Source organism: Microcaecilia unicolor, chromosome 2 (assembly GCF_901765095.1).
Source record: "Microcaecilia unicolor chromosome 2, aMicUni1.1, whole genome shotgun sequence".
NCBI lineage: Eukaryota > Metazoa > Chordata > Amphibia > Gymnophiona > Siphonopidae > Microcaecilia > Microcaecilia unicolor.
The window spans coordinates 297,248,725-297,320,813 of NC_044032.1; the positions used below are offsets into that span (position 1 = coordinate 297,248,725).

At 41.9% G+C, this 72,089-nt stretch overlaps 1 protein-coding gene across 1 annotated transcript; it reads right to left on the bottom strand.

The window, feature by feature from the left end:
• Positions 1 to 4,501: 4,501 nt before the first annotated feature.
• On the bottom strand, positions 4,502 to 35,145 carry TYRP1 (tyrosinase related protein 1). Its single transcript, XM_030192442.1, has 8 exons — positions 34,982 to 35,145; positions 30,230 to 30,709; positions 29,109 to 29,431; positions 15,801 to 16,005; positions 15,001 to 15,168; positions 12,736 to 12,915; positions 10,254 to 10,400; positions 4,502 to 4,780 (listed from the first exon to the last, which is right to left on the bottom strand). The coding sequence occupies exons 2-8, from the start codon at positions 30,606 to 30,608 to the stop codon at positions 4,575 to 4,577; spliced, it is 1,608 nt and encodes a 535-aa protein (XP_030048302.1). The 5' UTR covers positions 30,609 to 30,709; positions 34,982 to 35,145; the 3' UTR covers positions 4,502 to 4,574.
• Positions 35,146 to 72,089: the final 36,944 nt, after the last annotated feature.

A 72,089-nucleotide genomic window follows, 5' to 3' on the forward strand; every position in this document is an offset into this window, starting at 1 on the left:
ATGAGCAGTAGACCAAATTGTTCCATTTCTATCCAGTCTCCTAGTAGTGTTGTCTTATTTACTGCCAATCTTGCATTTATGTAACCTAGTTGTACCAGAGCATATGTGTTGTGTTTAATGTTGTTGTTTGGGTTTTTTTTAACAGTTTGTAGCTGTCTGTGTGGTCTGCCTGTTTTGCTCTTGCTGTTTTTTTGGGTGTTGTTCATGTTTGGTTTCATGTTGCTGGTTGTTTTTTTGGCCTCTACGCTGTTGTTTAGGTAGTGATTGGGGTAGTTGTTGGAGTGTTCGTCTTCTTCCTGTGATGCATACTGATATTTTGTTCCATTCGGTTGGAGTTGCTGCTGTTATCCCCATTGCCCACATTGCTATTGTACAATAGAAAATCCATGCGCTTAGGTTGGCCATTTTGGGGAGTTACTTCTGGCTTGGGGATGTTTGCGTGTGAATACGTGTGTGTTTGGTCTCTGAGGTGCTTGTGTTTGTGTGTTGTGTGGGGCTGTTTTTTTTTTTTTTTTACCTTGGCTGGGAGTTTTCCTGCATCAGTGTATGATCAGATAGAAGAAAGGGTAGCTAGTACATAGAAACAATACCCGCAGCCGTGAAGAATGTCTTTCATTAACGATCACGTCTAAAGGATAAATGAGCAATGAAAGTTCGATGTGTTATAGAGTACTTGCTACACAATATAGTGCTTGTTGCACTCCAGGAACTCCAGGCAGCTTGGGGAAGAACACTGTTTGGAGAAGAACACCTCTTTTTTTCAGTAGTTTAGTGCTTCAATTAGAAAACTACTTGCTCGGAGAGTGGAGGATTCTGTGGCTAATCATGGCAGCTGAGAGGAGCAGTGTAGAGGGCACATACTTGTCGCTTCACCCACAGATGACAGCTCTTGGTTCTGGGCTGTCATTTTTCAATGGTGGGTCAAACAGCTCCAAATAAGATGCCTCTAACTTTCTGTAGAGTGCCTGCAGTGCAGGTGGTTGGCCATCCAGAACTGGGCTCTCACAGGGCACAGCCCCCGACTCCCAGAAGAATCTCACCTTTCACAGTTCATCTGCATCCAGTGTTCCCACAACCTTGGGGTGCACCACTGTGCTGACTCCTTGGATGGTCATCACCGAGCATGGTGAGAGTGAGACTATGCTGTCCTTTTGGGCTGGAGTGTGCTGTGGTGTGCCGATGTTTGCACTGCTAATCCGCATCTGTCTACTCAGGTTCGCTAGCACCGGACTGCTCTTGCTCTATGAAGCCACATGGTATAGTCGGTCTGCGGCATGAGGATGGCTTTCCTGCTAATTTTGCTCCTAGGTTCCTCCAAACAGGTTGTAGAGTCCCTCTTTGATTTGACAATTTCCTCTGTTTGCTGTTTGAAGGAAGGTTTCAAATGCACAGTTGTCTTTCTCAAGTTGCCAGTTTGGAATTACTGCAGGCAATGGAGAGGGGAGGGGGGAGATGAGCTGAATAGGACAGGTATTTTGAGACAAAGCAGCATAATTAACTTTAAGTGCTTTTTGGAATGCAGCTATGCTTGTTTTAAATCTCCTTTATTTAAGTCAGAAAACATTGCTTTTCTTGAGGCTGTTGTATCTTCCTCTCCAGATTATTAGGGTTTATGAAGATCTTTGATTTATTTGGTCAGAGCAGATTTTTGCATTAAAGTAGATGTGGTTTCAGAGCTCTCTATCTATTTAGTTTAACAAAAGCCAGTTTGTCTTTGGCTGCAATTAACAGGGGAGTGTTCATTTTACAGACAGTGCTTGATGATGGCCTAAGTCCCTTTGAAGTAGGAAAGTTGAAGATTCTCTGATAGATATGCAGCCATTGGGTAGAACTTCTTATTTTATGTATATTTTGTACTTTTATATCTTGCAACAAGGTAAAATAGTTTTAAAGTCCATTATCTGATATCTAGCAGGCAGTTCTGTTCACTAGAGTCATCAATCTAAAGCGTGTATTTCACATCTTTGAGATTATTGGTAGTTTAATTGAGGGGCAGTTTCAGCAGAATATCAGAAATGTAGAGATAATAAAGGTTAAAGATATGAACTTCAACTCACGGAATTGCAGATATGGTTTCGTCATTATGCAGTTCCTGAATCCTGGTGTTGTTTGATGATACCTAGTCTTAGGAGACTTGTACACCAATTGATGCAGTTACAGATCACTGGAGGCTTTTTTGTTTTGTTGTTATAGATCTAGCTCATCACAGCAAAGGGTGAGGTTGCTTGTTTGTACAGTGCAGGGAGACAGAAAGTTGCTTTTATTCAGTAAAAAACAATGAAATTAAACTAAGTGAAATGAAGGAAAACAAAATAAACTCAGGGTCAGTGACCCAACATATACTGAGCAGAAATATGTAAGAAAGGGCTTATTTTCTTTTGGATTCTCCTCCTTTTTGTGGACTGTAATGCACTAATTGATCCTTCAAGTATAGAGAATTTTCTCTTTTCCTTTTTTTTTCTCAAATTATTGTAAATTTACAAATTTCATTAAAAAAAAAGTAAGTCCAAGGTCAGTATACAAGGATGGGATGACAAAGACCAGAGCAGTGTCGGTGCAAGTCCCGTCCACCTCAGGAGGCCAGGTAGTACCTGTAGACTCTTACTCAGGAGATGAAAGAGGTAACAAACCAATAGCAATTTTATTTTTCTCTATTCCCAGTTACTCTTCTTCACCAAGCATCACTGTAAAATGGAAAAACTGGAAGTCTGACGTATCATGAGGTCAATTTTCAGACATGGAACAGTGTTTTGTGCATAGAACTGCAGTTTGGTCACACAAGAAGGGAGACATTCTTGGAAGTGTGCTTAGAGGAAGAAGTAGACTTATGTGTACACTTCTGGATTTCCGAAAGTATGTGCATGTGGAGAACAGAAAAGAAGCAGACCGTTAGGAAAGCAGGCTTTATTAACTCTTTAAATCCAAGGTGTCTGACTCTTTTTCATATGAACCCATGCTGAGGAGGTGTATTTTTTCCCCCTGACGCAGCTGTCTGGTGAAACATGGCCATGTTGGGCAACGCTGTTTGACACCTGGGAGTTTAAAGAGTTAATAAAACTTGCTTTTTTAAAGGACTGTTTCTCTTCTGTTCTCCATCTTGGATATTGTGGACTGTATGCCTTGCTGTTTTCTGAACAAGTTTGCATTTGACAACTAGCCACATAAACAGCAGAGGCTGATTTGTATGAGAACTGAGCTGGAAAAAATCATGCAAAGGGAAATTCTTCTATTTGAAAACTGATGTAGAGCACACAAGTAAAATGTACCCAGAGGCTTCACATAGAGGACCTTTTGCTAAGCTGCAGTAGGCTTTACGTGCTTGCAGCATGCACCAAAATGAGACTACCACCAGGCCAGCGCATCCTCCTTGTGTAATTTCAGATTTGCCGCATGCCCATAATGCTTGGATGATTTATTTCCTCCCATGTGTGCCATTTTCACTGGTAATTGGCAGTTGGCATGCACCAACTGGTCACCGCACGTGTAGCGCATGAAAACCTTACCACTAGATCAATGGATGGTGTTAAGGATTCAGGCTGGTTTTAGACACATAGAAACATAGAAACATGATGGCAGATAAAGGCCACATGACCCATCCAGTCTGCCCATCCTCTGTAACCCCTAATTCTTCCTGTTCTTAAGCGATCCCACATGCTTATCCCATGCCTTTTTAAATTCTGGAACAGTTCTTGACTCCACCACATCCACCGGGAGGCCATTCCACGCCTCTACCACCCTTTCTGTGAAATAGTACTTCCTTAGATTACTCCTAAGCCTATTCCCTCTTAACTTTGTCATATGCCACCTCATTCCAGAGCTCTCCTTCATTTGAAAAAGACTCTCTTCCTGTACATAAATGCCCTTGAGATATTTAAACGTTTCTATCATGTCTCCACTCTCCCTCCTCTCTTTCAGTGTATACATGTTGAGGTTCATAAGCCTGTCCCTATAATTTTTGCATTCAAGATACACTGGTTTCAGTTTTACCACATGCCCTTTTCCTGTCACATTAAAAACAAAACTTTTTTTTGCACACGTGGTAAAAACTGGCCCAGCACATGCCTAATACATGCGTCCTCACTACCTCAAGCCACTTTTTACTGCAGCTTAGTAAAAGGGCCCCAGATTGTTTAAAAGCTCTCAGTTATATTAATCAGAAGAGACCTCTTTTACAATATTTTAGTTTGGATCAGAACCTGAATCTGTTTTATACTAGTATTATGTGGATCAGGTTTTCAGAAATTTGATTCCGGTTGATCACTTCTGAATTATGATCATTTGACACCATTAAATCAGTTTTCTTTGTGGTGTCTAAAGAATCATGGCAATTTCTGGCTGCAGCAGTTAAAAGTAGTGTGTTGCTGTTTTAATGGAGGCCATACTCAAACTTTCTTTTAGAAGAAGTAGAAGACGGCAACTAAATTTGACATCATTAAGAAATGTACATCATGCAAAGTCTATACTGTCTAGTCATATGGACAAACAGAAATCCAAATCAGCAGACACTCAATGTTGTTTATTTGGAAACCAATCAACATCTTGCATTGAAAGAAAACATTATCAAGAAAGTTCATTCATACGACAGAATGAGTTGCATTTTGGATCTTTTCATATTCTTCGGAATAGTGAGTGTACTGATCACCGAGAAGAGGTTGATTCAACTCATCCTTGTTTCTTCTGCCTTGAATAACGCATGTAGCAAAAGTAAACACCAATGCAATGAGAATCAGTGCTGTCACTATTGTGATAGTAATGACTTCTGTAATGTTGAGGGCACGTTCTATCAGAAGAAAAATGAAACAGAAATTAGATTTTAAGACCTCATCTGATTATGACTCTAGCATTTTGGGGCTGTATATTATAAAAAGCTAAAGGGGTCTTTTACTAGGGTGTGCTAGCACTTTTAGCTCATCCTAAGTAGAGATAGAAATAAAACAAAGTAAAACATGGAAAAGAAAATAAGATGGCAGTATAGATAAGTGAAACATCAAAGCATTTCAGTGACAGTCTAACAGGATGAGGGTGGGTTAGGTGAGAGAGTCTGACAGCTCATCCTAAAAATCAGCAGGCACTAAACGCTAAGATGCCCATAGGAATATAGGGCTAAATTCTACATAAGCACCTAAAAAATTCACGCAGTAAACATTTCCACCTAAGCATATTCTATAAGCGGCACCTAGATTTAGGCACAGTATATAGAATACGCTTAATTGATATCCCAGTACCTTAAACTATGCACCTCCATTTACACCAATAAAAACGTGGCTTAAATCCTTGCATTTAGATTTATGCGCACTGGGCCATATTCTATAATTATGCATGTAAATTTGGGAATGCCCACAGAATGCCCATTTCCCCACTCATAGCCACATCCCTTTTTAACTGTGCACATTAGAATTTAGGCACAGTTCATTACAGAATACGCTTAGTGAGTTGTGCGCATAAATTCTAATTATTGACAATTAGTGCTCATTATTGCTTGTTAAGAGCTGCTATCAATGCTGATTATCTTGTTAAGCCAATTAAGTTACGCACATTGTTATAGAATATGCCTGGATTTCGGCGCAGATCTCTAGGCACACAATATAGAATCCGGCAGACAATGGGCATCACCAGCTGATTTTTAGCTTAAGCTTAAGCTAAAAATGCTAGTGCTCCTTAGTAAAAGACCCCCTAAGTAAATAGCAAGCTTAGATCTCATATTTCAGGATATGTACATATTATTGAACAACTGTAGGTTATAGAGCATGGCCATAAGCGCTGCGTACAGCGCTGCTTACGTCTAGTAGCGCTTTAGAAATGATAAGTAGTAGTAGCATAAGGATTGAAATGGCATTGTGGCCATAAGGATTCATAATGACATTATGAATGAGTAATGAAATGTCTTATATTGTCACATAGGTTGTAAAGCATGTACATCATCACTTATTACAGCATAAACCTGAATTCAACAAAAAAACAGACACTCTTGGGCTACATCACAAATTCCCCACTTCCATTTCAAGAGGGCCTTGGTCTTCACTACCAGCCCTCAAGAGCCAACAACTGGTCAGATTTTCTAGATATGTATACCGGTTAGATCAGTGGTTCCCAAACCTGTCCTGGGCAGACCCCACAGCCACTAAGGTTTTCAGAATAGCCACAATAAATATTCAAGAGATGTGCATGCAGTAGAAGAGGTTCAAATCTCTCTTGAACATTCATTATGATTATCCTGAAACCCTCACTGGCTGGGGGTTCCTCCACGACCGGTTTGGGTGCCACTGGCTTAGATGTTACCATAATAGGCAGTACATCAGGTCCGATAAAACTTGAAATTTGATATCCTTTACAAATATGCATGAGAGAAATTTCCGTACAATGGACTTAGTAGGCATACAAATCTGCCTCATGCATATTTATTAGGAATATTTTGAAACCCTTTGCCTTGGTGGCCCTTGAGGACTGGGAGTGAAGACCAAGTCAATAGGGACTCTGATGACAATCCCCAATCCAGACACCTCTAGAAAGAAAGACTAGAGGGTTCAATTAATGTCAGAGTAGCCTGACCTGAGACCCATGCTTGCAGAATGACGATGAGTAGAACAGTACCACATATCAATAATTAAACATACTAGTGTTGATATTCATAGGAAATTATACATTTATAACTTTCTTATCCATGTATTTAAAAGGCTATATGGATAGTCCGGAGTTCTCTCTAACCAGCCCAAACATATCCAATTAATGAAGGAGTGGAGGATGAGTGGAGTGAGAACAGAATGGCAGTATTATCCAGATAGCAATGATTTTCAGCTGCCAGCTGAATAATCTATGCATTCAGTTTAGATCTGCTGAATAGCAGGACAAAAATAAATGGACAGTGGTGGAGGTTGCTGACCATATGGATATTGGTGCTGAGTATATTATGGACCTCATTTTACAAGCCCTATTGGGTTTAATATATGCTTAAACTGGCACTTAAACATTTATCACATCCAGCACACTCAGTTTAGTGAAACTGACCATGCTCAATTTCACTAAAAGGAGCATGATGATGTGAGGGGAAGAGAGAGCACAGCAGGCAATGCGGCAGCGCCGCTGCAGACCAGCATTGGACGGTCTTCAGCTGGCGGGGGTTGGGGACTCCCACCAGCCAACTAGAGGCCCCGTGGCCCTACCTAGCTATGCCACTGCTCCATTTTACAAAGCCTGGGATATACACATATTAGACCCAAGTGCATGCAAATAGCAAGGGGGCAAATAGTAATAGTGACGCTGAGTCACTATTTCAGAAGATAGCTAAATGCCCATTCCTAAAAAAGATCCATATTGAGGATTGGACCTTCTCCCTAGCATGTTTAGGATTTGGTGACCAGCTGCTATTGATCAGCAACTCCACTGGAGAGATTGTGTGGAGTTGCCCCCTTAATCCCCAGATGTTTTTGGTGGTGGTGGTGGGGGGGGGGGGGGATCAGAAGGAAAGGCCAATTTTTAACTTTATGTGGGCCCCAGCTGATATTCAGTGCCAGGGCCTGCAAAGCTAAGTGGGTTAATTTAGGCCAGCTAGGGATGTGCATCCATCAGTACAAATTAAGGGCTCTTTTTATACAGCTGAACTACTGATTAGCGGCGCACTGAATGCGAAAAAGCCCATTCTATTCTCATGGGTTTCTTTGCATTCAGCTCACCGCTAATAATAGCACAGCTTTGTAAAAGGAGCCCTAAGTTTGGTTGGGCATCGTAAAGATTTTAGTGCATGTAAATTTGGTTATACATGTGTACCCCTATGAATTAAAATTATTACAAGGGATTTGTGCATGTTAAAAAGTTGTAATGTGTGTACTAGAAAAATAATTTAAACAAATATGTGAAACAAAAATAAAAAGCAAAACCTGAAAAGTGGGAAATGTTTCAGAAAAATCCCCAAAACAAACTATCCCTCTTTTTCCTCTCATTGAATGTTGATCAAGTATAATCTTCAACACATGTATTGACAACTATGGTGCACCAGTTCAGTCTGTGATCAGCTTTCCTCTTTCTTTAGCCCCTTTTTTCCAGATCTTGACAATTTGATGTGATCTACCTAGGCTGTTCTCTGTTCCCCTCTTTCTCTTTTACCCTGTGTCATGCTCTCTTATACTCAGGTGCCCTTTTACTAAGGTGTGCTAAACCCTAATGCGGACTTATCTTGCTGAAAAAGACATGCCGTAGGACATGCTATAGAATCTTACAGAACTTTCTCTATGTGTGCTAACTGTGCATAAAGGGGGCACCTACATGCGATTATAGTGGGTTTTGAAGGGCTCACATTTACCACCACAAGTGTAACAGGTAGGGGGGGGTGGGCCTGGATCCGCCTGCCTGAAGTGCACTGCACCCATTAAAACTGCTCCAGGGACCTGCATACTGCTGTCAGGGTGCTGGGTATGACATTTGAGGCTGGCAAGAAAAATGTTTAAAGCTTTTTTTTAGGGTGGGAGAGGGTTGGTGACCACTGGGGGAGTAAGAGGAGGTCATCCCCGATTCCCTCCGGTGGTCATCTGGTCAGTTCGGGCACCTTTTTGAGGCTTGGGTGCAAGAAAAAATGGCCCAAGTAAAGTCACCCAAGTGCTCGTCAGGGACGCCCTTCTTTTTTCCATTATCGGTCAAGGACATCCATGTGTTAGGCACGCACCAGTCCCACCTTTACTACGCTTCCAACATGCCCCTGTGAACTTTGGTCATCCCTGCGACAGAAAGCAGTTGAGGATGCCCAAAATTGGCTTTCGATTATGCTGATTTGGGCGACCCTGGGAGAAGGACGCCCATCTCCCGATTTGTGTCGAAAGATGGGCGCCCTTCTCTTTCGAAAATAAGCCTGATAGTCTTTCCTCTCCCTTTGTATAGATTGGTAGTACTTTGGAAAAAACTACAGTCTGAACCAAAGACTGTAGCTCCTCCTCCTTCCCCAGTTTCTAGAAACCTTATTGCACTTCAAGTACGCTATTGTTGGCTAGATCATTTGTCCTCAAGTGGATTATACTATCTGTGTTACAATTCTTACTCTCTTCTCTACAGTCAGTATTTAATTAGTATTCCTACTGGCAGAAGATCCTGAAAGGCATTTAACCTTGTTGTAAGCCATGGACTGTCTCCCTAAGGCTTTTCACTACCGGAGTCATAGGAGCAGAAACGCCATGTCATAAGATATCATGACTAGCCGAATAAGTTGCTTGGCCCCCTGAGGAAGCTTAATATATATAGCGAAACGGAGAGCCCCGTAGGGCAAGATTAAAAAGCTAAGTAACAATAAATACTGTTTCCAATGTCTGATATTGAAAAATAGATGTCTGATATTGAAAAATAAATGAGCAGAGTTTTTCAAGACCAAGGATTAAAACGGAGTCCAAAGTATGCTGGCGTCAAAGCACATGAAACATAGCAACGCCTAGCTAGGACTTATGAGGTCTTTTTCTCTGCTTGAAAGAAAAATAAAAAAATAATAAAAAAATAGATAGATACCATTTAACATTTTGATTAGAAATCTAAGAAATGTTCAGCTCATGATCCCTAAGATAATGCCATTTGATCATTGTTGCACACTAAACTTAGAATTTAAATCTAATATATTTTTTCAATCTGTTGTCCACAATGACTGAATTACTCCAAATATGAAACCCAGTATGTGTTCCTCTGATTAGGATTTTATTTTCCTTATTTATATTAACAAGCACTTCACTCTAAAATTCATCTGCTATTTAAATGCTCAGTCCCCAGTCTCCTCACATTCCCCAGCACCTTCTCACATTCCACTTCCTTCTAAATCTTCCCCTTTCTCCACCAAAATTCTTTCCTTTGTACTCTATTCTGCTGCTTTTCATTCTCTCATTCCCTCCTCTTCTGCTATCTACAATAACCCTTTTACCCATGTAGCAGTGATCACACACACAGTAAGTGGCCCAGAAAGATGTCTGAATTATGCCTCCGCTCTTTGGTTTCAGTGGCTTGGTGGGGTGGTCATATTCAAGTTGTACAAGACTACTGCACGGAATTGATGATAGAGTGAGTTGGATTCTGATGGGATGTCAATACTCTTTTTGAAGGAATGTGTAGGTCCTTTTATACTCCAAGACTAAAAATAAATGCTATGATTACTACCTGCCAATGTGCTGTCCTGATTCAGTACATGTGTCTAATACTAAGAATGTATTGTATGTACTGTCAAGAGGTAGTTGGTCTATTCTTAAATTACGATTGTATTTACAAGAAAAGGAAATGACATAAATACTTACTTGGCCACTGAACCTCATACATATAGCCCAAATTTTCTGGTGCAGTTACAAACATTTCATTATTGGTAACTGGAGGCCAGAATGGCACCATATTATATTGTCGATTATGTCCAATTGGGGCATTTTCCAATGGGTAAAGCGATATATCTGTTTATATATATAAGATATAGGTTACTAGTAACATGTGAAATATTTCAAACTGCACTTGAACTACAGATACATTCTCACTTGAAATAAGCTGTCGTAAAATGTCGTAATTTTGCTAGAATGCAAATATTTTCCCAGGGATGACAAGTTTAACTAGAGAGCAGCCTGTAAGTGTAATACTTTCTTAAAATAAATAGCTATATAGCAGAAAGACACATTTTATGCAGATACTGGTATTGTGGGCATAGCATAAACAGAGTTTAGAGGTTTTATTCAGTTTGTCTACCAACTACACATAGAAAACTTTGGAACTTAGAACTCTAAATAGGTGATGGGAAGGAATGGTATAAACCCTTTAGAGAAGTGCTTAATAAAGAGCAAAGTATTTAGTTTTATTTCTTTTTTGGTTCAAAAATGTATGGTACTGATTTCTATGCTTCCAAACATTACACTATTGGCTAGAATGTGTCCAAACTAAAAACAGCAAACACTTTTTATAGGGCTATGCATTCATTAGTCTGCATTCAGTTCATTAGCATACCTTAAATTGATTTAGGGCCCCTTTTACCAAGCTGTGGCAAAAGGGGGCCAGCACTGGTCTTGGCGTGTGCTTTACTCTCACACCGAGGCCCCTTTTTACTGCAGCTGGTAAAAGGGATGTCTCAACTTCCTGCAGGAAATGGCTGTGTGGCAAGTAAAGCACTTGCAGCATGGCCATATCAGGGGGAGCCCTTACTTCCACCCATTGAAGTAGCAGTAAGGGCTCCCGCATTAACCTGGCAGTAACCGGGCAGCGTGCGGCACTGTCCAATTACCGCTAGGTATATACCGGCGCTACAAAAATAAATAAATTTCTATAGCACCGGAAATGATGGTGCACTAGGGGTGAGAAATACTGCAGGGCTGATGCGGTAGCTCAGTGGTACTTCCTGTATAGTCAGTTGGGCGTACTGCCACTTAGTACAAGGAGCTCTTAGTGCATATTAAATCAATTTAAAATGTTAACCTGCAAATTAACAGACACTAAGGTAATTCTTGTATATTGAGAAAAGATTCTAAGTCATTTTTTTAATTAAAATGAATATGAGAAACAAACTATATATGAGGAAAACTACCAGATCATTAAAAGTTAGATTGCCCTAAGCATAAATACTGTCTTAAAGAAATATAGGATGTCCAAATGGTTTCTGATTGTGAGCAAATTAAATATGTTTTTTTGTTTTTTTTAACCTATGACATAATATTTTAGATCAGATACCAATGAGCCCACAGCACATTGACTGGGGAAAAGTTTTGTTACATCTCAATGATGGATCTTCCAGTTTAATTCTGTGAACCATTTGAATTGAATCATAATATAGTTTGGAAAGTGTTTTTTTTTAATCATAATTTAAAAGTTTCTGTGGAATGTACCAATGAAAATGGTATACATGGTTGTTAATGATTGGCTATCACCTGCCTGGTACCAAGATAAAGAACTTAGGGGAAAAGTTATCAAGGTGCAGTAAAAGTCATGTTTTTACTAGACCTTGACTTACCATTGGAGTCAGCAACCTGTGGTATAACAGTCTCGCAGGTTGCTGTCTACCATGGTAAATAAATTATGCTGTGCATGAGCCACATCTTATTGGGGCCATCAGAGATTTGTCCCCCCCCCCCCCCCGATCAAGGTTGATGGGGAAGCTCCCACTCCCTAAAAGGGTCTACCAGTATCTATTAGATTGTAAGCTCTTTGAGCAGGGACTGTCTTTCTTCTATGTTTGTGCAGCGCTGCGTATGCCTTGTAGCGCTATAGAAATGCTAAATAGTAGTAGTAGTAGTAGTAATTTTCATGGATGGTCCAGTGATAATCAGGCAGAAGTGATTCCCAGTCACTCCTGCCCTGGCTGGCACTCTCTTCACAGTGGTGCCCCTAGTGGTAGTCTCATGCTACTACCACTAGGGTGTCATGTTTCTGTATAGTTATTATGGTATGACATGCAAATGATGCAACATTTACCATGGCTTCCATTTTGCTCACGTGGTCTATTCACTAATAACATACTTAAGTTAGCCATTCAAAACTGAGTGTTTGCATAGTTATATTTAAGTCCATTTCAGCTACCAGCTAGTTGTTTGGTTGCACTTGAAAACCATCTTATGATGTGTGACTTAAACATAGCTGACTGCCTTATGTACTCTTTTTTTTTTTTTTTGCATTGAATATCAGCCTCCAGGAAATTGAAAAAGGGCAACTTATGGTTTTCATTGTCCTTACTTACCACAGTTTAGTTGTTAAGAGACATATGACAGACATGTCCAAGCAAACTGTGCTGTGTAAGAAACTTAATCTTACCAGCGCTGTGTCTTCTCAACCATTCATCAAAAACTGCATCAGTGAAACTGTGCAAAAGTACAAATATAGGATCATTGGGAGACACATGAGTTTGACCTCCAGTTCCATTCAGAAAGAGATGAGCCAAATTATGAAGGCTTCGAACTATAGGGTTATATTTCCCAGAAGGCTCACTGTAACCTAAAAAATGAAAATAATAAACAGATATCATACAAATAATTAAAACATTACTGGATACTTTTTGCTGTCATACTTTATAAAATTCTAAGTTCCATGATTGGACAAAATCCTAAATGTGCGCGATCTTAAATTCATCAGAGGACATAGACACAGGAAAAGATAGGAAACAATGCCAGATAAAGATCATCTGGTCTTTCTGGTCTGCCAATCTACTATCTACTCAATTCTACAATCCAGTTTTCTCCCTCTCTTCCTTATCCTGCCACTCCTCCAGAGTATAGATGTTTAGATTTGCAAACCTTTTCACAAAGGCTCTATGGAAAGGCTTGCTGACCATTTTAGCAGTTACATTCTGGACCAACTGGATCTGGTTTATATCTTTCTGATGGTGTGATCTCCATAATAATACGCCAGTACTCCAAATTAGCTCTCATTAGAGACTTTAGCAGAGTTAATAGCACCTCCTATTTCCTGCTGGTCATTCCTCTTCCTATGCATCCAAGAGTCCTTCTAGCCTTTGCTCTTGCCTTGTCATTATTGTTAATAATACTCCATTTCTTAGACACCTTGGGGCTGATATTCAGCCAGCAGGATGCAGCCTGCATCAGTGCTGCGGTGGGCACTGACTCTGGATATTCAATGCCAAGTGTTTCCAGTGACCGGCATTGAACATCCGGTTTCATTTTTGGCTGATGGAAATTAACCGGTTAATCTGATATTCAGCGCTAACCAGTTAAGTTCCTAGCAGTTAAAAATAGGACTGCTATTTATGTGGTCAATTTTAAACTGCTTAATCCAATATTGAATATTGGCGCTAACCAGCTACATCGCACGATATAGCCGGTTATCTGCTATGCGCTAACTGTGAATATTCAGTGGAAATAACCTGCTATCTCCTGCTGAATATTAGCAGATAGCAGGCTAAATGCTATTTAATCGGCCATGAGCCGTTCCTGGCTGGTTAAATATCATTGAATATAATTTATATCTGTCAGGATTTTTTTTTAAATGCATCTCAGCCACTTTAGCATTTATAACAAACTGTGTTTGTATTTTCTGTCTTTCCTATTTTGCCAATATCCTTTAAAGATACCTTATTTAATTCATGCATTCCTAGGGATCCCCAGCAACAAAAACCTCTATCATTAGTTTGTGGGGTCTGGGGATCCCTATCAGCCATAGTCCACCTGTTGACTACTCTTTTTTTTTTCAAGTGGAGTCCTCGTGCTTGCATTTTTTGTCAAATTTTGCCAAATTTACGCATTCTGGACTAAATTTTATAAATGGTACCTAAAAAATTGGCACTGAAACACGAGTTAAGAACTATTCTATAAATGTTGCTCAAAGTTAGGCGCTGTTTATAGAATAGCGCTTAGCACTGGGAACCGTGCCTAGTCCTAAGCAAAACCATTTAGACTAATGAAACCCTGGTTTAAATCCCACATCTGGATTTGGTGTAGATCCCCTAAATTCTATAACAATGCACATAAATTAAAGGAACACCCCTGATCTGCCCTTAACCCTCCCATAGCCCCTTTTTTGTACCCATGTTTAAAATTTAAATAATGAACATACATTTAATTAAAACCTATTACCACCAATAATTCTCTGTTAAAATTCCAATTATCGATGCTAATTGGCTCATTATACAATTAAATTGCATATGCAACTTAAAGCACCACTTATAGAATTCAGGAGTCTATATAACTGGCTAGTTTATCTACAGTTAAACCTTGTCTGGGTTTTAAGAATATCGGCAGTGTTTCAAAGTGCTTTTGTTGAAGTTTTTATTTGCATATCTATAGCCATTAATTTTCCTCTACTAATCTGCATCAAAAGCTGTGCTACTTCAGAATGACCAAGGCGTAAGAATTTGTAGGCTTATTCGACATTTTTACTACTTTGGAGCGCCTTTTTCATTGCTAGTTTGCCTTTGTAGTTATATAGCTCAAAAGCCATTATGTCATTAGTTCCCTCTCATCTTTAGTAGTTTGAAAGCTATTTGCAGCTACTGCTTCCCCATCAACCTGTTAGTAATATTTCTGATTTCTAATTTCTGCCCTGTTTTCATTTCTGATTCATTACCTTCGATTGAATTGCGAAAACTTTCTGAAGAATTGGAATAAAATGGTGGTGTGTCAAATAAGCCAACTTCTAAACAGAGCAGAACATCCTGTGGCTCAGGGAGATGCTGGACTATTGGTCTGGCTACATTTCCAGCAGGGTTTCTTCGAATGGGTCCACCCTCAGTACCTGAAACAGAAAGTCAATACAAAACAGACAAATATCAATAAAAGCAAGAGCAGGACATTTTCAAAAAGCTACATACAGGTATATATTATGTTTCAGAGTTCATCTTTTATGAAGCACTTGAACAGATCTTAGCACGTATTTATTATTGTAAGAGATTTTGAAGGTGGCTCTGAAATGGATACTTGAGATGAAAATACAGTTAGTGAAAGGAGTAGACTTTTTCTAGTGCAAAGAAAGCATCCAAAAAAGTTGATATAGAGGATTGGACTGAAACATTTTAGCCACTGTTTGATCTATTCTTTTGTGAGTTAATAATACATCCCTTAACACTGAAAATCCTGAAATTGAAAAATAACCCAGCAAATGAACTCATTGCGAAAAAAATGAGACCTGTGCTAAATTGGCATGTTAGTGGTAAAATAACATGTCTTAATGGTAGCCCACATTGATAACTAAACCCCTCAGTGACTAAACAGTCCACATTTATATATATATTATGGGGAGGGGAGGGGTTATTTAAGCACTAATATACCTGCTGACTGCCACATAAATATTTTTCAATATTGACTGAAATAGATTTTTTACAATTAATTTTCATGTGCAAAAGATCTCTAAACATTAGTGAGACTTACTGTTGCAGATGGTTCCTAATGTATCATAGTCGTCTATGTGTTCACACACAATTTGCCATTGTGAAAAGACAGAATTAAGACTTATCAGAGTAGAATCAAAGTTACTTCTTGCTCCCATCAGGTCATCATTGCAGATATCACACTTGCTTCCACCAATAGCGAAATTCCAGTAGGGAAGGGCAAATGACGGATCCTGTAGCATTTCCTGAATATTCAAACATATCTCTGTACATTAAAATCAATGGATGCACAGCTTTGATCATTTATAATACAGTAAGGGGAACAAGGTGTGGTAAAAGATACCCTTTACTGCAACTTGATTTCCCACAGGATTCAGCAACCTGCGAGATCCTGGTATCGCAGGTTGCTGCCCAACTCACAAGCACTGTTATTCCCACAGCCCAGAAGCATCAGGCTGCAAAACAACGGCCCAATGCTCCCAGGCCACTAGCTCATTGTCCCCCCAGGACTTCTGCCCCCTCCAACTCAAGCACCCCTGAAGCTGACCATGAGGGGCATTTTCAAAAGGACGTCCATGTTTTCATGAGGATGTCCTCGCAAACATCCCCATCCAGGGGTGGGGAAACCCGTATTTTCTAAACAAGATGTACGTCCATCTTTCATTTCGATAATACAGTCAGGGACGTCCAAATCCTGAAATTTGGTCGTCCTTAGAGATGGTCGTCCCTAGACTTGGTCATTTGCTTACATTAAATGTCATCTGCCATTTAGATGCCCAGTCTCCCAGTCTCGTAAGGTCCTCATAATTTTTAACAATCCTCCAGTGATTTAACCACTTTGAATAACTTTGTGTCATCAGCAAATTTAATTACCTCACTAGTTACTCCCATCTCTAGGTCATTTATAAATATGTTAAAAAGCAGCGGTCCCAGCACAGACCCCTGAAGAACCCCACTAACTACCCTTCTCCATTGATAATACTGACCATTTAACCATACTCTCTGTTTTCTATCTTTTAACCAGTTTTTAATCCACAATAGAACACTACCTCCTATCCCACGACTATCCAATTTCCTCTGGAGTCTTTCATGAGGTACTTTGTCAAACGCCTTCTGAAAATCCAGATACACAATATCAACTGGCTCACCTTTATCCACATGTTTGTTCACCCCTTCAAAGAAACGTAGTAGATTGGTGAGGCAAGATTTCCCTTCACTAAATCCATGTTGACTTTGTCTCATTAATCCATGCTTTTGAATATGTTCTGTAATTTTGTTGTTTATAATAGTCTCTACCATTTTGCCCGGCACCGACGTAAGAACATTTAACCATATATCTAACTGTTTAGTAGGTATGCTAAGGAAACATTGGCATATTATTAAATGCATTAAGCATTTCTCTGATAGTGATTTAATGGTTGCATTTAAAAGAAAGAAGAATTTAAGGTACATTTTAGTACCGTTTGCTTTATTATATACTATAACATCTTCAAGGAAATTACCACTTGGACATTTTAAATGTGGCTCTTGTTCAGTTTGTTCAGTTGATTTGGAAATCAAGGAGTTCAAACACACTATAAATGGAGATACATTTATATTATGTCAATTCTCGAATTGCAAGACTGTTTGAATTGTATATGCAAACTGTGCAAACTGCTTTATATTGGGAAGACTAAGCGGAGTTTGAACACAAGGACTGTTGAACACAAAAGTGCCATCAAAAGGAGCAAAAAGGATAAACCTTAGGTGAAACACTCTATATAGTTTAGCCATGGATTTGAGGACTACCGCTTTTTTGAACTAATCAGTCCAAGGACGAAGACTACTGGGTGATCTTGACAAGATTCTATTGAGGATAGAACAAAGATTGATTTTTAGATTTCAGACTGTCGTACCGCATGGATTGAACCAGGAGATGGACTTCTCAATCTTTCTGTGATTTTCTACAATATGTGAGTAGTTGTACCTGTTTATTTTTATGACCTATATTTATGTTTTCTGAGCTGTTTTACCTATTATTTTATCTGTAAGGTATTATTTGCATGTGTTGCTTTTATATTTTTCATGTTTGTAAGTTTTATTTTCCTTTTTTCTATGGATTTTGTGGTTGAGATGCCCAGTTCTTTCAAGTTTAAGGTGTTTTTGACCTTTCTACAACCTGTATGGTCTGGTTTATATTGGGGTCCGTTTACAAAAGCGCACTGAAAAATGGCTTGTAGTAATGTAGGCGTGGATTTTGGGTGCGTACCAATCCATATTTTAGCGCACCTGTAAAAAAGGCCTCTTTTTTGCCGAAAATGGACATGCGACAAAATCAAAATTACTGCGCATCCATTTTGGGTCTGAGACCTTACCGCCAGCCATTGACTTAATGGTAAAGAATCCTGGCAGTAATGACCTACACTTGTCAAATGCCACTTTTTGTTGAAAATAAAAAATATTTTTCAGACGCGCATATTGGACGCACGCCAAAAATGAAATTACCGCAAGAACCACATGGTAGTCAGGTGGTAACTTCATTTTGGCACGCATTGGGTGAGCATAGACGTTAATGTAGCTTAGTAAAAGGGCCCCATTGTTTGGTGAACCTGTGATGTCACTTCTGTTTCATGATTTCACTGGAATGCACATTTTCAAATGCATTATTTTCTTTAGCATTTTTTTTGGCTTATTGTGTATCTCTGGATCATTTTGAATTATTTCCTTCCACTTTTATATGTTTTAAATGAGTTTCTAAAGACTTATAACTTGTTTTTGGTTGTTTTTAGTAGCATTTTTATTGTGATTTTATTGAGAGTTTTTAAAAACTTTTTTTGACCCTTCAGCAATCATTATATACGAGAGCTATTATGCTTTTTATTTATTTTTTGGTATTTTTGTTGGTTAAAAACATTATATTTAGCTTTTTTATATACAGTTTTTTAACCTGCTCAATCAGTTGGATAACTTTTGACCGCTGGAGCTTCTATATCATGTGTGCCTTCAGCTCACTCTGTTTCATTCACTACTAACTTCTGCTGCTGCTTTTCAGGAGACAAAGTATGTGCTTGCTGTGTGTTTCCCACGCTAGTGCCTTTCTAACCTTACCGCAGATTTGTAAAAGAGCCCCTAAGGCAGGGGAAAAAATATCAGGGACACATGTGGGCTCATTTTCAAAAGAGATGGACGCCCACTTTTCGGCATAAATCGGAAGATGGACGTCCTTCTTCCAGGGATGTCCAAATCGGTGTAATCGAAGCTCGATTTAGGACATCTCCAACTGCACTCCATCGCAAGGATGGCCAAAGTTCAAAGGGACATGTCAGAGGCGTAGCGAAGGCGAGACTTGGGCATGCCTAACACTTGGATTTTCTTGACCCATAATAAAAAAAAACAAGGATGTCCCTGATGAGCACTTGGATGTTTTCACCCAGACCTGTTTTTCTTATGACTAAGGCACAAAAAGTTGCCCAAAATGACCAGGTGACCACCGGAGGGAATCGAGGATGACCTCCCCTTACTCCCCCAGTGGTCACCAACCCCCTCCCACCCTCAAAAAACATATTTTGTGCCAGCCTCAGATATCATACTCAGGTCTATGACAGCAGTATGCAGGTCCCTGGAGCACTTTTAGTGGGTGCAGAGCACTTCAGACAGGTGGACCCAACCCCACCCCCGCACCTGTTACATTTGTGGAGGAAACAGCGAGCCCTCAAAAACCCATCACAAACCCACTGTACCCACATCTACGCACCCCCTTTCACCCGTAAGGGCTATGGTAGTGGTGTTCAATTGGGGGGTAGTAGGTTTTGGGGGGGTTTGTGGGGCTCAGCACACAAGGTAAGGGAGCTATGTTCCTGGGAGCAATTTCTGAAGTCCACTGGAGTGCCCCCTAGGGTGCCTGGTTGGTGTCCTGGCATGTCAGGGGTACCAGTGTACTACAAATGCTGGTTCCTCTCATAACCAAATGGTTTGCATTTGGTAATTTTTGACATGGACGTCTTTGGTTTTGAGAATCGCTGAAAATCAGAAACGTACAAGTCTAGAGACATCCAAATCTAGGGACGGCAAAATTTAAGGATTTGTACGTCCCTGATGGTATTTTCGAAACGAAAGATGGACGTCCATCTTGTTTTGAAAATACAAGTTTCCCCACCCCTGGATTTGGACATTTTGCAAGGACGTCCACATCGCAACTTGGACGTCCCTTTCAAAAATGCCCCTCCACGGCAACTACTATAGTGTAGTAGTATATTTACATCTGTGGGTTTCCCAACGAAGGCTTACTGCTCGCTCTTCTGAGACTACCACTGTCTAAACACGGCTGCCATTGGTAGTACTGTCATGAGTGCGTGCCATTTCCAGGGGGAAAAAGAAATGGCTTGTGCAGCGATAACCTGGAAGTAATTGGGCATCGCTGCACGCTGTCCGGTTACCGCTTGGTTAGTGTGGGAGCTCTTATTGTGACCTCAATGGATAGCGGTAAGGGCTCCCCATTGCATGGCCATGTGTGTCTGGAGGCTTTTTTACCCACTGAGCTAAAAAGGGCCCTGGTGAGAGGGTAAAACAACCCTCGCGGCTAGCACAGGGGCCCTTTTCCCGCAGCTTGGTAAAAGGACCCCATAGTGACTATACTTTAATAATTAGATCCAAAAGGTTGAGTAACATTAATATATAGTGGTTAGATCACCGGTCTTGCAATCCAGAGGTGGCCAGTTCAACTACTGCTGCTGCTCCTTGTGATCTTGGGCAAGTCATTTAACCCTCAATTGCCTCAGGTACAAACTTAGATTGTGAGCCCTCCTGGGACAGAGAAATATTCAGAGTACCTGAATACCTGAATAAGAGCTGTTGGATATCAACAGTTGAGACCAAATATTTCTTCTCTTGTACAATATTCTTTTGAGAATTTTTATATTTTTCATTGTTGTTCAGTAAATGATATCAGAGTCTGCAGAGTCAGGTTGTCCTGGTGGCAGAGTGGAGGAGTGGCCTAATGGTTAGGGTGGTGGACTGTGGTCCTGAGGAACTGAGTTCAATTCCCACTTCAGGCACAGGCAGCTCCTTGTGAGTCTGGGCAAATCACTTAACCCTCCATTGTCCCATGTAAGCCGCATTGAGCCTGACATGAGTGGGAAAGCGCGTGGTACAAATGTAACACTACTACTATTAAACATTTCTATAGCGCTACTTGACTTACGCAGCGCTGTACAAATTAACATGAAAAGACAGTCCCTGCTCAACAGAGCTTAGAATCTAAATTGGACAGACGAACAGACAGCTAGTGGTGGGGAAATTGCAGTGGTAGGGGTGATAAGTGAGGGTGTTGAGTAAGAGAGTCATGGTTAGAAGTCGAAAGCAGTAGCAAAGAGGTGGGCTTTAAGCCTAGACTTGAAGACAGCCAGAGACTGAGCCTGACGTACTGGCTCAGGGAGTCTATTCCAGACATAGGGAGCAGCGAGATAGAAGTAACAAAAAAACATCTATAATAGAGCAGGTCTAGACAAAGTTTCTTAGGATCTAGGAGCCAGACTTGGAACAACTGAAATTTTTATTCATTTTATGCACATTTATAAATTACACATTCACAATTTGCTCAAGATGATGCATAACAAGTTAGTTAACATGCTAGCAGGGAAGGAGCAGATTGAAGGCAACTGCTCTCCCCTTCGCCCACCCACCTACAGTCTATCTGGCAATGGAGAGAGGTTTTAGGCTGTGGTTGATGGGGGCAACGGGAGAGAAGTCAAAGCTGTAGCTACTAAAAGTGGATGGGATGGTGCACCCACCCACCTACCTCCAAAAGCTGTATCCTTAACTTCTCTCCATCACCTACCTGCCCTCAGAAGCCGCAGTTTTAACATCTCCCCATTGCTAGTCCCATCCACTACCAGCAAATGCAGTGACTCTTCTTCACCTACCCAGCCACCCCAGCAGAAACCTTGGCTTACATCCCCATCCACAGCAGTAGCCTCTGAATCTCTTCTCTACCCCCAAAACAGTAGCTTCTCTCAATTCCCACTCCTTCCCCCCCCCCAAAAAAAAAAATCCAAGATTCTTAAAAAAACTTACATTGATCCTACTGTAATCCTTGGTTAAAATAGAGATCATTGGCAGAGGCCCTGGCTGAGATGAGCACAGCCCAAGGAGAAATGTGGGAATCATTTTCATAACAAAAATACCCTGATTTGCAGATCTAAAGAATGGGGAGGAGTTTGGCAGATAATAAAAGGAGAAATAAAGTGCTGGAATTCATCCTTGGTTGCCTAGATTCTAAGCTATTACAAGCTCCCTGCCAAGTGACCCGTAGCAAAACAAAGGGGATCCCGAATTGCTAACTCCATTTAAGCTGATCCAAGAGGGGGACAGTAGTGGTTGAGTTCATAGAAGCTGGTGAAAGAGCCAGAACTCAGGTGGATTGGGGAGTCTAGCCCATAACTTGGATTCAAGGTATGATGCACTCTACCCACAACCGGGTGTAGCTATTTGGTAGCACCTACAAATGAAGATAGCCATACAAGGAGTTTCAACCCAACTTGTGTAAGATGAAGTTAGTCCTGAAGTTCCATCTGGCTGAAGGATAGGCATCCAAAAAACAAGGCAAGCGATCTGCAAAATCCAATATGGAAAAAGAAGCCAGCAGATCAATATAACATCAGAAAGATTTTATTGAAGATACCGCATGTAAACAAATTGCCCGACACAGGCCGTGTTTCGCCCACCAAGGGCTGCGTCAGGGGCTACAATAAACAAACAGATTGAATTATAATAAATAAAACATCAAATTTAAAATATAAAAACAACATACTTAAAATATAAAAACAACATACCACCATAGTTGTTCATGAATATATGAGAAACTATGGTGGTATGTTGTTTTTATATTTTAAGTATGTTGTTTTTATATTTTAAATTTGATGTTTTATTTATTATAATTCAATCTGTTTGTTTATTGTAGCCCCTGACGCAGCCCTTGGTGGGCGAAACATGGCCTGTGTCGGGCAATTTGTTTACATGCGGTATCTTCAATAAAATATTTCTGATGTTATATTGATCTGCTGGCTTCTTTTTTTCCATGAGGGATAGGCATTGCAGGGTTGTGACTGAGAGTATAGCTTTGAAAGAGAACCCACCCTTTGCTAAGATTCCTACTGGGTGCAGAAAGGAAGTACCCATTGATGATGGAGATTTGATTTGAAGTTATATGAGATATTTCTTCTGACTGTGTTAAAGAAGATCATTGCTACAGAGTTGTTGTTTTGTTACAGTTCAATAAAGTTCCAGTTATCTGCTAACCTCCTGTTGGTGCTGTGTGGTTCCTGGACTGGAAGCTGCAGGGAACCAGGAGGGGTTTCACAGGTTAACCCAGGGTGAGGCTTGGGTTACGCTACCAATAGGGCTGCTGAAAAATCATATCCTTAACAACAATGCTCTTTATGGGCTGCTTCTGCGGTTGCTAGTGCTCCAAGTATTCTCCTGATCAAGGTGGCTCCATGTGTACCCCCTCTTCAGGGTGAATACTCCCAAAATTCTCTCTCTCTCTCTCTCTCCCTAGTAAAAACATATACAAACTCATAGCTCTCTCTCTCTCTCTCTGTCTTCCACCAGCACATGCACACACATAGGAGACAACTTTACAGAATGATTGGCAGTGTTAAGCCTCTCACAAATTATCTCTCCTTGGATATAGTGAAGAGATTTGGGGTGCTCAAACTTCCATAGAACTGGAAGCTATGCACACCCATAGCATTCTTTCTGCCTCCCCCGGCACACTTACACACATAAACACACACACACACACACACACACACACACACACACACACACACACACACACACACACACACACAGTTCTCCTTCTCTCCCCAACACCCCCCCCCCCCCCCCAATTGATCTCTGTCAATCACCACCTGAGGTGATATTTCTCCTTTCTCTGTTCATACCCGTTTTTACACAAATAAACAATCCTACTCCCTAATCATCAATCAGGTGTCTGGGTAGCTCACCTTCACCATCTGAGGCCCAAACCTCTCACTCCATCGACCCTACCTCCCAGCTCCAGCCCAGTAACAAGCAGAAGAAGGAAAGAAGAGTAGCTATGCAACAGGCCATATCCTCCTCCTCTGCCTCTTTGGCATTAAATGCAAAATTTGTACCATGTGGTTCAAATTTTACATTCCATAAACCAACTCTTCCTCTCTACTAAACCATAGCTTGCATGGACATTAAAAAACTCTTCCTCCCTATGATTTCCTCATGTGTCTGTCATATTTGAACTTTATTCTACCATGCCATTACTTTTGTATTTGTTCATACTGGAATTGGCAAATGCCTTACAGTACTATATAAGCCACATTGAGCCTGCAACTAGGTGGGAAACTGTGGGATACAAATGAAACAAATAAATAAATACCAAGTGGCAGAAGAGGAGGCTGTGGCCTGATGTGCAACTGCGCTGCTTTCCTTCTACTTCTATTCAGTGCCTGCCGGGGACTTGTGATGGGTAGGGTTGCCAAATTTTTTACAGAGAAAAAAACAGATGCCTCCCTTGTCCCACCCTATGCCACGCCCCAAGTCCCTTCCCTCACCCTGCCCCTTTACAACCAACTGTCCACACTAGGGTTGCCATCTCCAGTGTTGTTCAAAGTACTAGGTCAAAGTATTTAATTAAAAGTATGAATAAATATATATTTTAATAATTAAAAGAATAGCGAAGAACGTATTAAAAATTTTACTTCAGTGAATGTAAAAAAATATACTGCCTGATATAATACATTTTGAGTAAAATGTAAAAGTATTGAAACTGCAATGAATGCAACTATTGTTAACATTTTTATCCCAAAAGCTTTATTGCTCTACAATCCATTTTGCGACTGTGCTTGTGAAGTCATTAATCTAACACAGCTAAAAAGGTGTTCAGCAACTACACTAGCAGAAAGTAGAATGTTCACACTGATAAAAAATTTTTTTTCTTCAGATCAAGTCAGGTTGAAATATTAATGATATCTTCATTAATATTGCAACCTGACTTGATCGGATGAAACCTGACTGGGTCTGCAGGTTTTGATCAAGGGAATCTCTGATTACCTTCTGTTTAGCAAAAAATACTTCATTATTATCTGCATTAGAAGTAGTGCTGTATACTTCATCACTTGCATTTTCATCTTTATCTTCGTTATCGTCATGATGTCCAATTACAAAGAAGACTTTCACAAAGTTGGAATCATTATCTATTGTTGCAAAAAAATGTTGTCTGATTGCAAACTCTGTTTGAATATCTTTGAGAACTGATGCAAGAACATTAAATGTGTGAGAACCCTTCAGTTTTAAGCCTAGACAAGCAGGTTTCCTTACCAAAGATTATCAATCCAGTGGACAGTCACCCCAATGTAAAATTTTCCATGGGATGACCAGCAGTCTGCTATGGTAGAGATATATGTCTCTTTACCATAAATTGCAACCAGCTTCAGCTTCATCTTTGCTTTAAAGTGACCCAACTCATCACTGTTCTGTATGGCTGGAGACCAGTAACCAGTTCAACAACCACAGAAACACCACTCTTTCTCTTGGCTATATTCACTGAACAGCAAAATTTAAGATTAGATGATCCACTGCATGATAATGTTTGCAATAGCAAAATTCTGTTCCTGGTTTTACTGTTTCATTTGGTTTAGTGAGGAACCATCATTTATATCTCACTTCTGTTTTTACTTTTAACTTCAAGCATCAGATGTAACCGAGTAAAAGTAATAACAATTAATGAAATTATGACTTCAGTAAAAGCAAAAGTAACAAAAGTAATCCTGCACTTCTTTGCATGTAAAAGTGACAACTTTTACTTCAGTACAGTAACTAGTTACATTTACTTAGTTACTATACAACACTGACCATCTCAGAAGAAAAAATTACACATGTATATACATTCTATGATTATTTCACAAACCCTGTCTGATGTTATGACAAACTAAAATTAAATTATAATTTTGAAGTCACCTCAGTAAGGCCAACACACAATCTCTCCACTGCAAAACAGCACAAACTTCTGTAAAAATGCACTCAGAACCTTACTGTACCGTAACAGCACAAACTTCCGGGACTCAAAAAGCCACAACCTTATCTCTGAAAAGGCAGCACCATAAATATTACTTTGTGCCTAAAACACCATCTACTGAGTAATCAGAACATATGGACTACAAATCTCTACATAGAAACTATATGCTAGCAGAATAATGCACCTTGTTCACACATGCAAAACACAGACAGATCCTCAACAAATATAAAACAAGAAACCACAGACCGGTAATAGAGATATGAAAGCAAAAAACTGAACTGGAAACCTCAAAGAGTCAGACTGCTTACACAGCAATACTAGAAAAGCAGAAATGGAAAACGGAAATGCATGCTATCAGAGATGCACCTTTCCAAAGCAAACATGGTCCAATTGATAAATTTTAAAACATATTTTTTTTCTACCTTTGTAGTCTAAGCATTTTATTTTTCCATTCAATTTGGTCTGTAAATCTTTTATTTCTCTTTGTTTTTCCTGCCTTTCCCCATCTTCTCTTTGTGTCCCTATCTATCCTGTTCAGCATTTCTCCTGTGTCCTTGTCCCTATCCTTCCCCCTGTAATCAACAGTGCTCCTCTGTGTTCCTATCCCACCATTTTTCCAGATTTGTCATGTGGTCCTCTCTCTATTCATGCCTAGCATCTATCTGTGCCCAGTCCCTCCCTCTAACTGTGGGTTCAGTATCTCTCCTCCTCTGTTCTGTCTCTCTCTATCTCTCCTTTCTTGTGCTGAACCTGCCAGGAAGAGAGAAAATCTCCATTTCCACCCAACCCTCCCTCTCCAGGGTCCAGCACATCTCCTTCTTCCTCTAGCCTCCCCCATCCAGGGTCTAGCACATCTTCATCTCCTCCCAGCCCCCCACCAGGGTTCAGCACATCTCCATCTCCCTCCAGGATCCAGCATATCTTCTCCCTCTAGCCTCCTCCATCCATGGTCTAGCATACCTTCATCTCCTCCCAGTCCCCCACCAGGGTTCAGCACATTTCCATCTTCCTCCAGCCCCTCTCCAGGGTTCAGCAGATCTTCATCTTCTCGCAGCCCCCTCCCCAGGGTTCAGCACATTTCCATCTTCCTCCAGCCCCTCTACAGGGTTCAGCAGATCATCTTTTCGCAGCCCCTCCCCAGGGTCCAGCACATTTCCATCTCCCTCTACCCACCCCCCCCCCCCACTGGATACAGCACATCTCAATGTCCCTCTTCCTCCCTCCCCCCTGATGGGTCCAATATATCTCCTTCCCTCATCAACCCCCCCCCCCCCCTCACTCCTGAGTACAATGACTCTCTTTTATTCCCAAACTCCCTTTCCTGGAACCTCTAAACTCAACTCAATCATCATCATCATCATCAGTAGTGATTAAGCATTCTACTCTGGCTTACATCAGGACCTTCCCTCTGTTGGGTCTTGTCTACTGTGAGGTAATATTATGCTTCTGCTCAGGCAGGACCAACAGAGGGAAGGCCCCAACGTTGGTCAGAACAACACGCCTTAATCACTACGACTGCTGGTGATCAAGGAGAGCTTAGAGGACCATAGGGGAGAGACAAATTCGGGAGCATGGAGGTGGGAACAGAGAGGAAGATGCTAGCTGGTCCTAGTGGGAGAGAGAGAGAGAGAGAGGGACTGCAGGCAGGGACAAAAAAAGTATTTTGGGGGTACAAAATCTAGGCACCAGGTCTGATTTTTTATGTGCCATGCAGGCTTATTTTTGAAAGAGATCACCGGCGATCTTCTGACACAAACTGGGAGATGGCCGGCCATCTCCTAAAACTGGCCAAATCGGTATAATCAAAAGCCGATTTTTGGACACACTCGCCGGCATTCTGTCGCGGAGGCAGCCAAACTTCAAGGGGGCGTGTCAGCAGGGTAGTCAAGGCGGGATGTGGGCGTGCTTACGAGATGGCCGGCTTCAGCTGATAATGGAAAAAAGAAAACCGGCGATGATGAGCATTTGGCCGGTTTTACTTGGTCTATTTATTTTCACGACCAAGTCTCAAAAAGATGCCCAAACTGACCAGATGACCACAGGAAGGAATCGGGGATGACCTCCCCATACTCCTCCAGTGGTCACCAACCCCCTCCCACCAAAAAAAAAAAACTTTAAAACATTTCCTTCCTAGGAGGGGAAGCCAGTCGGCCAGCTCGTAAAAAAAAAAGGATCTTGCTGATCAGTTATGTTATGACTTACTTGTTCTGGAGTGCTGTATTTTGTGATACTGTTTTGAGAAATGTTCAAGAAAGACTTCATACAAATTAAAAAAGTCCCTGCCGTTCATTTTCCCTTGATGGCCGTCCCTGACGTGCACTTCCCTACTTCCCTTAATAGCCGTCTTTCTCTCCGAAAGTGCACTTCTCTTAATGGCCGGCTTTCTCCCCAAACAGGGGGATCAAAACAGTTTTTTTAGTAGTAACAGTGGGATTTGAACCAGCCACCTCTGCATTATAAGAGCCATGATGTAACCACTTGGTCACAGCTCCACTTACTTGGGTGCCCTTCCCTTTTGATTATACCCCTTCAGATCTCTCTCAGCCAATCACAGTGTGTTAAGCTGTCTGTGAGTGGCTGAAAGAGACCTGTAGGGGTATAATCAAAAGGGAGGGACACCCAAGTAAGTGGAGCTGTGGCCAAGTGGTTACATCACTGGTGTTGTAATGTAGAGGTGACTGGTTCAAATCCCACTGTTACTACAAACAAAGCAGTGTGCAAAAACTTTTGATTTCCCTGTTCAGGGAGAAAGATGGCCATTAAGAGAAGTGCAGGTCAGGGACGGCCATCAAGGGAAAATGCACGGCAGGGACTTTTTTCATTTGTATGAAGTCTTTCTTGAACATTTCTCAAAACAGTATCACAAAATGCAGCACTCCAGAACAAGTAAGTCATAACATAACTGATCAGCAAGATCTAAACATCCAGAAGTACCAGTGCACTACGAATGCTGGCCCCTCCCACGGCCAAATGCCTTGGATTTGGCCGGGTTTGAGATGGCCGGTTCCAGTTTCCATTATCGCTGAAAAACAAAGTCGGCCATCTCAAACCTGGCGATCTGTGGCATTTGACCGGCCCCAACCGTATTATCGAAACAAAAGTTGGCCGGCCATCTTTTTCGATAATACGGTTCCGGCCAGCTGTTGCGGCGCCGCCACAATAGATCGCCGGCGATCGATTTCGCCGGCGCCGTTTGATTATGCCCCTCATGGTGACCTGGCATCTGGGGTTGCTCAAGCTCTGTAATAGGGAATGGCTAGAAGAGAGTAACAGGTTCTCAACTTATTGTCAAGGAATCAGTGTTAGAAGAGTTCTTACTTGCATATCTCTTTCCAGCTGCAGAAGATGATACCTGTGCCAGGTAAGGAATGCTGGTCCTTCATGAGAGAAATCTATTTCTGCAAAACTTTTCAGTCCAGCACCTAAGAAGGTTTTGCTGACAGAGTAATAATGGGTCCATACAAAATAATTGTAAATTGACACATTTTCAAACTGTGTTGTGTTGTCACCGGGCCCCATTATTTCTTCATATCTCCTAGTAGCTGTCATATAAACAGGATGCACTGTTCTTTTGGCCAAGTTTAAGGCATTGATGAAGCGAAGCCTTTCCACTGCACTTAGATCCAGAATGTTCCTCCTTACTAAGAATGCAAAACAAAAAGTTTGAAAGTAACACATAAAAAGTGATTAAACTATTTTTATACATAACTTTATTAACTTTTCAAAAAAATTCAAAGAACTGTGAAGAACAACACAAATTATAGGAACACAGGAGCTCAATACCAGTCTTTTAAAAGAAAATTTACAACAAATAATATACGTCAAGCCCCTTTGATACAGAAAAAGGGAAAAAAGGGGGGGAGTGAGAGTTAAAGTTTTCAGGTAAAAAGAAATCAAGATAAATAAGCAATTACAAAAAATTGCAAACATGGAACCCAAAATTCTTTACTACTTCTCTATTAAGAATGACATTTTTGAAATGATGTCCAACTCAGAATAAGGATATCCAACTCAGTACATTGCATAAGGATATCCATTTCTCATGTATTTTACAACAGGATCTGCTAAAACATAGTCTGTTCTAAAATACATGAGAAATGGACGTCCATGTGCTGGTGGCATTCAGCATAAATATCCATTTTACAAACTGAAACACCTGTAGACTGTATGGTATTTTCACACTGTTTCTACTGTGTGCTAGAAATTTCTCACAGTCTTAACCAATAGAAATATGAATTAAATATGCAGTGATATCATTGGTCACTAAGGGGGAAAGTTAACAATGTGGGCAATTGTTAAGTCAGGTTATTTTATACAAATCGGGTTATTTTACCACATCGGGTTATTTTAACACAGTCTCATTGCATACTATACCACCTGTCTACCTTGGAAGCATTCACAATACCAGTTAAGCAAGGTGCAACTCTTGTTACAGTTACCTGCTAGGACAGGCTGATCACAGTTGCCCCCTGACCAACCTGGCTTACATGCTCCACAGTTGTATCCAGAAAAGTTGCCAGTGCAGCGGCAGGTCCAGCTAAAGAAGCGAGTAGGCCAACGTTCTCGGTCATCTTGGCCAACATATGGATACTGGGAACCATGTGGTCGTGAGTCTATGGTGACTGGCACACACTGGCCTCTTCCCTGCGAGAAGCCACAGGGATCTGTGGTCACTTGGGTCAGTGATGGACAGCATGCTCTGCTCTTTAGGGTCTCAGGTGTCACACATTGCCGTGGGAATTGTGCTGCCCCATAAGGTAAATGCAGCAGTAGTAGTAACAGTGGGAGACCATTCCAGGGGCTAACTTTCTGCAGCATGGTGAGGCAGAGCAGAGCTTAAGACAAGAAGCAAAACAACAATTTGTTTCACTCAGTATCTGGAACAGATGGATTCTGTGTAGGGAGTTTCACATGTAAAACTAAAACAATAATGAAGAGAAAAATAAGAGTGAAAAGAGGAAAATAAGAGTGAAATGAAATAAAGCTTTACCAAATACCTCTTTATTCTAAAACATATCAGATCTATTAACATTATGTGGTCCCATGTATTTTATTTTGTAGCATTTGTATCCCACATTTTCCCACCAATTTGCAGGCTCAATGTGGCTTACATGATGCTGTAATGGCGATCGCCATTATCGGGTAGAGAATTACAAATGGTGTTGCATTAAAGTACATACATGGTAGTATAATACAATATGGTCTTACATAGAGGTTCCTGGGTGATAGAATAGGTATGATTATTTGTCTTTCTTATTTTGAAAATGCAAAGTTAGTTATTTTTGGAAGCTCTGATGTGGGATACTTAAAAGAGGAGTAACCTAATAATTAGCGCAGCAGGCCAAGAAGCAGGGGAGCTCGGCAAGTCAATAAACTCTTTATTGCACCACATACAAATTTAGGGAAATAAAAATCCCACCACAGAGCACACAGTGATGGACCAGCACAGACCTCTGTTGCAAGAAGCGAAACTGTACTAGCTGTCATATCTAGTTTTTGAAGGCTCATGCCTAGTCTTGGAGAGAAAGAGTGAGCAAAGTGGTCAGCACAGTTAAGGCAGGGATTTTGGAGGCATATGCTCATATTTTCCAATGTATGCACATAAATGCCAACCTCATTCCCTACTCACAAGAATGCCTCTGCTCAGCTTGGGTGAGGTTATGCATTTTCAGGCTGTATGTGCATAAATTTCTGTGCATGCTATAAAGTTCTATTTCCATGCATAGAATACTGTTTTACTAGCAGAAACAGAGTTTAAAATTGTTCTCCCTACAGACTTTAACAGCAAAGCTAATTATGCTATCAGGGGGACAAAAAGCACAGAAAGGTTCCAGGACTATTAGCTAGAGAATGACACGGGAGTGGGTAATCATGGTAAACTGCAGTAATCCACAGTAAAACCGCAGGAATGGGGAAAATTTTAAAAGTTTTACTGCGGGTGCAAAAAGAGGTTATTTCCCCGCCCTGTAGGAGCAGTAATAATCCCTGCACCCGCAGTACAACAGACACCTACCTTTTGCTCGTCCTCCCTCCCTTCCTTCCAAGTCCGGTGTCGTTCGCTTGCTCTCCCTGCCCCCCCTCCCGCCGTCGTCTGGTCCTGTATCGCACTCTCCCCCCCCTCTGCAAGCTCCGGTGTCACTCCTGCACCTCTCCGCTGTGCTCCTGCTGGAGCCTTACCATCTTCCGGGCTGCCGGCAGTGTTAGCAATGTAAGCACGCTGCCTTCAAGTAGCCTGGAAGGCCTTTCTATTGCGACTTCCTGTTTCTGCTCACTGCAGAGAGAAGGCTTCCCAGTGCACGAAGACAGCGTACTTACATTGCTAACGCTGCTGGCAGTCCGGAAGATAGAAAGGCTGCAGCGGGAGCACAGCGGAGAGGTGCAGGAGTGACACCAGAGCTTGCGGGAGGGGGGGAGGGGAGAGAATGTGATACAGGACCCAATGGCGACAGCGGCAGGGGGAGTGGGAAAGCGAGCAACACCGGACCCTGTGGGAACAGAGGGAGGGAGAGTGACACCGACCCTGTGGGGGAGGGGGGAGGCAGGAAGATTGGGAGAGTGACACTGAACTTGGGAGGGGGAGGGAGGGAAAGCGACACAAGACCTTGTGGGGAGCTGATACCGGTGACAGCTAAACACGCTGTGATTGGCTGAGAGAGACCTGGAGGGAAGGACATCCAAATAGTTTTGTTTTGGACATCCTCACATGTCCCGATCCTCGGGGGAGGGTGGCACAAGCTGAAAACAACCTTGGAGGGGACGAGAGAATGTTGAGAGAACCTCCATGGCTGTGGTCATTTCAGGCACATAAGAAGAACACGTCCAAGAAGGATGCCCATCACAAAAGCTGAAGGAAAACGTCCAGTGCTTGTCAGAGACATCCTTTTTTTTTAGTGAAGGACGTCTCTGGCATGCGCAGAGCAGCCAGCATAAAGATTGGCTGCTCTGCACATGCTCAGCTGGCTGACTGGAAGGAAGGAAACCGTGTGCAAATGAGCTAACAGTGAGCAGCTCATTTGCATGTGATTTCCCTCATGCATGCCCTTTCCTTACTGATTCGCTAAGGGATCAGTAAGGAAAGGGTTCTTTACGTGGGGTTAGTGCATCTAGCCCAGAGTTCGCAGGGACAGGGCGTGGATGGGGACAGAGTTTGCGGGGACGGGGATAGTGTTCGCTGGGACATGGTGGGGATGGGGATAGAGTTTGCGGGGACGGAATAGGGACGGGGACAAACTTTGTCCCCGCATCATTCTCTACTACTAGCTAAATCTCCAATCTTTCTAAATCTATAGGAATTCAAGACCATCTCTAGTTTAAAACTATTAACAGCTAAGTACCACTTAAACTCATATTAAGGTTAATTTGAAGTTCTCTAACAGGGTTTACTCACTCAAAGATATCTGGATATCCTTAACTGGATATTTAGAAAGATCCGTAGATATCTCAGTTCCAGTGAACATTGCAGGTTAAGAATATCTGAATAGCTTGTCCAAATACCTTTGACCTTTAATATCTATGACCGAGATATCCACATGAAAATGTCTGGATAGTAGTATATTAGCAAGCCCCCAGACCACCCCATTGAATCTCCTTTTCTTATGCAGTAAACATTTAGCCCGACATCATTTTGGACTAACCAAGGGGTCCTTTTACTAAGGTTTGCTAAAAAATGGCCTGCAGTAGTGTAGGGGTGTGTTTTGGGTGCGTGCAGATCCATTTTCAGCATGCCTGCAAAAAATGCCTTTTTTGCGGAAAATGGACGTGCGGCAAAATCAAAATTGGCACGTGTCCATTTTGGGTCTGAGACCATACCACCAACCATTGACCTAGTGGCAAAGTCTCACGTGTTAACCGGGCGGTAATGACCTATGTGCATCAAATGCCACTTGGTGCGCATTCGATACCCGCATCCAAAAATAAAAAATATTTTTCGGACGCATGTATCGGACGCACACCAAAAGTGAAATTACCACAAGACCCACACGGTAGCCGGGCGGTAACTTCATTTTGGCGTGCATTGGGCGTGCATAGATACTTAAGCGACTTAGTAAAAGGGCCCCCAAAATCCATCCATTTGTCTACCCCAGTGTTCAGTTCAAATGATTTATCTAGTTAAAATCAGGAGTTAATAGCATTCAAGACTATTACTAGGGGTATACATTAGGGTACATTCAGTTTGCTAGCACATCTTTGAAAATTTTGTGTGCACGAAATTGATTTAACAATTAGCACACATACAGTTGACTCACACTTGCTGTTAAGGAAACAAAGGATAATTAGGAGGTCTTTTACGAAGCTGTGGTAGCATTTTTAGCGCTCACTAATGATTAGCGTGCACTAAATGCTAAAGACGCCCATATATTCCTATGGGCATGTCTAATGTTTAGCACATGCTAATCATTAGTGCGTGCTAAAAAAACTCTACTGCAGCTTAGTAAAAGACCCCCTTAGAGAGCTATTTGATCCTTCCACATTTAGGCTAGTGATTCAAAGAAAGATCTTAGAGCGACTGGATTACTGCACTACAATTTATTTGGATTGTTCAAAATCTTTGTTAAAGAAATTACAGCTGATACAGAACACTGTGGCAACAATATTACTGCAATATCCATGTCCAAGAGGCATCCAAAATGATAGTCCCATCTAATATTTTTGTTCTTTGCTATCCATACAGAACTTATGGTCATAGCAGAATATACAAATATTTTGTATTCGTATTTGTATTTTTTAAGTTATAAATTCTTAATGTGAAATCTGAAATGAACTGAAAAAGCATAACCCAAAATTAGGAAAAAGTCTGAAAAATCCAAACACCAACCAAAAACTGTTTTGCCTGTGCAATCATGGTTTACAGTTGATCCTCTTCTAGCCTCTTTGGATTGATTTCAAAATGAAGAAATGTCTGTGTTCTATACAGGCTTCCTATATAAGTAATATAAAGAAACTAGCCAGCTCAGTTTAACCATGCTATCTCTTTCTGGGAGTTAAAGCCATTCTTAAACACTTTGCACAGTATCTTGTTCACAAACCTAAACTTAAAAAATGTTTACAAAGAGGGAATCAACATTGGCATCATATTGCATGGCAAAAGACAGCTAACACACATTTAAATTACCAGCTGCCTTATCAACCATCAAGTTAAAGACAATCAGGTACTTTCAGCCCTATCCAAAAATGAATTCCAGATACTGTACCTGCTAATCCTGTGCTGGTTCTCAGAAGTATCCTGAGTTTAGGAATTCCAGCAAATGAGTTTCATGGTTTTAGGCTCTATTAATCCTTTCTTGCAGCAAGAAGGGTTTGGCCTGGTGACCTCTTTTCTTCTCCCCCCTTCCCTGTCCTCTATAATCTCGTTGTACTTCAGTGACTGCCAGCACATGACTAGTTTCATGCTGACTTGCTTGTGATTTTAAGATTTTAGCAGGGGCTGTGGTAATTAGAAACAAAGCAGGCATAGAATAGTTTGAAGAACCAGGGTTTTTTTTTTAACCAGAGTGCAAAATTTCTATGTAACAAAATGAATCAATTATTTCCTTTAAGAAAAGTGGATTATTATTCTTTTTTGTTCCATTAGAACACCAATTACATGATGCCTTTTCATTACAGAGTAATAAGAAACCATGATAGCTCTCTTGAGCTATGAGACTAAACAACAAGAAGCCCAGCATTAACATTTGATAATGTATTGTGTTGCTTTGCATCACCTTAGGTGAACCTCTTTATAAAAGCAGTAAATACATCTCAATAAATAAATACAATTGTGCAACCCTATATCTGTACTTAGAAATACTGAGGTCAGCTTGACTTGCAACAGTTGTGCAGGGTTGCCAAGAGACAAAGCAAAGCCAGGCCCAGGGCAAACAATGTTAAGGTGCCCGCAACTACTTACAGTTGCCAACTTCTTAACAGAGAAAACCCCAATATCTGTCCCACCCCATACCTCTCCCCTTGCCCCATCCATGCTCCTCCCTTCCTCCACCCCCATGCTCTACTCCAAGTCCCTTGCTACACCTTCCAGCATTGCCCTTCTCTGTGCCCCTCTCTCATTCTCACAGCCCTTTCCAACATTGCCTAGTCCCTAGACTTTCCCTGCTTAGTTTCTTATCTTTATATCCCTGTCCCTCCCTTGAGTTCCCTCTTGCATTGCTTCCCTTTCTCACACACCCTCCCAGCCCCCACCCCGGGGCCAAGCTACCATTTTTCTCCCCCTCTCTCTCTCTTCTCTGACACCCCTGCCCTAGTCTGGCATATTGATATCTCCTTTCCTCCTTCTCTCTCTGTTCCCATTGGGTCCATCGGTTCTTTCCCTCCCCTCCCCCACCCCACCCTACCCTACCCAATCCATTCAGTCTTTCTCTATTGTCCCCTTCACATCTTTATTTATCAATATATTAATATTCCTAATCCTATAGGCAAAGGGGAGCACACAATGCAGGCAGCTGCCAGCTCTAGGTCCCCTCTTTCCCCTTCCTTTACAGCCCGCTGCAGCCCATGCTCCCTCCCACAGCATTAAACATTTATTTGCTAATAAATAGCACTTTTTTTTGTTAAACTACTCCACTTCCCTGAATCCCTAGTCCCCAGTCCCCTTTCCCAGCCCCTCAATGTCCACAGTCCATGTCCAACTTGCCTTTGTCGTTTGGCACTGCAGTAATCAGCAAGTTCGGGGGCATGGCACGAGTACAACCCAGGGGAGGCCGGAGTAGAGGTGTCAGCTGAACTGGTCAGCATTGTGTTGGGTCACTCACAGTGGCTGGCAGATGAGTGTCAGGCTGCTTCTGCATCCTGCCTATGAGGAAGAAACAGGAAGTTACATCAACAGGCGGGTGGGCTGAAGCAGCAGAGGTTTTTATTGCTGGCTGGTAACCCTGGTAGGGTTATCAACTGGCCGGTATTCAACTGCCTTGGCCAGTTTTTGAAAGGCTAGGCTTGCTGCCGGCAGACCCCTCAAACCAGCAATTAAAAAAGCGGGGGTTTTTTCCTCTCCATTCTCCGCGGTAAAGGGCAGCTGCCAGCCAGCCTGCGATGCTCTGACAACATCTATCCAAGATGGTTGGGTCAGCTTTCTGTGTCAGAGAGACTCTGACCCTCCTTCCTCTCTTTAACTTCCTCCTCCCCCCCTCGTCCTTCCCCGTGGTCTGCTAGGTCTGGGTTTGTTTGTTTTTTACTTACTCCACAGGCAACTCTTGCAGGCAGCTTCCTAAGCCCTCTCTCTGCCACTGCCTTCCCCCTGCTGCTTCCACCACCACAGTGCCCCCCCTCCAGTCCTCTACTTGCCTGGAGTCATTGAATGGCAGGCAGACTACTCTGCGAGCCATGGGTCCTTCTTCCTGCCTTACTTATTCCACCTCCTATGAAGTAACTTCCTATTTCCGCTTAGGCAGGAAGGAGCAGGAAGGAGGACCTGTGGTCTGCAGAGCAGTCTCTCTGGATTGCTGCTACCTGCCATGAATGCAGGCAAGTAGAGGATGGGGGTGGGGTGGGGGAAGACACTGGATTTTACTTGGGCTGCCAGCACTGGGCCCTCCTTGGAGGCCGGGTCCAGGGGAATCTCCCCTCACCCCTCTTATCAGCCCTGTAATGCAGTTGTATGGAAAGATCTTGCAGCATTCCAGCACAGTGTGGTGATCATTCTGTAGCAGCTTTTTATGACTCCATCAGCTTTGATGGAGCTACTTGAGGAAAGCTGTGATAAACCAAAGTTAAATACTGCTAGAAGTATAAATATTGGACCCTTACTTTCCTTTCCTTCAGCACTGTCTCCCTTTACAAAAAGTGGAAACAAAGAAGAGGTGGGAAACTGTAGGCCAGTAAGCCTCATCTCACTGGTTCAAAATGTAATGGAAGCATTGCTGAAGGAAAAGGATAATAATATTCAAAGGATTTATGCTTCCAACTTTTACTAAATTACATAAGGTACGAATGCATGCCTAACACAGCAAAAATGGCCTAACACAGATCACGCTAAAGTAAACTGGGTTAGATTTGTGCTCTGTGTGTGCTAAGTGTGCTGTATTTAGTTTTTCATATTTATTGGAAGGGGGCATGTCAGGGGTGGAGAATGGGTGTGAATGTGCTAATCGACCAGTGCACTGACATTACCACCACAATAACTGGTTAGTGCATCCATAATGTGAGAGCCCTCAGCGCTTCCTAAATAGGGAATCAGATCAGGAGGGTTAGGAGATCAGAGAGGGCTTCTCATAAGGGAATCGGAGGAGATGATGGAATTAGCGGGATAAGGGAGGGAGGATCAGGAAAGTAAATTGGGTCAGGGGGATAAAGGCAGGGTGGGGAGAACCAGTAGCTGTACCACTGGTGATAACATTTTCTAAACTTTGGGCTGGGGCCGTATTACATGTCTGGGCAGATAGCACAGACCTGTGCTTGCTGCGTAGGCTTAGCCTTTCCATGTCTTAATTTTTGCTGTTAATGCACAAAACATTACCACACTTTAGTCAAAGAGCTTCAAAATCTTGTTTTATAGACTGATTATTCATTTCTGTACATATAGGTGGTATGTTGCAAAATTCTTAGGAATTTATCAAGCGCAGAGGTTAGGGCCTTAACACACATTAATGTAATTAACACACGCTAAATTCTAAGAAGCCTACAGGTATCAAATGGACTTTAGTATTTAGGAGTGAAGGAAAAAAGTGGGATATTTGACCACGGATACCAAAAGGCTGGAGAGGTGGATACTTCTAAACGAGCATTTATTGGTTAAAAAAGACTCGACACAACCGTTGTGCTTCGGCCGCTAGGCCTGCATCAGGAGTCTACAAAGAAAAATAAATAAATAAATAAATAAATAAAATATATATATATATATATATATATATATATATATATATATATATATATATATATATATATATATATATATATATATATTGTAAGGAGGTTGGAGGGTCTAAGCAGCTCAGGAGGAGGTATGGGGCCAGACTGCATTCCCCACAAGGCCCTGAGAGAAGGGATCGGGGTGGTAGGTCCCAAAACCCGGTGTGGAAGGGAGGGGGAAAAGGACTGGAAAGAGCAGCTGCTATGGCAGGCGAGGGCCAGAAGGGGGAGCAGGGATGACAAAGCTCAATACCCTTGGGTTAGAAATCAGTACAAGATTCCTTCCACCTGGGAGGGGGAGGAGGTCTCCAACCAACAGCCTAGCAGAGAGGCAGAGTTAATGGAGTGTTTGGAGGAAGGAGAGGCTGGAGAGACCAACACACCAGGTTTGGAGGAGCCAGTTGACATGGACTGTAATTGTACTTTGGGGCAGAGTTGTGGAGGAGGGGAAATAAACTGGAACTAAAAGCTGTGTTGTCTGGAAGGACTTTGTTTGTGGACTGCTGAAGGGAGCCTACCACCCCTGAAGGTTTGCTACCGGGATTACAGATGTTACTATATATATATATAATAGACAACTAAAACATAATGAAAAAATAATAATTAGAAATATAATTTAAAAAATGGATAAACATGATAAATACAAGTCAATAACATAAAATGTACTTTCATATAAAAAGGTCAGAAATAACAAAAATATACATCATGACATCATTTGATTCCATTGATTAAGACAATAAAGGATAAATACAATTTCAAAATCATATAAAATAACATCATTTAAATCCATTGTTAAAAAATGGTAATGAATAGTAAAAAGTTTTTAATAAACATTTCATGATGAGATATAATAAAACGATAAAATATGCTGATGGAATGTAATATGGCTTGACTTAATATTGCATGTAAATTTAAATAGTGGTTAGGGTGGTGGACTTTGGTCCTGGGGAACTGAGGAACTGAGTTTGATTCCCACTTCAGGCACAGGCAGCTCCTTGTGACTCTGGGCAAGTCACTTAACCCTCTATTGCCCCATGTAAGCCGCATTGAGCCTGCCATGAGTGCGAAATATACTTTTCAAGTCTTATTAAACAATAAAAGGTGTCTTCTAGCGATGGGTATAGCCAATTACGAGTACTGTGGCAGTAAGAGAAGGCAAAGAATGTTTGGAAAGGACTTACCTTTAAAAAGACCTTCTTTCAAAATATCGTGCTTGCTAGTAAGGTTAGTTTACAGCTTAAGCCAAGAGAGGCATTTGCACAGGCAGTCCGTTAAAAAGGAAAAATGTGCGCCAAAATTATGGGAAGTGACGTATGATGATGTGTGTGGTCAACGGAGTCAAAATTAAAATAGATTAAAAATAAAAATCAACGAGATAATCTGATCGAATGTGGACTTTAAATTGAACAAACATTATTAAAAAATATGTGTGGTTAAAAATATTCCATTGTAGTTATGGGTTGTGAGCAGCTGAAGTTATGGTGTGACTTTAAAGTTAAGATGACGGTACAATGATAGGACAGTAATGGCATCGATTATACCTACAGAAAGAGAAAAGGGAGAGGGGAAGAAAAAGGGAAAGAAGAAGAGAGCATGATTTGACTGTGAAGTAAATATTGGTGCTTATAGAAAGGGATGAAAATCAATTTCATTGTTTAATCCATTGGGAGTCAAAGTTTTTAATTCAAAAATGAGTTTCTGTTCCTCCTGGAGTAAACGATTGTCTAAATCACCTCCTCTCCATTTTTTTGTGAAAGTTTTGAAGACCAAGAATTTGATATCAGAAATTGAGTGGTTAGCTGAGTGCCAGTTATCAACAAAGGGTTTCTTCTTGATACAACTTCTATGTTCAATGATTCTTGTTTTTATTGGAAAACGGCAAACACAGAAGAAAGCGGACCTCCGCAATGGAAACACCAAGAAAAGAACACAGCGAAGGTGACAAGATGGATGACGCCAAACAAACTTCTACTGGACTCAGAAAAATGTTCACAGCAAAAGTTTATTCTTAAAAAACTGGACTCGACACGAGTCGTGTTTCAGCTGTTCAGGCCTGCCTCAAGAGTCCCTGTATGGCAAAGTGCTCCTGAGGCAGGCCTGAACAGCCAAAACACGACTTGTAAGTGCAGCTGTGTTACTGGCAATCTGATAGTGTGGCCATGGTTGTATCCCTGATTAGCTCTCCCTCTGCTCTGATCCAGCCCCCAATCTGATCTCCCTTCTCTAATCTCCCACTTTCGTAATCCAATCCCCCAACACCCCAGAACCAGAGGCATAAACAGACTAGGTATTTTGGATGGGCCCAGAGGTAAATTGGATGGGCCCTTGCAAGCGCATGTGCCCCCTCCCCCCTAACCACACAACACAAATATTTTTTAAGAACATGAGGTTTTGGGGGGGTTTTCCCTTCTACCTCACATCTTCTCCTCTGTGGTGTCCCAGCATCTGCGCTCCTGTCTTTGAACTCCTTCCTTCCCCGATGTTGGTACAGGCATCCTTGGTGCCTGCATCAATTCATTCTCGCTGTTTGTGCTGGCCCCGCAGGCTTCCATCTGCCATGTCCCGCCCTCACTGATGCCATTGCCTGTTTCCTGTCTGGTGGAATGCGGCAGATGGAAGCCTGCGGGGCCGGCGTAAGCAGCAAGAATGAGTCACTGCAGGAGCCAAGGACACCTATACCAACACCGGGGAGGGAAGGGGTTCAGAGATCGTAGTGCAGATTCTGGGATGTCGCAGAGGAGAGGGGGGGGGGGGAGATAGCAGTGTTGCACTGCAGCTGGGTGGGCCTGAACCAAGATTGGGTGGGCCTTTGCCCACCCAGGTCCACCTATATCTACGTCACTGCCCAGAACTGATCCTCTGATGCCCTCAATCCCATAATCAACTATCCCCTCTCTGATCCCCCCCAACCTAATGCAATCCTCCAATCACCAAACCCCTCCCATGAAGCACCCCAGTGCCTTCTCCCCACACCCTGGACCCTCTGGACTATCCACCTATCCCTGAAACTTACCTGGAGGTGAGCCCTGATGGTCCAGTTACAAGGGTGGAAGGATGACCTCTAGTGGTAGTACCACAAAACTAGAGCTAAGGTCAGTGATACCATTTTTAGCATGGAGCCAGACAGGGCAAGAGCACAGGGGGAAATGCTACTGCTTCTCGCCACTGGACCACCAAGGCTCACCTCTGGAAAAGTCTCAGGGTTGAGTGAGAGGTCCAAGTGCTCCAGGAAGTGGGGGGATAGTTGGGTTAAGAACAGGTGGGAGGGACTAGAAGTTTAAGGAGTCCTTTTACTAAGGCGCACCAAAAAATGGCCTGCGCTGGTATAGGCAAATGATTTGGATGCGCGCAGGTGCATTTTTCAGACCGCCTGCAAAAAAGGCCTTTTTTTTGGGGGGGGGGGGGGGAATGAACATACAACAAAATAAAAATTGATGTCCATCCATTTTGGGCCTGAGACCTTACTGCCACCCATTCACTTAGCAATAAGGTCTCACAAATTAACCGGCGGTAATCATCAGCATGCGTATACTGTTGATTACCACCCGGTTAGCGCCATGTGGTAGAAAATGAAAAATATTTTCTGGCGTGCATATCGGACACGCATAAAAAAATGGAATTAACCTCAGGGGCACGCGGTAGCCGGGCAGTAGTTCCATTGGATATGCATAGGCGCCTATGCGCTTAGTAAAAGGGCTCTTGAATCGGAGACTGGGGCAATCAGAGAGGATAGAGCTAATTGGGTGAGAGTTCGGAGTTATGAGGATTGGATCAGGGGGTTGGGCTATCAAAAGATCAGATCAGGAGGTGAAGGGATCAGAAATGGGAGCACTGATTGGGGTGCTTGGTGCTGTTGAAGGACTGGATTGGGTGGTAGGGAGATGAAGATGGGAGAGCTGATCAGGGTGTGATTGAGAGAAGTGAGAGATCAGATTGGGTATGGAGTGATCAGAGAGGGGAGATTGGAGGGGAGGTTAGGGGAAAGGTAGCACTCCACATCTGTTATATCTGTATTACATTCCTGGGCCTAAAGCATGGAGGACTGCAATATCTCCCAGGCATGTAATATGGTGCCAATGTGGTAACTTTTTGCCCTACATGGTAATGCAGGGCATGCTTCCATACATTTTATGCACAGGTTTTGCACTTACCTTGTGTAATTTTTATTGTAAGTTCAAAATCCCACTACATTTTACTGAAAGACTACTAAACTACAACAGCATAGGGGGGGAGGGGGGTGTAATTTTTTCTGCCCCCTGCCCCAGAAAAAGATCCCTCAGCTTTGAAAAATACCATCGCAATTAATCAATTTAGCAAATAAATTGGCATGATATGCCCAGTAAAAAAAAAAAAAAATAAAACTACAGTACTGGTATAGCAGAAGTCCCTGATAAAAAACAGTTCAATATTAGGGGTCCGTTTAGAAAGGCATGCTGAAAAATGGCTTGCAGTAGTGTAGGCGTGGGTTTTGGGACCTTGCTGATCCATTTCTCAGTGCACCTGTAAAAAAGGCCTTTTTTAAATTTGTGCTGAAAATAGACGTGTGGCAAAATCAAAATTGCCGTGCATCCATTTAGGGTCTGAGACCTTATCACCAGCCATTGACCTAGCGATAAAGTCTCACGCGGTAACTGGGTGGTAATAACCTACGTGCATCAAATGCAACTTGGCACACATCTGATAAGTGCGGCCAAAAATAAAAATTATTTTTCACACACGCGTATCGAATGTGCACCAAAAATGAAATTACCACAATAGCCATGCAGTAGCCGGGCGGTAACTCCATTTTGGAGCACGTTGGGCATGCGTAGATGCTTACACAGCTTAGTAAAAGGGCCCCTTAGTCAGCATACATATTAGCTTTGCAGGCTTACAATGAAACTTCTACTGAGAAAGAGATAAGTGCTAAGACCACAGAATTTAAAAAGTTGGAAAAAACATTATTTGATCCTCCTCTGTTCTAAATACTGTACTTGAAATTCCACCTTTGGAAGTCACAATTTGCTTCTAAATAGTACAGGTAGCAATGCTTGTACTCCACAGGGGTGTCCTGATCATGTAATTAAAGGTCCTTCAAACCTCTAAATAGTATTACGGGGTCCTTTTACTAAGCTGCTGTAAGTGTGCACTAGTGATTAATGCAGAGAAATATCCAAAGTACCTGAATGTAAATCACCTTGAGCTACTACTGAAAAAGGTGTGAGCAAAATCTAAATAAATAAAAAATAAAATACATATTTTGCTTGACAGTTCATCCAAATTTCAAGAGCGCATGTTGGGAGAGTGTTTTGGGTGGGATGCGGACATGGACCAAAAGATAGATGTTTTTCTGCAATAATAGAACAAAATGAAATTGTCTAAGGACAAAACTAAGACGTATTTGGGAGTCATGTTTTAATCATGAATAAGTAACCAAAAGGTGCCCTAAATGACCACTGGAGGGATTAAGGTATAATCCTCACTTACTCCCCCAGTGGTCACTGACTCCCTCCCAGCCCCCTAAGATATGACAGTGACAGTACATATCAGCCTCTCTAACAACTTCAGATATGATGGCCTTTCCTATTAGAGCAGCAAGCAGGTCTCAGGAGTAGCCTAGTGGTCAGTGCAAAGGCCTGTAGAGAAGGGGACCCAGGCCCATATCCCACTCTTAACTGTTGCACTTGTGGTGGAATGTGTGAGCCATCCAAAAGACACCAACAACCTACTGTACCTTCATATAGGTGGCTCCTGCGGCCATAAGGGCTATTGTAGTGTGTACAGTTGAATAGAGTAGGTTTTTGGTGGGTTTTGGAGAGCTCACCATTCAGTATAAGGGGGTAACAGTGAGATGTCGACTGCAGTTCCCCTAGGGCACCCCACTGTTCTGCTGAGATGCCTGTGTGGCCTGTTTGCTAAGAATGATGCCCCCCCCAAAAAAAACATTTCAATGTCTTGTTTTTGTGCATTTTTCCCTTTGATTTTTTTTTCTTTTTAGAAAATGGTCCTAAAAGGTAGATGCATTGAGCACAAAAACATGTAGCAAATGGCCATTTTTGAAACAAAAAGTTGGATGTGTTTTCTGGTTTGAAAATGGCAATGTTCACTACTGAATGTTTGGACATTTTTTTCACAAAACTTCCAAAATCAGATTTAGACATCATATCAAAAATGCCCCCCCCCCTTTTCCCTCTTATTCATCAAAATAAAAGGGACATAGCATCTATAAATAGTTTTGGTGTCCAAATCAATTATTTATAGCAAGTTCAGATTAAAAGCATGGGAAAAAGGAAACTTTGCACATGAAGAAAAGCTTGCTATTTTCTCCAAGATAGCTATTGTCGTATTAAGCATGTGGACTTCTCAAATTATTCAGTCATGTGAATATCCTCTGCACTGTAGCATGTGCAAATTAGTATAAAACTTTAGAGAATACACTGGCATCTTTGTCTGCATACCAGAAATACGCACATTGATAGACTGCAGTTCTCAAAATATATTTTTTCTAGGAGCAAAAAAAGTCACAATGAACAACCCGATTTTATTCAATATAAATAAAAAAATATGAGAGAGAGAGATTTTTGTTGAATGCAATACTGTTGGTTATATGTGAGTTTAAATTCTTTATTGCGTTGCTTTGACAGAAGTGAATAATTCAGGTGATGAAAAGCATATCAAGTTAGGTATTATGGATAGATGGGAACAAAAGTTAAATTGATATCAAGTGAGAGAAAGCAGAGCACCTATGTTAAAAGTCCAAAAGATGCCTATTTTAGGAACTTTCCTCAGCAGTTCATTCTTATATACAAATTTAAACCTGCTGCAAAGAATGTGTAAATATGTGTGTGTAATCTATGTTGTGTGCATGCACTTTTTTAAAATATAAAATACCTGTATCTACATGGTACGGATTTGCTAGACGAGGTCCTGAAACTGGAAGAAGGACAACACTGAACATATGTGCATGCATCAGAACTTCAGCCCAGCTCTGCTCAATTCATGCCCACAGAATTGCCTATTATATGTATGGAGCATGTAAAAGTACATGCAGTCTTGCAGTGTATGTACTCATATGGACATATACTTATATCCACATGCTTGGTCATGTATTTTTATAAGGTCCATTTATGCATGTAAAACAGGCTATTGCAGGATTCCTAGTCCATCCCTGTCTGGCATAATTAAAAATAAGTAATGCTGCTTCCCTATACCCTTGGGGTCCATATGCATCACTTCCTTCTATGAGGAAGGCTTCTGAGTTAATGAATTAAGGAAGCTGTCTGGTTATGTGTGTGTGTGTGGGGTGGGGGAGGGGGGGGTCCTAAAACCCATTGGTGGTCAGCCATGATTTTTGTCATGTGTTTGCACTGCTATGATGTGCCATGCATGGTCTAGCTAGAATTGTGGTTGCACTATTGCCCTACACTTGAGCCAAATGATGTGAGTAACTGGATACTAAACACCTGTACTGCAATTCAGCCATTTTTTATCTGGTGGTAAGTGGCTCTTTGTTTTCTATGACCATTTTTCTATTCTATTGACCTACAATACCCATGACACACATAGGCCTGGAATCAGAACTATCTTAAAAGATATCTAATGAGAGTAAGGATACTGAGGAGTCATACCATATGTGACTGCAAGTTAAGGCCAAACAAAAGCTACGCTAGGTAACACCTGGGCTATCAGCTTTACATGAGGCCCTGATTGAGTATAATTATACAGTGGCTACTCTAGAACTAGAGGAAGTGAGATGAACATGGATGGAGGGGAGGAGGGATAGGAAAAATGCTGGATATGGATGAAGGAGAGGGAAGAAAGAGGAAGGAAATGCATACTGATGGAGATGAGGGAAAGGGAAAAGAGGCGAAAAACTGCACATGGATGGAGAAAATAGGCAAAAGCTGGATCCAATCTATACCTCCTCAAGTCCACGGAGGATCCAGCTTTTACCTATGGATGTAGAGCAAGAAGAAAGGTTGAAAGCAAAGACATAAATGGAAAGGAAGCACTGGAAACAGAGTTAAGAGAACAGATAGAGAGCAGTGGAATTATTATTATTATTAGCATTTGAATAGCGCTACCAGACGCACGCAGCGCTGAACACCTGATACAAAGAGACAGTCCCTGCTCAAAAGAGCTTACAATCTAAATAATACAGACAGAGACTGGGACCAACATGATCAGAAAAACAAAGTCACCTGACAACAAAGATAGAAAAAAATCATTTTATTTTCATTTTAGTTTTTGGAATATGTCCAATTTGAGAATTTACATCTGCTGTCTTATTTTGCAATGTATAGCAATGTGTTTCTGTTTTTCTGGTATTGTGCTGCATGAAGAGTCTGTATGCTAATTTGGTTTGTGTCATTTTGGGTATACTGGAGCTGTAACAGCTTACAGAAATTACCTATATATATAAAAGGCACCACCAATATTCTAATGAAGCCTCACTTCCGTTTTGCATGGTGGTGTAGATATCCGGTTTCACGAATCACAGGCAGGAGTAGGGAAACACGCGCAGCATGTTTCCCTACTCCTCCCCCTGCCTCACAATGAGCTACCACTGCTTGAATGCAGGGAGGACTGGAGGTGCTGAAATTGGCAGGGTCATAAAACAAAAAAACAACAACATGGAGGCACATTCTTACCAGCAATCCTCCCCCTGCCTCACAATGAGCTGCCACTGCTTGAATGCAGGGATGACTGGAGGTGCTGAAAGTAGCAGGGTCATAAAACAAAAAACAACAACACGGAGGCACGTTCTTACCAGCAACAGCACACAATCCAGATCGCCAGGTTCACCGACTTTCTTCTCCCCCACCCCAACAAATAACACAGCTTTAGAAGTAATTAAGAGAACTGCTAGCAAGTTCCCACATTCATGCCCTCTACCAAGAGTAAAGCTTTTTCAACAAGCTGTCCTGCCCAGTGCTTCAAGGAAAAAGGCACAGCTCAGGTTTCATTCTCTGCCAGGGAGAGGTGAATGCAGGGAGGACTGCAGGTGCTGTGTTCTGTATGTTAGCTCAGGCAGGCACTAGGACCTAGAGGGCATTGTTTTGGGGCTGCTCTCGAGACCACAACATTGTATATTCGCTGCTGCTGCTGTGACTGATTCAGTGTCGGCTCCGCTCCCAACCTTAGGAGTCTGTGTTTCATTTACAGAGAGGATAGCCTGTACAAGTATTCTTTCCACACACACTCGCCCACACACACTCTCGCAAACATACACACTACGAGGAAAACCTTGCTAGCGCCCGTTTCATTTCACTCTGAAACGGGCCTTTTTCACTAGTTTATAATAATAATAATAATAAAAAGCTATTTTTCTTCTCCTGTACTGGTGTAATATTTTCAATGATTACTGTTTATATGCACCATGGCTAGTAAAAGGGGTGTTGCTCAATGTGCCAACATTGTCCAGTTCAGCACACTATTAGCAGCCAAGTTCATACAAAGTTAATTATGTTCAGTGGAAAATAAATCTGTTGGCTCAGGCTGCTTGCTATCTGAATATTCAATCACTGTTTCATTATTGCTACCAAGTATTACATATTAAGTGGATTTGTTTTAATTCATTTATCCAGTCCTTACATGCTCATGGTTTTGCTTTTTAAACCCAAAGGTTTCCTGTGGCAGTATTTTATATATTTGAATTAGTTTTTCTGTATAAGTTTTGCTTGATTTGTCTTTATTTGAAATGTCTAATACACATCTTGTCAACAAGGGGTGGGGCTAGGTAGGACTTGGGGGGGGGGGGGGGGGGGGGGGGGGGGGGGCACCAAACTGGTCTGCACAGGGTCCCGCAATTGCTAAGACTGGCCCTGATGATTTTGACTTTGGTTCCCAACTTAATGCAGTTGCCTTTGTCAAAGAAGTGACCTCACTTGTTCTTTCTGTGTCCATATATAGAGATGGGTGTCCATATCTATATATATATCTAAAATTACCTATATCTACCCAGATAAATATTTATGTAGATTGCCCGCCTCACTTGATATAAGCATTTAGCAAAGAATATTATATGGAGAAAATTGTTATGACCTGGTAAATGTGAGCCCTTGTGCCCCGACTGAGCACGGCGAAGATGGAGTGACACCGCACTCGGTCAGGCAGCCAGACAACCCCTAGCTTCACCTGGGAAGCAACCACCGTTCCCTGAGAGTTGAGCCCTCAGGTGCGGGCAGCCACCAGGACTTCTGGAACCGGCGGGGTTGCACGGCCACCGACCCAACAGGCGGGAGAAAACACAGTCCAGGAACAAAGGGTCAGCAATGCAGCGAGTAATCAGGAAACAGTCCGAGGTCTGGGCAGGCAGCAACACAACGCGATGTCAAGAAACAATCCAAGGTCTGGTACACAGGAAACACTGGAACAAGTTAGCCGTGCAGGAACACGGGACGAGAACCACGACCACTATGCAGCAGAAGCCAAAGCAACGAAGGACTGGAGGCAGGGCTTTAAATAGTGTAGGAATCAGGCTCAAACATGTGCAGCTGATCCAAGATGGCTGCCCCCATCAGCAGAGAAGCCCTACGCCCAAATATGGGCTTCCTTCCTGCAGCTGCCCACTCCAAGATGGCTGCCACAACCTGAGATGCCCATCTCAAGATGGCCGACCTATCCTGGGGATACCACATCCATGATGGCCGACTATTTCCGTCAGACCGCGATTCATCAGCAAATCGGCCGCGCTGGCCTGGAGCCAGGTGAGGAACGTAACAAAAATCTCCCACATATCTCTATTGGCTGTTCATTCTCTTTTTTTCAGTTTCTGCCTCTCTAAATTTATCTCTATCTGTATCTAGGTACATATGTAGACAGACTTGGGGGACTGGTGCTGTGGGGCCTGATGTAATGCAACATTTTGTGTATACAATCTTAACAAGGTATTTTATTGTTGTCTCTCACTACAGCAAGATGGTTACCTTGTTGTCTCTCACTACAGCAAGATGGTTACCTTGTGTGCAGGACGCATGCTCACTGGAACTGTATGTGGTATAGCACTGCCTGGGTCACGCCTAACACAAAAGCTTTGACACAGGGTGGGCCTCTGTGCAATTTGCTATGCTGACAAAGGCCAGTTTCTTAGTCTCCCAGTTGAAAGGTGCACCAGAGTGTTCGTTTTTGGTCTGGGGGGGGGGGGGGGGGAGGAGAGGAAATGCTGGTTCAAACATGATCGAGGCTTCTGTAACATGCTGAGGACAGCTCAGAGAGTGATTTGTAAATTCTTCCTTGTTATATCATGTCCCTGGATTTTCACACTAACATACTCCTCCAAAGTCCAGAAAGTCTGTTATCCCTGCTTTGCCTAAAGGTTAGTCCCCTAACAGCAGGGCTACATATTTGACCCCATAAACCAGGCAGGCAGAGTGGTATAGTGCTCAGAGCACTGTCTATGATCTCCAAGAGTAGTGGCTTCAAAACCCACCACCTTTCTTTGCAATGCTAGCTGCCTCACTTAAATAGAGCCTCTGTAGCTACAGTTTGGATCATATAAACAGCCAACTGATTACAGATGTACCTCTGGTTAGTGTCCAAGCTGCCTGTATGTTACCTTCATAGTAGATATAGAACTTTACAATCACAGACAGCAGCAGGATTTTTTTCCCAACCATACTCAACTCCCTACAAAAAGACTCAGAAGTTTGCTATTTTCCTGACCGGATAGATGTGTGCTGTCACTAAGAATGATGGCACTGTTGTTCTGTGAGGTTTTCTTATGTGTATTTAGGACCATTGTTTGGTGTATTTATCAAAAATATATGAATGCCTGGGATTGGCATTGGCCCTGACACTCTTAGCTGCTATACCTGAATGACATATCAATTTTTCTTTGGGCCAGCCTACTGACTCATTTGGATGTCAGACTCTGATGTTAGTTAAGATTTTGCCACCATGTTGAGGTTTTAACTCTACTGTTTATATAGAACATTCATGCTGTGGCTGTACAGCACACATAGAGGGGCATTTTCGAAAGGGACGTCCAAGTTGTGATTTGGACATCCTTGCAAAAAGGCGAAATCCAGGGGCGGGGAAACCCGTATTTTCGAAACAAGATGGACGTCCATCTTTCATTTCCAAAATTCCGTCAGAGACGTCCCTAGACATGGATGTTTCTGACTTTCGGCGATTTTCAAAACCAAAGACATCCATGTCAAAAACATCCTAATGCAAGCCATTTGGGCGTAGGAGGAGCCAGCATTTGTAGTGCACTGGTCCCCCTGACATGCCAGGACACCAACCGGGCACCCTAGGGTACATTGTAGTGGACTTCATAAATTGCTCCCAGGTATATAGCTCCCTTTCCTTGTGTGCTGAGCCCCCCAACCCCCCCCCCCCAAAACCCACTACCCACAACTGTACACCACTACCATAGCCCTTAAAGGTGAAGGGGGGCACCTAGATGTGGGTACAGTGGGTTTGTGGAGGGTTTTGGAGGGCTCGCTGTTTTCTCCACAAATGTAACAGGTAGGGGGGGTATGGACCTGGGTCCGCCTGTCTGAAGTACACTGCAGTACCCACTAAAACTGCTCCTGCTACCTGCATGCACTGTCATGGACCTGAGTATGACATCTGAGGCTGGCATGACATATTTTTAAAGATGTTTTTTGAGGGTGGGAGGTCTTCCCCGATTCTCTCCGGTGGTCATCTGGTCATTTTGGGCACCTTTTTGTGCCTCAGTCATAAGAAAAACAGGTCCAGGTGAAAATGTCCGAGTGTCGTCAGGGATGTCCTTGTTTTTTTTTATTATGGGTCAGGGATGACCAAGTGTTAGGCACACCCACGTCCCTCCTTCGCTACACCTCCGACACGCCCCCCTTGAACTTTGGCCATCTTTGCGATGGAGTGCAGTTGGAGACGTCCTAAATCGGGTTTCGATTATACCGATTTGGATGTCCCTGGGAGAAGGACGTCCATCTTCCGATTTATGTCAAAAGATGGACGTCCTTCTCTTTCAAAAATGAGCCCAGTAGTCTACAGACTCATGGTCTGCCATCAAGAGACATTTAGGTAGTAGGTACATGTATTGTTGTGAGATGACTCATATTTTGGGGTAATTTGTCATTGAGTTATGGGCCAGCACACTGGTGGAGGAAGTTGGATGCACATGTAACGCAATGTTTGCCTTGATAGAACATTACATTTCTGATCACAACTAAGTGTCAGACCTGCAGGCTCAGAGGATTGCATGCAGATGTCACTGTTGTCCTGGATTCATACAAGCCTCACTACCACTTTCACAGCTATTAGCCTATTCACACTTTGCAGGTTAGAGCACAGATATTGGCTATGAGTTTTACAATAGGCAAGAGAAGAATCATATAGTGTGTGTACCATTGTAAGGAACTTGCTGGTCCAATTGGACTGTAGCATAGTTGGCAGGGTTTCACTGGCCCTCAGCAAACGTTGGTACTCACATAGAGTATGTTATGTGAACATAGGACTCCAAAAGCTTTATATCACAAAGGCAAGAATTCACTGTAGATACTGGTGTGGGTTTTTGTTTTTTATTGCAGGACTCGTGCAAATAAGAATCAACACAAATCAGTTAACTTTACCATGGTATAAACAGAACACATTAATAAATTAAAACAAAATGCAAAGAAAAAAATTATTTGCAACCAAGTCCAAATAGACCCCTTAGGAATTCTGTCTCTTTCTCTTTTTTTAATGGCACTGGGGGGGGGGGGGGGTAGGCTGCTGTCTAGGAACAGGTGGTTCATTGGGTGGTGGTGTTACTGCTACAGCTGCAGCAGGCCTGTCTGCTCTTCTAAACATGAACTCCACAATGTCCTCGGCCCCATGCTGCACCACCTGTGTGAGGGACACCCACAAATATCTCTGGTAGTCAGGAACTCTTTCTATCATCTTCGAAAACTACGCTCAATTAGAAATTCAATTGACAAAGCTTTACTATGCACACTAACACATGCATATATCACAACACGCCTGGACTATTGTAATAGTACCTATGCAGGACTTACAAAGATAAATATAAAACGTTTACAAATGATACAGAATACTGCAGCTCGTGTTATCTGCAGGGCCTCTAAATACGACAGAATAATGCCACTTTTATATCAACTTCACTGGCTTCCAGTTGAAGCCAGAATAAAATTTAAAATCTTTACATTGACTCACAAAGCACTGTATTCTCTAATTCCATTGTATTTATCAAACATTATCCTGCCATTTTCGCCTAGGAGAACTCTTCGTTCACTTACAGATAACAGATTGATTATCCCATCACTACAGAAGGCTAGATGGGAGTCCACTAGAAATGTAGCATTTTTTTTCTTGGCCCCCTCTCTCTGGAATTGTCTCCCAAAACACCTCAGATTGGAAGAGTCCTACATTCAATTTCGAAAATTTTTGAAAACGTATCTATTCCAGGAAACGGTTGAAAATAATCTGTGATAAAACGGCATCACTAGGTAGAATTGATTATGCAGTAATTTTTTATGTTTGACATGTAATTGTTATGAATGGTTGTCTAGCAAAATTGGTGTTTTATCTTTTTAAGAATGGCTGTTTTAAGTTTGCTTTCCTATCAATTTGATGGAGTTCTTTTATGTTTTTTTATTACTAATTTTATATTAATATGTAAACCGTTTTTGTTTTGTAACTACAATTTGAGACGGTATAGTAAAATGAATAAACGATAAACGATAACAAAGGGAAGTGGGCAACCTCTGCTTCTAGGGGCACAGATGTCTACTCTGATATGAGGGGTGTAGTGATTCATTTACAAATGTGTGGCCTTGCATTTTTTTGCTCAATACACCCTAATCTTTGTGTATCTCTCCTCCTAAATCCTTTATATACAGGACAATGGAGTGGAGGAGTGGCTTAATAGTTAGTGCAGCAGACTTTGATCCTGGTAACCTGGGTTTCATTCCCACTGTAGCTCCTTGTGATCTTGGACAAGTGTTTCCCTATAGGCAGATTATCTTATGGTTACTAGTAACCACAGCATTTCTGTTACAGTGTTGCTCAATACCACTCTTCACATGGCCAACAGGACGATGTTGGACTGGGAAGTTAGGGCTGACTGGGAGCCAAGTGATAAAGTATCTGCATACAATATTGCAAATACTGTTCTGTTTAATATGTTGTATTATTATTATTATTATTTTTTTTGGGCAGATAATTTCCTGGAGTGTATTCACTGTGCATGATAAAATTAATGACAGAGGTACTAGGGAGGGGCAGCTGGTGCAGCTCCACTCAAGACACAATGAAGGAGGAAACATTTTTCCAGTCCATGAATAGTTAAGCTCTGGAACTCTTTGCCATAAGATGTGGTAACAACGGTTAGTATATCTGGGTTTAAAAAAGGTTTGGACAAATTCCTGCTTGCCCTGGGATTTGTAGTACGGAGTGTTGCCACAATTTGAGTTTCTGCCAGGAACTTGTGACCTGGCTTGGCCACTGTTTGGAATAAAAGATACTGGGCTGGATGGACCACTGGTCTGCCCCAGTATGGCTACTCTTATGTTCTTATGTTATGTTCTTATGTAAGGGTTGCTTCCCTGCTGTGTTCAAGAGTGTCCCTACTGTCCTTTTACTGCTAATCATCACCCCTATCACCCCTATTCTGTGGTCTATTGCTAAAGCCACCATCACTGCTGGAACAGAAGTTTACGTCTGGCTGGCACTGCATGGCTCTTAAAAATTTTGAGCCATGCAGGACAGGACTCTCCCACTTTGCCATTGTGGTATAACATATTTCAAGGGCCACACATGAATTCCTGTATTATGCACTTACTGTGAGAACCACGGTGCTAGCTAGAAAAACGCCACGGTTTCAGTAGCAGTAGTAGGAAATATATTGGAGTATTTGATATGCTTTGGTCTGACTAGCTGGGGCAGGAGAGCTGAATGGCCAATAGCCCATGTGGCTCAACCATGGTCCAATGCCTATGATTTGAGGAGAGATGTTTAGATTTTCTCCAGGTCTTGGTCAGGCCTGTGCTCTGTCTCCATGAATACTAAAAAGTATTACTCTGTTAAAATTGATGTAGCCATAGCTTTATTTATCATTGCACACAAATAAATTGAAAGGTATGTTATGACAGTATGATAAAACTGAACTATTCACCCTAACCTTTAATACAACTCTAAGTAATTGCTCAGCTACTATATAGGTTTCACGCTTTGCTTTATGACAGAAATACTTTAGCAAATTTGGAAGTCTGGGTGCTTTCAAAGAAGACCTGCAGGGTCACAGAATTGGTTTGTTTCTGTGCAGTATAATTCTTTGAATTTAGATGATATTTTGTGCCCCATAAAACCTTTAGGGAGCCGATTTAGACTCTAGAAGGATAAATTTACCCCTGTACATGCCTCAAAGGCACAGAACTTATTTAATCCCAGTCGTGAATGAGTATGCTATTTTTATATACTGACAGTGTGCACTCACACGGGAGGTTTCTCCAATATTGCTCTCTGTACAGGAATAAGAATAAAATGGTAAAGTGAAAATCATTTGTACATGAGCCACGTTTTTTGTATGAAAGTCTGAAATAGTTTTGCTTTTTTCTCTATATTTTTCATATACATATATATTTATATTTTTAGCTGAGCCAAATTGCATTTCTGGATGTATGCTAAAAAGATAATGACAATCAGATTAGAAGAAAAATAGGTTAATAATGAGCTTTGCAAACAAAAGCTTCTTCTTGCTTCCAGGTTAGTATTGAAAGTAAGAAAAGATCAATTCAGCAGCTGACATTTCTCCTACTTACTCACCTTTCCAGATAATTGCTAAGTCTATCTTAGTCTGAATGTCTTCTCCCAAAACTGATGTCCTTAGAATTAGAACAGATATTAAATTTATTGCTAAGAAGCAGGATTTTACAGGCTGATATCAATTTCTTGTATCTAGGTTGCTCACCAAGAGAGAGCCTACTAGAGAGGGCCCATCCATCTGCCTGTCTCTCTGTCCATCTCTATGTATAGGTTTGTTTGCATATGAACAAACAACTGTGTATTCCAATAAAGGGAACAACACAAGTGGAGGAGTAGCCTAACAGTTAGTGCAGTGGCCTGAGAACCTGGGCAACTGGATCCAATTACCACTGCAGCTCCTTGTGACCATGGGCAAATCACTTAACCCTCCATTACTCTAGGTGCAAAAGCTTAGATTTTGAATCTACTAGGGACAGAGAAAGTACCTGCATATAACAAATGCAAAGCACTTTGTTCCATAGAACAACGATATATCAAATCCCATTCCCCAGGGATCTGTCCTTGGACCCCTTCTTTTTTCAATCTACACCTCTACCCTGGGCTCACTGATCTCATCTCATGGTTTCCAGTATCATCTTTATGCTGATGACACCCAGCTGTATCTCTTCACACCAGACATCACCATGGAGACCCAGGCCAAGGTATCGGCCTGCTTATCCGACATTGCTGCATGGATGTCCAACCGCCACCTGAAACTGAACATGGCCAAAACCTAGCTTATCGCCTTTCCACCAAAACCCACTTCTCCTCTTCCTCTGCTCTCGATCTCAGTTGATAACACCCTCATCCTCCCCGTCTCATCTGCCTGCAACCTTGGAGTCATCTTAGACTCCTCCCTCTTCTTCTCTGCGCATATCAGCAGACAGCCAAGACCTGTCGCTTCTTCCTCTTTAACATCAGCAAAATTCGCCCTTTTCTCTCTGAGTACACCACCCGAACTCTCATCCACGCTCTCATTACCTCTCGCCTTGACTACTGCAACCTACTCCTCACTGGCCTCCCACTTAACCATCTATCCCCCCTTCAATCCGTTCAGAACTCTGCTGCACGTCTTATATTCCGCCTGAACCAATATACTCATATCACCCCTCTCCTCAGGTCACTTCACTGGCTTCCGATCAGATACCGCATACAGTTCAAGCTTCTCCTTCTTACCTACAAATGCACTCAGTCTGCAGCCCCTCATTACCTCTCTACCCTCATCTCCCCTTACGTTCCCGCCCGAAACCTCTGCTCACAGGACAAATCCTTCCTCTCAGTACCCTTCTCCTCCACCGCCAACTCCAGACCGCCCATTCTGCCTCGTCTCACCCTATGCTTGGAATAAACTTTCTGAGCCCCTACGCCAAGCCCCCTCCCTACCCATCTTCAAATCCTTGCTCAAAGCCCACCTCTTCAATATTGCTTTCGGCACCTAACCTTTATACCTTTCAGGAAATCTAGACTGCCCCAATCTGACTGCCCCTACTTGACTGACTGTACACTTGTCCTTTAGATTGTAAGCTCTTTGAGCAGGGACTGTCCTTCTATGTTAAATTGTACAGTGCTGCGTAACCCTAGTAGCGCTTTAGAAATGTTAAATAGTAGTAGTAGTAGTAGTACCCTTACAATGGGGAAGAGAAGCAGCAACTGTTGGCAGGGATCTCAAGCTGGAACGGAATGCTAAATAAACGTATCTATACATAGCATGAGATACACATATTTAACATAAGCATCTTTACTTAGTATTAATATCTTTTGATGGAAACCTTTGAAGTATATTCTTCTGCTATTTATAGCACCTACATAGTCATCTAATTAAGGTTCTTTGTTGCTGGATGCTTTATAGGGTCAATGTGTTTGATTCCACACAATTGAGAATGCTAAGAGTGCGACGATGGTTCTCTACTCAGCCAGTCACGTTCATTATGACTGACGTGTGAACGGAGCACTTTCACAGTATAATTATATTTATAATTTAGCATTTGAGTATACCTTTAAGCATATTTTGAAAAAAAAAAAAACATACATTTTACAAAAAAAAAAAAATTGTAAAAGATTCCTATACCTTATGCATATACAATTGAATTAAGGGGTATATGTTTATATTTATAATTTCCTATTTATATATTTTGTGCTATATATAGAATCACCAAAATTTTCACGTACTGTATAGAAACCAATCAGTGGTGATTTGATGTCAACGTGTTAAGATGTCATGATGTGGTGCGTGTGGGGTAGAGAATGACACGGAACCAAGTTTGTCCCTGTCCCTGCCCCCACCCCATCCCCGCAGGTTCTGTCTCCATCCCCTCCCTGTCCCCGCAGGCCCTGTCTCCATCCCCACTCTGTCCCTGTGTCCGCCCCATCCCCGTGGGCTCTGTCCTCATCTGCAGAAGCCTTGAACACTTATGATTTTATATTTAAATCTTTTTATTAAAGTATAAAAAGGAACAATATGCTGTGCAACTGTTGTGTATAAATTACAAATAGAAAACAATAATAACAATGAGCAGCTATAATAACCCTCCTTTCCACTGCCACACTCTACCCTTCCAACCCCAACAATAGATGATTTCTACTACACTAAGTGTGGACTAACACGGCTACCACACTCCTCTGCTACACTAAGGAATCCTAATTCACACTGTTAAAATGTTCCAGGGGTATAAAATACAACCTATTCTATATACCCTAGAGGGGAAAAATATGCCCTATGAAGCACTGTTTTTTAAAATCTGTGGATAAATAAGAAGTCATCAACAATCTCAGGATTCAATCTAGCTCTCCTGTCTTCCACAGTCCTTACTGGAAGAGAAGTTGTCTTCTTAGAAGATGTGCTGGTAGCAGGATGTATAGGATCCCCCCCTGCAAATTTTGCTAGTTGTGGCCAGTATGTTTGCTTGATTTTCCAAAAAATCTAAATATCTTTGTAGGCATCACTCAAACATAAATAATATCCAGTTCATTAATAGGCTTCAAAGCAGAAAATGACACATAGACATGGGGACAAAGTTTGTCCCCGTCCCTGTGGGCTCTGTCCCCATCCCCGCCCCGATGATATCTGTCCCAGTCCCCACCCTGTCCCCGTGGGATCTGTCCCTGCCCTGTCCTTGTGAGCTCTGTCCACGTCCCCATCCCCACAGTTACTGCAGTTCCCCATCCCCATGTCATTCTCTAGTGTGGGGACACTGGCAAAAAATAGCTTTGTGCAGAAGGCAGCCTAAGTTTTCTTATGCTGACATCATCTTTGTACTCATTCTCATCCTCATTGTGAGGGTCCCCCATCTCAGCATCCTCTTCCTATTCCTCCTCATCTGGCGAGACTGGCACTGCAGGAGCACCGGGTTCAGGAGATGAGAAGATTGTGCATGAGCTAAAAAATATGAGAAACAGGGACATTAGTTACAGTCATTCTCTCCATCACCTTCACAATTGAAGTGGCCATAGATGTTTGGGAGTTGAGCATGGGGGTTATGCATCAACCTTTGCCTATTGGTTAGACATTGGAACCTAGTGGCTGACAACAAGCTTGGGCAAAACTAGAGAGGGTCAATAGATACTCCAGTGTTATTCACCTGCCTGAGCATGGAGCTCAGCACACCCCCCCTGGAGGAAATCCTGATGGTGCTTTTGTAGGTAGTGCCTCCTCTTGCGCAGGTCCTCCATCTGTATGGAGACAATGGGTGGGGTGGGGAGGGGGAGGGAGAGGGAGGTTGAGTGGCAGGTATGTAACAGATTTGCCACACATCTATTTCACATGACATCCCTGCTCTGGCCTCCAGCACCTTCTAACAGTGTAGCATGCCAAGTCTATCGCTCTCTATGTATATATGTCATGACATGGTTGGAGGGGCTGGTGTGATTGCCAATCCACACTGAACCGCATAGTATTTGTGGAGTACATGCCACTAATTTGTGTTTCTTTGGGGTAGAGTGCAGGAGGAAGTGTTCAATTCTGGTTGTCGCATCTCAAGAAAGATATAGTAGAATTGGAAAAGGTGCAGCGAAGGGCGACTAAAATGATAACGGGGATGGTACGACTTCCCTATGAAGACAGACTAAGGAGGCTAGGGCTTTTCAGCTTGGAGAAGAGACGGCTGAGGGGAGACATGATAGAGGTATATAAAATAATGAGTGGAGTGGAACAGGTGGATGTGAAGCGTCTGTTCACGCTTTCCAAAAATACTAGGACTAGGGGGCATGCGATGAAACTACAGTGTAGTAAATTTAAAACAAATCGGAGAAAATTTTTCTTCACCCAATGTGTAATTAAACTCTGGAATTTCGTTCCCGGAGAAAGTGGTGAAGGCGGTTAGCTTAGCAGAGTTTAAAAAGGGGTTAGACAGTTTCCTAAAGGACAAGTCCATAAACCACTACTAAATGGACTTGGGAAAAATCCACAATTCCAGAATGTTTGTACATTTGGGAAGCTTGCCAGGTGCCCTTGGCCTGGATTGGCCACTGTTGTGGACAGGATGCTGGGCTCGATGGACCCTTGGTCTTTTCCCAGTGTGGCATTACTTATGTACTGATTTGAGTGATTACAAAGCTTGCCTTAACCTTCTGGGGATGGTGAGTTCAAATCCAGTCTCAGGTGCTCCCCTCCCCCCCAGCCTGCCTGCATTTTGCACTTGGCTCCTCATTGGAGGTAGCCTTTCCCACTGAGAGAGAGGTTACTGTGCAGAGAAAGAGGTGGCAGAGTAGTTAGTTAGATTGCTTGCCTTGACTTGCTGCGGGAGGTGGGTTCAAATCCAGTCAAAGGTGCCCTTTTCCCCCTCTCCTGATCTACCTGCATTTTGCACTTGACTCCTCATTGGAGAAAGCCTTTTTGACTGAGAGAGGGACTGCTGTATAGGGTAAGAGGTGGCAGAGTGGTTATAATTCTTGCCTTGACCGCCTGGGGCTGAGGGGTTCAAATCTAGTCACAGGGGCTTTGCGTTTCCCCTTGAACTTTGCTCTTGGCTCCTTATTGCAAGCAGAGCAAGTGGCAATGTAGTTGGATTCTGTGGCCTTCATCATGGTAGAGTACCTAATAATTGAAATGCAGCAGAAAACCCTGCTATTTTGGCAGATAACCAAGTCTGCATAAGAGTAATTTTCATCTTAATGGAAAGGTAAAATATTGCAAAGGCATGTTTAGGAATTGAAGTCTGTGAACAAAGTTTATAATAAAACTGTTGTCTAAAAATGTCTAGAGCAATGAGGAATGGGTTAGTACTGTACCAAAACATTCTGAGGATCCATGGAAACCCAAGTAAGACTAGAAAATATTCCTATATGCACTTCAGTTGTTGTTTGAAATATATATTTCTCTGGGATTAATGCATCATGCCTAATGGTGATCTCTATACTAGGAGGAATTACACCACAATAATCATAAACATAACTTGGGTATAATACTTAGTATACTTACATCCCTGCTGACTGGGTATTGTTCAAATTGGGGTGCTTATTATTGAATTGATTTGCTCTTTTCTGACACTGACAAGTCAGATTATGACCTATGAACTGCATGTCTAAAGGCTCAAACTTAAGCCTGACAGCTGCATCTTTCTGGCTAAAAGCTCTGACTTCAGTATTCAGTGTAGCCATTCCTATACTTTCTGCTGAAACTGTGAATCCTGGGTCAAGCTGACTCTTAAGAGCAGTATTCCACCCTCCCTGACACTACTTCACAAGGTTTGAAGGCGAAGAAATGTTGAGATTTTAGATTACACTATGATAAGACCTGGGTCCTAGGGAAATTCTATAACGAAATAGCACTATAATCTCCAGTGAAAGAAACCTTGGACTTCTGTATCCCATAACATTCAGATAGTGTTTTTCCATTTTATGTAAACAATAAAGTAAAACAGGAATTAGCTGATGTAACAAAGAAATTAGCTGAAATTAGCTGAAGTTGCAAGGTTGTATGATTTTGGAGGGAATTGCTGACCAATGCATTGTGCAAAAGAGTATTTAAGTGGCTGTTGTATTCTATGTAGTCAGAGGGGTGAGATGATTAACCGAGTGACTCTTTATCACAGTGGTCTCTCTCTCTCCCTAACAAATGCTGTCATTTGTTATGGCCTAATTACTTCACCTAATTACTTTGCCTAATTACTTCATCTAATTACTTTGCCTGATTACATTGCCTAATTGCTTTGTCTAATTGCTTTATTGCCTGATTGCTTTGTTATCATCTATATTGGAATAAAGACTATCCCTCTAAAAGGAAAATAGCTTTTGTCCTTTCTATCATGGTATCTTGGGTTGGGTATAAGGAGGTAGAAACCCTATTTGCCTCACATTTCCAAATTGCATATTTCTTATGGTAAGTAGATATATCAGAGAAATAATTCCCACATAATTACAGCCCTCACTGATACTAGGTTGTCAGAGGGGGCCAAGTAAGAACAGACTCCACTATAAACATTATATATATTTTTTTGTTACATTTGTACCCCGCGCTTTCCCACTCATGGCAGGCTCAATGCAGCTTACATGGGGCAATGGAGGGTTAAGTGACTTGCCCAGAGTCACAAGGAACTGCCTGTGCCTGAAGTGGGAATTGAACTGGGAGGAGTGGCCTAGTGGTTAGGGTGGTGGACTTTGATGCTGGGGAACTGAGAAACTGAGTTCAGTTCCCACTTCAGGCACAGGCAGTTCCTTGTGACTCTGGGCAAGTCACTTAACCCTCCATTGCCCCATGTAAGCCACATTGAGCCTGCCATGAGTGGGAAAGTGCAGGGTACAAATGTAAAAAAAAAAACCTCAGTTCCCCAGGACCAAAGTCCACCACCCTAACCACTAGGCCAATATATGTGGTCTAATCTCTCAATATATGCTCTCTTTGGTAAGCTGCTCTAATTAGGTTCAACAACATAATATTTGCAATGCACTTTTCTTCTCTTTACCTAGTCCTCGGGGAATTACTTCAAAGAAATTGTTTACATGCTTGTTTTCATATCAGGCTGTTACCTTATGGCCTATTTTGTCTCCCATATTAAGGTGTATTCAAATTATGCCACTTTTAAGAAAGATTTGAAGACGTTGTTTTATAAATATGTATTAAGGAAGTAATTACAGCATAATGTAAGTTGTTATGCTATGATTATTACTGATCTGACTATTTCGGTTTATGATATACTTAGTAAAATTTATTGTTACATCCCAGAATTTTTTTTAAATCTAGTATCTTTGTTGTAACCCGTTGTGAACTGTGTCATTGGTATTAGTGGACTACAAATGAGCTAACTGTATCTGTATCAGCATTGCTGTTATAAGCAGCTGTTAGTCTCTCCCAGACCCTTCTGTACGTTAAAAAGGACCTCTTGTGGTCTGGGAGGACAAAATAATGTTTCTCCTTGCAGAGAAACAACCTGGCAAGGAGTTTGTTGTCCTTGAATGAGAAATTTGGCATTCTATGCACTGCCATGATTGATAATAATGTCCCTGTGGATAAATGTGATGACATCACAATGTTTTTGTGTCAACGTCATAACCATGCTGAAATCTATATACAGTAGGGAAATATAGGTGAAGTCTATATACAATGCAGATTTGTAGAATGTGCATAAAATATGGCAAAATACCTGGACTGTGGAGGAGTGGCCTAGTGGTTAGAGCACCAGTCTTGCAATTCAGAGGTGGTCAGTTCAAATCCTGTAGCAATAAATAATTTATAGTTGGGGATATATTGCTCCAGAGCACTCACTAATATTTATGAGCTTTTAAGAGCATGTGGTCTGACCATGTGGTCTTACACAAAGGCTGTGCACATTTAACTTTAAAAGAATTTATTTCTACTACAGGTACTGTAAGAAATGTTATATGTTTTAACTCTATTCTCCACCACTTACCTATAAGGTAAGAAGATTTACAATTGCAAGAATACAAAGGGATTAATTGTTGTGCATTAACCTGCAGTGCAAGCTTTAAAAAGAGGTAGTTCTTACAGAGAATCTGTGATTAAAGTAAGGTAGCAGGTTTTTAAATCAAAGGTTAATAACTTACAGAAAAGTCTTTGTTATAGGAGTTGAGTGATGAACCGCATGGTTACAGGAGAGGTCCTCATGAGCTGCAGGTCCCTAGAGCAGCAGATCCCAAAGCAGCAGATTCCCAAGAGAGAGAGAGAGCTGGGCTGTTTCCAGACCTTTTATAATGTTCCCTGAGTCCTGGATATTGAAACTTGCAGAGGATCTTGGGTATTGTAGTTTACAAAGGGGTCACATGCCATCAGCCCTTTGTCCTTACATGTGCTGAAGTCTTATCTGAAGGGGGGGGGGGGCACTGAGTCCTCTGTGGCAAGTGGTTTATGGCTTCCTGTTTATTCTTTCATTCTGAGTCAATAGCTTCCCAGACCCTCTGACTGCAGTTTTCTTTTGATCTCTGCAGATGTATTGGCGAGCCTTCCAGTACCCACCTAGTCATGCTTTTGTTAACAATCCTTCAAGTGGGAGGGGGAGAGGAAGTTTGAAGACTTCTGAAATATTGCCTTTTGTCCAAAGGGGAGGGGGAAGAGGGATTTGGAGTTCAGATCAGTTTCCCTATTGCATTTTTAATAAGTCTTTTAAAAGCTGCATTTTTATATTGGTATCTGATTCAGCACAATTAATAACTCTGACAATTAAACTTATATCATGCTACAATCCCACTGCTGCTGCTCCTTGTGATCTTGTGCAAATCACTTAACTCTCCATTGCCTCAGGTACAAACTTAGATTGTGAGTCCTCCTGGGACAGAGAAATATCCAATGTACCTGAATGTAATCATCTTGAGCTATTACTGAAAATGGTATGAGCAAAATGGAAATAAAATATATAAATGTGTCTGGCTCAATTCCCATACTTTAAGACATTGTTGTGGCAAAAGCTAAATTTTCTAGCTTTAGCAGTGCAATTACTGAAATGAAGCGTTTTATTATTGAGGAATTTTGGTGTAATCTGAAAGACCACTTTCCAAAGTTGACTGTAATAGCTCTGAGATGTTTATTAGTCCCAAATATGAGAGATCTTCTTCTGCTAACAAAGATATAGTGAGAGATGACAGACACTCAATCAAAACTAATAACCTAGCAGTGTAAAATGTGTTACCTCAAAATTGTAGCGAGCTATAATATTAGAGTAAATGAACATTTTTGCACAGCAAAAAGCAGGTTTTATAAGATGTGTTTTCTTCTCACAGCAATGGCACACACACTATACAAAATAACAACTAGAAAAAGAGCTTTTATTTCTAATAAAGATATACAGTTCTGAGAGACATCCAACACAGCAGCCAGCAGCAATGTGAAAGAACCTTATTTTGCTAACAAAGATATATGAAGAGATGGCATGCCGCAACTTGTTTTGTGAAGATGACAACCTTGCAGTATATAACATGTGCTTTCCAATCCATGACAAGATGTATTGTTAAAGTAAGTGGTCATTTTGCACTATTCAAAAGTATATCCAAATTATTGATTATGTTGTGCTTTTTTGTATGTATATTTTATTTTGATTGATTGCTTATTGCCCATACTGACTTTTTGCTGAAATTGTGTCACCAGATTCCTAATCATGAATAAGAGTATGGATCATACATTTGATACACTGCCTTTCTGGTACAAGAAGTGCTTTACATATCATATACTGGTACTTTCTCTGTCCTGAGTGGGCTCACAATCTAAGGGGCCCTTTTAATAAGCTGCGGTAAGCACTAATGCGTGCTTACCGCAGGTTTAAAATCACTGCTGCAGGCCACTGTTAGACATCATTTACGTGTACTTCCCATATCCTAAAAAATACTTTATGTTTTTTAGTGTTGGGGCATTGTCATGAAACGCCTAGCCACCCACCTGGGGCTAACTTAAGAGGGTCTATCCCCAGCACAGCTCAGGTCCGTCTGCACTTGCCGCTTATGTTCTACACTAGCATCCTCCTCCCACCAACTGGGTAACAACCGCCACTGGGTGAGTCTCCCACTCTCAAATTATCCCCAGTGATTTCTAGGTTACCACGGCTACACTCATCAACGACAACACCTAGATCTCTTTCTTGGTCTGTGACTCCTAATGTGGAACCTTGCATGACGTATCTATAATTCGGATTCCTCTTTCCCACATGCATCACTTTGCACTTGCTCACAGTAAACGTCATCTGCCATTTAGATGCCCAGTCTCCCAGTATCGTAAGGTCCTCTTGTAATTTTTCACAATCCTCCCGCGTTTTAATGACTTTGAATAATTTTGTATCATCAGCAAATTTAATTACCTCACTAGTTACTCCCATCTCTAGGTCATTTATAAATATGTTAAAAATCAGCGGTCCCACCACAGACCCCTGGGGAACCCCACTAACTAAACTTCTCCATTGAGAATACTGACCATTTAACTCTACTCTCTGTTTTCTATCTTTTATCCAGTTTTTAATCCACAATAGAACACTACCTCCTATCCCATGACTTTCCAATTTCCTCTGGAGTCTTTCATGAGGTACTTTGTCAAATGCCTTCTGAAAATACAGATACACAATATCAACCAGTCACCTTTATCCACATGTTTGTTCACCCTTTCAAAGAAATGTAGTAGATTGGTGAGGAAAGATTTCCCTTCACTAAATCCATGTTGACTTTCAGGCTCAGGGACGCCCATCTTTCGACACAAATCGGAAGATGGGCATCCTTCTCACAGGGTCATCCACAGGGTGGAAGGTGTTAGTGACCACTGGGAGAGTAAGGGGAGGTCATCCCTGATTCTCTCCGGTGGTCATCTGGTCAGTTCGGGCACCTTTTTGTGCCTTGATCGTAAAAAAAACAGGACCAGGTAAAGTCGTCCAAGTGCTCGTCAGGGACGCCCTTTTTTTTTCATTATGGGTCGAGGACATCCATGTGTTAGGCACGCCAAAGTCCCACCTTTGTTACACCTCCAACATGCCCCCGTGAACTTTGGTCATCCCTGCGACGGAAACTAGTTGGGGACGCCCAAAATCGGCTTTCGAGTATACCGATTTGTGTCAAAAGAAGGGCGTCCTTCTCTTTCGAACATGAGCCTTTAAGTTTCTCTAACTCGTCAGCTTCGAATGCCATTTCTAGCACCGGTATCCCACCCAAATATTCCTCAGTGAAGACCGAAGCAAAGAATTCATTTAATCTCTCTGCTACGGCTTTGTCTTTTCTGATCGCCCCTTTTACTCCTCGGTCATCTAGCGGTGCAACCGTTTTTTTTGCCGGCTTCCTGCTTTTAATATACCTAAAAAAATTTTATTATATGTTTTGGCCTCCAACGCAATCTTTTTTTCAAAGTCCCTCTTAGCCTTCCTTATCAGCACTTTGCATTTGACTTGACATTCCTTATGCTGTTTCTTATTATTTTCAGTCAGTTCCTTCTTCCATTTTCTGAAGGATTTTCTTTTAGCTCTAATAACTTCCTTCACCTCACTTTTTAACCATGCCAGCTGTCATTTGGTCTTCCATCCTCCTTTTTTAATATGTGGAATATATTTGGCCTGGGCATCTAGAATGGTGTTTTTGAACAGCAACCGCAAAAAAACAAATGCCAGTGTGAGAAAGCTTTCTTTCCTTGATCAAGAGACATTTGTTTCATGTGCTCCATCGTCAATCATTTACACAACTGTGCACTCATTGATTGACCCCTGATGAAGGCTTTTTAAAGCTGAAACACGGACCGTGTAGGGTCCAAATAAAGTTTGATTTGGGAGCATCTTACTCTTGCGTTTGGACTGATCTCTTGAAGTTGGTTTCTTTTCCACTTTTTTTTGTGTTTTTGAACAGCATCCACGCGTGATGTAAATTTTTGACCCTTGCAGCTGCTCCTCTAAGTTTTTTTTTCACCGTTCTTCTCATTTTATCATAGTCTCCTTTTTAAAAGTTAAACGCTAATGTATTTGATTTCCTATGTATACTTACTTCAAAGCTAATATCAAATCCGATCATATTATGATCACTGTTATCAAGCAGCCCCAGCACCATTATCTCCCACACCAGATCATGCCCTCCACTAAGGAGTAGGTCTCAAATTTTTCCGTCTCTCGTCGGCTCCTGTACCAGCTGCTCCATAAATCAATCCTTGATTTCATTAAGGAATTTTACCTCCCTAGCATGCCCCGATGTTACATTTACCCAGTCAATATTGAGGTAATTGAAATCAATGCAACAACATATAATTTTTTACACTACAATTAAGTATTAAGAGGAAGGCATGGATTCATTACATGAAACTTTTACATGCAGATAAATGGAGAAAAAAGACCTCAGTAATACCAGCACCGCCTCCCTCCAAAGGAAACACCTTATAATAAGAAAGTGTGCCTCTTTAATCATGGGTCAAAAAAACTCCACATAAATGTTTTCATAAATATTGTCCATCCGTCCTCTAAAATATGGTTATAGGAAGTGCCAGCCGCCATTATGAAGTTGCTTGCCTCTGGTAGTACACGGGGCGAATTTGTTCCTTGGATGTAATTATTGAAAAACTTTTTTTTCCCCTGACGCAGCCAATTTTCGGCGAAACAGGGTTCCCCTGTTGGGATATGTGAAGTTAGCAGAACACAAGTTTAAAAATTTAAGCGGTGGAATTATCTGCTAGGACTGATACTTGTTAAACTTTGGACATCCAAGATGTAACATTTAGTTACATTTTTTGATTTTCGTGGCTCCATTTATGAAGTATTTTAGAGGACGGATGGACAATATTTATGAAAACATTTATGTGGAGTTTTTTTGACCCATAATTAAAGAGGCATGCTTTCTTATTATAAGGTGTTTCCTTTGGAGGGAGGCGGTGCCAATATTACTGAGGTCTTTTTTCTCCATTTATCTGCATGTAAAAGTTTCATGTAATGAATCCATGCCTTCCTCTTAATACTTAATTGTAGTGTAGAAAATTATATGTTGTTGTATTGAGTTAATTCTACACTTACTGAATTGTGGGTAATTGAAATCACCCATTATTTTAGATATCCACCTATGTCACCTCTAGTATCATCAAACTGTGAAAACAAGTTGAACCTGATCCGGGCTGTGGATTCTACCTCGTGTCTTTGTGCAGAGGTTGGGCTATTCCCATCTTCAACTTCATTTTCTGTAGTTGGAAATCCCGCTCACGCTGTTCATGCCACAATGGAATTCCCACTCCTCTCGCTGCTGCTGTTGTTGGTCTAGCTGCTGTCTCTCTAGCATGTAAATCTGCCGAATCTCAGTTGGTGTGTAGCATCTGGCCCTGCCAACTCACGGGCCTCTGCCCATAAGAAGTCTGCTCTCACCCCAGGAGAACTCTACACCAGGGGCGTAGTCAGACCTCGGCAGGAGGGGGGGCCAGAGCCCAAGGTGGGGGTGCACTGTTTAGCCGTCTCCCCCTGCCGCCAACTCCCCCCGCCACTGCCGACCCCCCCACCGCCGCCACCTGCCGCCACCACAAAAACCCTCTCCTGCTACCACCAGGTACCCTCCCCAACCCACGCCAGCCGAAGAGTCTTCTTCAGTGCCGGTCGACTCTGGCGCCTTCGCTGTGTGATGATCTGTTTCAAATTCCTGACGTCCTGCACCATGCATGTTCTGTTTGTAGCCCTGTGCAGGACGTATCACACAGCGAAGACACCGGAGTCAACCGGCGCTGAAGAAGGCTCTTCGGCTGGTGGGGGTTGGGGACCCCTGCCAGCAAACAAGGTACCTGATGCGGCGGCGGGGCGGGCAGTGACCAGCGGGGGGTTGGCGGCTGGGGGAGGGTCAAATGTAGAGGGGGCCAGGGCTTAATCTGTGGGGGCCCATGCCCCAGTGGCCCCACATAGCTATGCCCCTGCTCTACACAAGCCGGCCCTGCAACTCCTCCCCAGTGAGGTTATCTGGTTGCTCTTGTGTTAGGTAAGACATCTCTGGTGTCTGCTGGCCAATCAGAGTCCAGAACAACAACATTTGAAAATAGCTGGCCACATCACTGCAGACACTTCCCTTTTGTGCTTAAACTAAAGAAGGAAAGGTCAGTTCTCTGTAACAACTTTAAACATAAACATACACCACTTGCTGGCCAAACTAGAGAAATGCACTTCAAGAAACAATCAATTCAAGTTATAGGCTCAAAGCCCACTGTTTTGTCACAGGCATGCCCTGCTCTAATTGGTTAGCACAGCTACATCGCCACACTCTGATTAGTGCAGGATTAGCACGGGAGTCCTTAGTACTTTGAAAATAGGTTTCGGTAAGGGGTACCTTGCTTATGGCCATGTGCTAATTGGGAAATTATCACATGACCATTAAATGAGGAAATGGAAAAAGCAGCCATTTTACATTTGAACTAAATGTGGCCTCAGCGTGCGGGAAACTAGCATGCTTGGATAGCGTGTACACATAGAAAAATTGCCATGGGACTCCTCAGGCTACAAGATTGCACTGCTCAAAGATAAGACTTTTTGGGATTACAAATGCAGCACTGTTTTTCAGAAGACTTCTTGCTAATTTAAAAGTGTAACTTTGTTACAGATTGGTTCAGGACATTTGTTTATGCTTAGGATGGTTTTTTGTATTGCATTTGTATTTTGAGTGAAAAAGAGTGGTGGCAATTAGCTCCATTGAAGTATGTAATGGTGGTATGCTTGGTGTTTAGTAAGTGTGGTGTTATAACATACATGTGTAGGTTGATTTGTGTCTATACAGTAAAAACAGGAAATATTTCCACAAGAAAGTGTTTATTGCATAAAATATTTCAGTAAAAAGGAAAATATTATAAAAGTTTAATGAAATTTGTGATTTTCTGACTGGCATTAGAAGTAAGTGATGAATATTCATGAGAGAGATTTGCATGCAGTGCAGCCAGTGCATGCAAATCTCTTTCATTGAATATTCATCATGGATATCCTAAAAACCTGATTGACTGGGGTGCCTCCAGGATCAGGTTTGGGAACCACTGGAATAGGGCATGGGGCAGACCCATGTGTAGCTCCTAAATATTGCCACATAAGTGCTTATTAACATCAATAATTGGGCAACATTTATAAAATCTGGGATAAAACTGACTTGCTCAGGTACTCAAAGAGCCACGGTGGGAATCAGATCCAGTTCTTCTGGTTCTCATCCCACTGCACTATTTGGCTACTGCTCCACTCCATGATGTGAAACTGGAGAAAAGAATGCAGAAAACATGAGAAAAGATATCTTAACCGAAAGGATGATGAGTTCCAAGAACAGCTTGTGAGATAAGGCAGCAGTAGTTAAATCCATATTAGGTGTGGTTTAGAGAATAGCACTTAAGCCCAGGAATCACACCTACATGTAGACGTGGCCATTTGCACCAGTGAAAATGTGGTGCAAATGCCCTGCCTATATTTAGGCGAAGCCCCTTTATTCTATAATTGCACACGTAACCAAAAGTCACATTCCTGATCTGCCCTGATCCTCCCATGACCCTCCCATTTCTGCACCCCCTTTTCCAATTCTTAAATAAAATTTAGGCACAGACCCCCAGCCTAAATTTACACATGCACGTTGTAATTGAATCTAATTAGTGCCAATAATTGCTTGTTCAAAAGCCAAAATTTAAATGCATACTTTTTAGTGCTTTTTGCAGAATTAGAGGGATAGCGTGCAATAGTAAGGACTGGCGGGGGGAAGCAAGAGGAAAAAATAGAGAGTAGCTGAATGTTGGATCCCTGAATACTAAACTATATGAAAGAAGGGCAAAAATGGGAAGAAGAGAAAAAACTAACACACAAGGACCAGTGATACAGTTGCATCAAGCCTCCAAGGAAAAAAAGCAAGGTCAACCAAAATGAAACTGCAGCTTGCCTGTGATATATTATTAAGCAAGGAAGTCAGGCAGACTGGGTGTGACAAATGGCCTTTATCTGCTGCTGACACCACAAGTCTAGGTTTTTACTGTTTCTTCCCTTCCATTTATCCCAGTTGTCATGGTACCATTCCTTGGCCAGGTGCCACAGATCATGATTCCCTTTGGGATCATTAAGTGATAGCTAAAGCCTCCATCCTCTGGAGTTGTAAACACTGCATCCACCATGGCATGCTCCCAAGTTCGGAAAAAGATTTCAGATTTCATGTAAAGAGTACACAGTATTAAGAATATAAATATTGCCATACTGGAACAGACTGAAGGTCCATCAAATCCAGCATTCTGTTTCCAACAGTGGCCAATTCAGGTCACAAGTACTTGACAAAATCTCAGAACAGTAAAACTGATTTTATGCTGCTTATCCTAGAAATAAGCAGAGAATTTTTTCCCATTGGCCTGGGGAACTGGGTTTGATTTCCACTGCAGCTCCTTGTGACCCTGGACAAGTCATTTAACCCTCCGTTGCCCCAGGTACAAAACATAGATTATGAGCCCACTAGGGACAGAAAAAGTACCTGCATATAGTATATGTAAACAACTTTGGTTGTACCTTCAGAAAGGCAGTATATCAAATCCATGACCCTTTATCCTTTAATAATGGCTTATGGACTTTTAGGAAATTATCCAACCCTTTTTAAAACTCTGCTAAGCTAACTGCTTTTAGCACATCCCCTGGCAACAAAATTCCAGAGTTTAATTACATGTTGAGTGAAGAAATGTTTTCTCCGGTTTGTTTTAAGTTTGCTACTTAGTAGCTTCATTGCAGGCCCCCTAGTCCTAGTATTTTTGGAAAAAGTAAATAAGCATTTCATGTCTACTCATTCTACTCCACGCATTATTTTATAAACCTCTATCATAGATACCCTCAGCCATCTAAAAAGGGAATTGTGAGACTAAAAGATACAGTGAAACGCTATGTAGATAATGAT

Excerpts from the sequence above, each read along its gene's own strand:
- TYRP1 (XM_030192442.1), bottom strand. The coding sequence starts at position 30,608 with ATGCTGCAGAAAGTTAGCCCCTGGAATGGTCTCCCACTGTTACTACTA. Across the intron at positions 15,169-15,800 it reads ATTAGGAACCATCTGCAACA|GTACTGAGGGTGGACCCATT; the intron begins GTAAGTCTCACT and ends TTTCTGTTTCAG. Across the intron at positions 10,401-12,735 it reads GTTGAGAAGACACAGCGCTG|ATATATCGCTTTACCCATTG; the intron begins GTAAGATTAAGT and ends ATATATAAACAG.